The following is a 72,089-nucleotide window of genomic DNA, read 5'->3' on the forward strand; positions in this document are numbered from 1 at the left end:
GAACACGAGCTGCGGACGTGAGTAAGTGGGTCCCGGTCCTGCGTAACACGTACCAGCAATGCAGTGCAAAAGTTTATTAACGACACTTTCCTGCAGCATAAGAATTCCAACACACTGCAGTGCATCAAATAAATAACTCTAAGGGTAGCATTAATTAATCTGATTTACCAAAAACCATGACAACCTAAAGATTTAAGAACCAGCTAAAAATATTTTTAAAAATAATTTCAGCAATAAAGTGGCAATATCAGAATTTTTCTTTCTAGCGAACCATTGGAGCAGCCACAAGGACATTCCCGTGAGATTCAAAGCTCATCCGTACACACATTAGTCTATAGCAGTTTTGCGAGATCAAATGCGTCCTGAAACAGCCTGCAATTTTTTCACTTACTTAGAACAAACGCACTATATAAATTCTTATACAGCATGGGCCTTAGCATTAGCTTCAAGGAAACGAGAACAACAAGCGCCAATTATAAATAGACCAGTAAAATAGCAAAACCGACACAGTCTGATCAAACATTCGAGGTAACTGGTAATACTAAATATTTCACTGCGCCTCCAATTGAAAATTACATGACTAAAGATTTACTTTAAATATCAGAATAATTAATGGGAGGCGGACAAGAACAGGTAAAACATATACTAATGCACACCGCCAACCTTCCAAATAAGCTTTCCTCTGGGACATGACTAAAGGTTCACAAACACCACGGATGCATAATTCAATACATGAAACAAATTGTAATAAGGTATCAGCCAATGAATCAGTCTAAAATGTCTGTCAGATCTTGGAATTTCATTGCTCTTCGAGAGACCGTAACCAACAAACGATAGGACAGACTAAAATGACACTGAACACTGCCCTGACAGCTCGGTCCCCTTCTGATAAACCACAGGACAAGTCACCTCGGTACTCAATAATTACATGGGGCAACATGATCCCAACACTGATCGTCCGCTAACAGCTAACACCACGGCGTAGAGGCCCCCACGGAAAACTAGTACATCTTCGTTCCTCAGCTCATATTGCCCACCAAACCGGCGACCACGCCCGGAGCCGCCACACCAGTGGGCGCCTCTCTCCAACGGCAACATGTTTGTCCAGGATCGTAAGAACAGTGATATCGATACATTTCGAGAAAGCCGCCACGGCTCACGACGGTACTTAACGGTTGCTGCTGCTAAGTGTTCAAAAATGGCTCTGAGCACTATGGGACTCAACTTCTGAGGTCATTAGTCCCCTAGAACTTAGAACTAGTTAAACCTAACTAACCTAAGGACGTCACACACATCCATGCCCGAGGCAGGATTCGAACCTGCGACCGGAGCGGTCCCGCGGTTCCAGACTGCAGCGCTTAGAACCGCACGGCCACGTCGGCCGGCGCTAAGTGTAGTTGCTCTTCCAAACAGTAGTCCACTCGAGCAAACCAGTTGGGTTTTCACCTGTGATTACTCATACTTCAGGTACTTGGGCTATGCACGGCTCTGTTTAAAAAGAATACCTCGATGTAGTCACAGGGTGGAGCCAAGCAGGTCTGCTTTCACGCCCCACAACTAATTCGCTCCAAATAATAACTTGTAGCTGTGATCGTGAAGTCAAATAGTCTCTGCAATGGCTAGAATCTAGAATTAATACTGAACACAGAAATAAATAAAATATAAATTATTAATTTAATAACAATGGTTGTATTCTAACGTCTGCAGTCGACTCAGATGACAGAGAATTATGTTCAATAATGTTTATTGAAAGGACATCTCAAATAAACAGGAAGTGGTCCTACAGTATTCAGTTAAAATGCACTCAGAAAATCACCTTATCAAATGCAGTAAAGTTACGTTGAGACCATTAAGGTAATGGTAGCAAAAATCCTGAACTAGACAATCATCAAAGATACGCGAAAACTTTGTCGTTTTCGCGATCACGATACGCGAAATAGTCATCAGCTCAGAATAGTTCAGGGCTCAGCATGGTGATTCACAAACTGACTCCTGCTATACAAGGAACAGTAACTCATGCTCTAACCTCGGTTCCTTAACACAAGCGGAAAAAGTTAGAGTCCTACTCTGGAGCACATTCAGACCTCTCGGAATATCAGGTCCCTTCAAAAGTGTGACAGCGGCCGTTCACCGCCCAGATCGAACCACGCACGTTACTATAGGTGGATCTGCCTTCTTCCAGCACTCGGCCTAAAGTGTCCATAATCGCTCCCTTGAGTTCTTCACTCAAAAAGCCCCCATCTGCACTTGACACCAGCCGTGTTCCGTCACTGCCCAACTCTCATTGGCTGAAGGACATCCCCAGCAAAAATACATCGTTCTCTAGCTATACAGACGCGCTTTGATTCAATACGATCACCTCCCAGACTAAACTACCATGCTACAACTATATTTAAATAAATAAATATTAGAAACGTTCTGTCCCAGTCGGATAATTGAGAATAATTATAGATAAAGGTTTATACATAAATAAATATCCAGTATTCCTGTGCAAGTGCGCTCACTTTAAGTGACTACAGATCATCGATAAATATTATTTAAACAATTTTTTATGCCTTGTCATTAGAAGCAGCTTTTGGTTCTCTTTTCAAGTGTGGTATCCGCTAACACATGCGACTGACCACATTTTAATTAGCACATTTTTGTAATAGCATTTGCGATCAACATTTAAATAAAGTGACCGGCAAAATACTAAACTGTTCAGTGAATAAATTCGCAAGTATGACAAAATATGATGTACTGACTCTGTATTCATTTGCTGTGTAAATGTGAGGAATAGTATGTTCTGACAAACATTTGCATAATAAAAGCGATATAAAAGACGTCTTAAATCAGTAAATAACTTAGATACTGATACGTAGCTCTCAGGGATGATAGCTTATAGTGCAATGCTATCGCCTGAGATAAAGTTTGTTGAAATCGCATGAAACGATTAAATGTTGTTGATTCAGAGGTTCATTGTGAAAAAGTTTATTCACTGTGAAATATTAACTTCCGTAGTTTAAAATATATTGAGATAATGTGTCACTGGATGCGCCTCAATTTACCGAGATCGCAAATGTATTCAGTTTTGCATTAATATTTTATGCGAGTTACTGTCGAATCTCAAAGAGCTGTAACTTAGTCATTTTTAAGTTTGTCTGACGCTCCGCCGTTTCCTGGAGCATCTCCTGCACAAAGCCCATGCTAGTAACAGCGGTCCAGATACCGAGAGTTGAGATTTTTCCCGCTGCCGGTCCTTTGGTAACGCACATGGCTCGCCAGGAGCGGCCGTGGGGGCCCGTCCGGCAGCGTCGTGCTATCGGTGCTGGGACCACACAGCCTGGCAAACAAATCCACCTTACCTTGTACCAATTCTACGCGACCGACTGCCTCTCCTACGTATTCATACCGTTACAGACTGGTGAATAATACTCAACAATCTACCGTAAAAGAATTTTGTAGGCCAATTCTTTCGTATATGTATTAAATTGACATTTAATTCTTCCAATGAACTTCAGCCTGGTATTTGCTTTTTTTACAATTATCTTTAAGTGGTTATGGGAAAGTACGCTAACCTCCAGGGCAGGTAACTGGGGCGTACGTGGCCACGAGGCAGAAAATACCATTGGTTGCACTTCACTAATAAGAATAATACTAAATCCACACTTACATCAAGGAATAGAAGCCAGCTAATAGCTTCCACCAACCTGACAGACTCCACTTGTTGCGGTTGGTATCACCGACCCTGGGAGCAGCAACACGCGAACAACTGTGAGATCTCAAACAGTGGAGGTTTCAGTACTGGATATGGTTCACTGAACTTCAAACATCTTGGGTTCAGTCATCGGCTTCAGCCCGTAGATCCGACAGTGCCTGCACGCTGCCAGCAGTCCCGGCTTGTCCTAGCTGCTCCACTCGAAGCCCCGAACTACCGACATCAGAACGCAGGCAGCATATAAATAACTGGACATTAAAAACCACACAAGATACACACGGATCCGTGAAGACAATTCCACAATGGCTCAAACAATACTAAAACCAGTGACTGTAAAACAACACGGACGAATTATAAGCCTGTACGAACACAGAGAAGAACAAAGCGGTCAGAAAACCAAATGCACGTCGTCCGACGCGACGACCGACCGAACGCCCAACAAACGGTCGTCCCCACTCAATTCAGGGACAGAAAATATCCCAGTATAGATCGTTGAGTGACAACTTATAGTCATGAGGGTACTTTGATAGGCGGACACACTCACTCTCACACACACACAAGGGCTTATTCCTACATATCTTACGACTGTTAACAGCCGTTTATCGCCAACAATGTAACTTAACGGTAATGGGTCTCTTCACCTATTTCAAAGCATAACATTTATTTACATTTGGGATCAACTGCTGGTCCCTGTGCTAAATATCGATCCCCCATACGTCATCCTGCATTTGGCTACGGTATTCCGGCCTTACAGCCTTCGTATAGAAAACTGCATTGTCTGCGAACAATCTCATAGAGCTTCCGATGTTATCTACAAGGTTGGTTTTATGTGTACCGTAAACACTGGTGGCCGGTTAACACCTCCCGAAATTACATTTATATCTGTCGATTTTGTCCCGTTAAGAATGTGTTGAGCTCTGTCGGCTAGTAAATCCTCAATACAGTAAACAAATTTTATTATTTCTTATAATTGAAAAAAGTATGTGTAATAAATCGAGAAACTTCCTATTGGAGTTGGCAAGCAACCAGAAATCACTAATACAAACCGGGTTAAAGAAGTGATAGGCATACACTTATGTTATGTAACGTTATCTGTAGGGCTTTCGATCTGTAAGCTGCTGACCATTAAAACTGCAATATTAAGAAGGATAGCAAACGATGAAATTTCGTTTAGTTATTTAATGTAAGCTTTCATGGCCAGTATTTGCGATAGTGTCTGATTTTTTATTTGTGGACATAAGTCCGTGGTCCAAGACATAATTCTCTGCCTAACGTTTCGTTTTCCACTGCTGGAAAGTTCATTAGAGGCTTTAACTACTCAGAAAGCTGTTACATATTCAAAACAAGCTCACCCAGACGAGCTGTTTATATGTATCCACGCAACGATGAGTTCATGACGTCACCAGACCACTGCGTAAGATCGCGGCGTCGCACCGACGTATGCTATGGAGCTTGTAGTGTGGAAGAGTTGGTGCTGATTGTTTTATTTAGCACTAGGGCCCACAACTTGTCTAATTTCATTTCTTCTTCTTTTTTAGTGAAATTGTTTATGTGCTTGTGAATTTCTATGGCCTCTCTGTACATCGTAGTGTAGTAATTATTAGATCTTGCTAAAACCACAGTGACAGAGAAACTTATTTGCTAGTTTTCCGGTCGTAGTGCCTGACCAACTAATGCTGATTTACCCGTCTTGTGCAGGCGACATTTGTTCTTCTGTTCCTTAAGGCGGGTGCTAATGCTTTTTTTTTTTTAGTTCCTATGTATACTTGACCATAGGAGCAAGGGATTTCATACACTCCTATTGTGACAAGCCGCGGGCATAGGTCCTTTGCAGTGTTAAAATATTCGGGTAACTTTCTTGTTGGTTTAAACACCGTATCAATACCGTGTTTTCTGAGTAATTTCTTCATGAGATCTGCAACAGTTGTTACAAATGGAAGGAAAATTTTCCCATTAGTTGGTTCTTTTTCATTGCGAACTCTAGAGCTTTTAGGATTTAGCTCCCTATTTGTCTCTTCTTCCGATAGCCGTTTCTTCTGGAGACCGTTCTTAAACGATCGAGTCCCTCCTCCAAGAACAGTGGTCCATATATTCTTTTAGCCCGGTTTATTAATGTATTGATCACCCATCTTTTCTGCTTGGCATGGTGATGAGAGATTTTGTGAAAATATAACTGGGCTTTCTGTAGACTTTACACCCTAAAGTTCCGTCAGGTTTTCTAATTACCTGTACATCCAAAAATGAAATTTGAAGGTATTTCCCTTTTTTCGACAGTGAACTTAATATTAGAATTAATATTGGTCATAAAATTTAAAAATTTCGACTTCTTTTTCTCCGAAACGCCATGCAACGAAAAATAATCGAAGCTGACATAAGGGTTTCTTCTTCGTCGTTTGAAGGGCTGCCTCTCAAAAATTTCCATATAAAAATAAACTTTCTGAGTCGTTAAAGCCTCTAATGAAGTTTCCAGCAGTGAAAACCGAAACGTTAGGCAGAGAATCATGCCTTGGACGACGGCCTTATGCCCACACGTCAAACATCAGCAAAATCGAAATTTCATTTATTGTGCGTGTACAGTTTAGTACAAAGAATACAGGATTAAATTTGTAGGTGATTTGGCAGTTTACACGGTGCTAAACTTAGTGCACAGAGCTGCCAACTCTGGTTCAAACGCTCAACTTGGTTGAGCATCGAGTCGAATCGAGCTTTGATGATCTCTATGGGTACGTCACTCCATGCTGCTTCAACTCTAAAACAGAGAAGTGGATGGAGAATGGTGGCTTTCCAGTCGCTCGGAAATCAACGACCAAACAGTTTCAGTGGCTAAGAGATCTCGAGAACGTGCTGCACATGACAACACTCGAACATCCTACGTATCGAGGTAGGTCAGGACAGCATGGGCAACGATCGGTCTTGCACTATCCCGTTGAAAGACAACGTTATGGAGACCTCGAACGTGGAGCATAGCCGTTAGGATCAACATGCCATAAATGTAGTGGTTGCTGTCCAAATTATCGGCTATGCTTACCAGATGTCATGGTTTTGTGTATCCAGTGCATACGATACTGTCATGTCAAGTCCTTGAACCGTATGACTATGACGAATTCAATCTCGCAACGTTCGTTCTCCGGGAATCCTACACACATGATATGTTCGTCGCGATGCTGTATGCAGAACTGAGCATCTGCAGGGACGCCATGATGCTTCTCCTGTGCTCAGTTTTGTAACTGGCCGCACCACTGTCTGCGCGATTCTCTTTTGCCTCGTTAAGGGAAGCCACAACAATGGTCACCGCGTTGATAGTTATAGCGGCCCTTCCGTCACACTATCGCTGCATGACATCTTGTAGATCTTTTACTTCTTCTTTGTCCTAAGGCAGGAAGTGCTAGGAATGGAGAAAGATTTGCAAATGACAAAAACCGTTTGTTGTTACTGTTGTTTTCTTCCACTACAACCAAATTTTTAGTGAATACTGTATACCACTGATTTCTTTATGAACTACATGATCGGCGATTTTATTAAACCTTGAAAATTTTCACGCGACCGCCCTTCTTATAATAGAGAGACGAATCACCTCGACGTCAGGTTCTCACGACTGTCACTTGGACCACTCTCTGAGACTCTGCCGACAGATTGCTGCTGCCCACGGCGCTAAACGCAGGGTGAACCCATCCATTGTTGTAGTTAGACAGGCAGTTTTACTTATTTTCACAACTCTACGATGCTACTGGTCGCTACGCTTGTATGCACAATCGATACTTGGACGAGTTTTGAGAACAGTAACCTTACACAGTCCGTGGTCTTCCAGGCGTCATTTGCACTCTCCGTTTGGATACCTGACTTACTGAAACAAACTCATTACGTGTCATTATGTGACTTGCTGAAACAAGCTCATTATATGTCCGAGTGAATAATAAGTGTTTTCTCGAGAACTAGCAGCGTGCGACCATTGCGATCTTTGGTGGCGCTATGGTCTTCCCGAAACTATCATTCCACATTCGCATGGCAGTCATGGGAAAATTGTAGTCTCTGTAGGTCACGATATAACCGCTGTCGTATTCCGACAGGTGCCCGCAGACATTTCTGCTCCTTACACGAGGCGTAACACAATCTTCTCACAAACAACTAACATTCCATTGCTGTTTCTAAAGGTGAAAGCAGCTGCGTAATTTTTCCTTATACACATAATGTAGGTGAACATAATCGTGCTTACTTTGCTCGACGAAATGCTAATCATTTGTAGACTTCATGCCAGTTTAAAGTTTGCTTCACACATCTTTCTGCTGTCACAACTTTCATGGCTGGCAGTCTAAATATTTGCTCTGGCTCCAGAGGAACGTTAGTAAACTGAACAGAGCAAGTGTGACAGAAGGTCTGAATACTAATTACAGGAAGACCAAAATAATGTATATCAGTATGCAGATAGGAGAATAGTAATGACTAATGATGATGTAATAGGGATACCTGACAAATTTCTTTATTTACGACATCTCAAAACAACAGTCGGAGAGATTAACAGGAAAGTAAAAATGGCTTGGTGTTCACTGGGGAAACTCAGTGTTGCATTCAGAAGTAAACTCCCATTGTGCCTTGACCGAAAAGTCTATAACCAATAATATCTTACGCAAATAAAACGTGGGCCTTAAATGCGTTAACAGTTCAAGAATTTAGAATTGTCCAACGACCAGTGGAAGTTTGTATGAACTGACTGGAAAACAAAAACATGGTTGAGAGAAATGACAGGAGCTCAGAACACTATAGCGCCTGTTACGAAACTGAAATGGGGGTGGCCGACCATGTGCAGAGACGATATGATGGGACCTGAACTATAGAGACTCTGTGTTGGATTGCTCGTCATAAGAAAAGACCTAATGTAAGATGTATTTACGATATGAAGAAATATTCAGGGAAAACTTGGATGTGAAAAGTGGAAGATGTATGGAGAAGCGTGAAAGAGGCCTGTATCCAAGAAGATTATGAACTTTCTTCTCAAGAACGTGACTGTTTCGTAAAATTATGGCTCTGCACTTCACATTTTTAAGTAGGTGATCAATGTTTCCTTTTAAGTACGCAGGCAATCCGCTTATCTGCTAGAGAAATTCCATGTGAACTCTGCTATTTTCTGATTTTTGGAGCTGATAAGCGAACAGAGCAAACACAATTTCACTCTTTCGGCACTTTCAATCTTCAGAAGAAATAGCATGTACTAGCAGTAAATATAATTCTACAAGAAACAAGCATCTGGAGACAGGTTTACAGGTCTGCGCATTGGCACGGCTTGACGTTTGGTGGACTCACTTCCGCCCATATTCTAAAAAGTGGCGGTACTCTACAGGAGGTGCAGAGTACGAACAGAGTGCATAGTTGCAGTTGCTGTCTTGCAGTGCACAAAGGGTACCGTCATGGCGGCACTCAATCAGTGGTCCTGTGCGTTCATAACCAACCCCAAGACCGGACAACTGATGATAATAGCCGACGTTTGCTGCAATGATTAACTCAGCAGCTCCCCGCGGAATAAACGCGGAGGCCAACCTAAAATCATTAATTTTTCCAAGGACACGGCAGTCTGCACTCTAAACAGAGATCTCATTCGATCCAACAATAGAGGCTTATTTCTGAGTAACACTCATAAAGTGAACGTTCCCAAGTACCGTCTTGACATATGAACTCTGCTACATTACCGCATGAAGATGGAATGGTGATTGCAAGCTTCAAAAAAGAAGCCTTCCAACATGGGAGATGCCTGGAGACCGCCACACTTTTCGTGCAACCGGACTTTCCCCCTGTTTCTTCTGCCGCATTTGCGGCTTCGTAAAAGGCGAGAAATCGAGAAAGATGAAAGTGAAACCAACTTTATTTCGACTTCAACCTCCGCTAACAACAAAGGAAAAAGCAGTGGTCTTCAAAACATGCTGGGAAGACGGAAAAAAGCAGTGACCACTGAAGAAGTTTTGTGAACTTACGATACGACAAACAATAACATTTTATACATAACAGCTGCTGCAGAAGATGCCAGCGCTAATAAATATGCAATACATTACCACTTCCAGTCACAAGCAATCGCTATATATTTCAACATCATTTACAATAGCATCCAAGGAATTCCACAATGTGCCATTTGTTTGGATGACATTGTCCTGACAGGGGCTATAAAAGAGGAACACTTGCATATACTAGAAACATTCATCGACAAAAATCTAATGGCCTCCACTGTCAGCTAGATGACTGTAGTAACTCCCAGTCAAAAATTAAATATCTGGAACAAATATCAAACAAATCGGGAATCAATCCGACAGCAGAGCACATTGACACCATAGAAAAATTTCCAGTTCGAAAGAACTGCGTTTCTTCCTCATAAGTCTACCTACAATGACAAGTTTTTCCGTAAGGCAGAGGAAGTTACATACCCTTTGAACTAGGAAAAAAGCATCATTTTTGTATAGTTTGCTGCCTGCCAGATGGCTCTTACGCAACTGAACGGTATCTGCGTAGCGACGTTTACGCCTATCAAAAACCACACGCCAGAAGCATCGCACACGCGTTGGTGTGGTGCTATGCTTCCAAGACGTTATCAGTGATGCAACTTTGCTATTCGCAAATTGAAAAGCAGAGACTGGCCATTGTTTTAATGATCAAGAAGTTTCACTTTTATTTGTGTGACATGAAGACCAACAAGATCGCTGACCTTCAGCCCCACTCAGCCTCTGCTCCAACCTATCAGAGAAGAGGGTGCAACATCTGATATGGTGGACACCATTGATGATTAACTATCATTCTCATCCCACAACTCAACGTGAAACTGCCGACACACCTCCTGGCCACTCATGGACCTAGGTACTGGCTTCAACTTGAATAAGCGGTATGTTTCCTGCTCGACGTCACTGTGAGTCATGTATTAGATGACTTTCCTATTACATCTTCACAGCGTATTGTCATCTACGTAACATCGATGACCAGAGCACCTGTCTACGAGCATGGACCCTTGTCTCTGCACTTTTTCATCCTTGCACCATAGCCTCAGCGCCAGGGACTGTGTACTCCTTTTTGCCACCAGGGAAACAGAATTTAGGGTCATCATCCCTTCCGCACTCTGACCCCATATCCTCCAGTTGGCCCATCAATCGTTATGGCAGATGTTACGTATGAAGGCGTTAGCTCTGCTTCATTTTTACTGACCACACATAGATGCAGACATCAAATAGGCAATCCGGTCTTGCAACGTCTAAGCCCGGAGTTAGCCATCACTGGCACAATAATTTTCTCCGTGGCGCACGTGAAAGTTCGTCGTGTGTGGGTGCACTCTAACCTCACAGATTGATCCAGAGAGCAGTATAGCTGTTGGTGGTGGACGCTCTCTGTAACTTCCCGTGCTTAGTCGAGACGACAACAATAACTAGATAAGCTATGACACGGATCCTTCCAACAATGTATGCAACTGAGGTAGCCCCAAATACCACACTGTCAAACAATGGTTCACAATCCGTGTCATCTGCGTTCAACGATTTCTATCACTAGGATTAAACACCTGATCATTTCACCATTACACTTTCCAAAGGCATATGACGAAAATAAAGGGGAGTGTAACAGTGGGGAAGGCATTCACGAGTTTCGTCACAGTGTACCAATCCTGTCAATAGCCGCGGCATGGCGGAGCTGCTATAGGGTCACAGGCACTGCACGTTAACCCATCTCCTGCGCCCGACTCGGGAAAATCAGGATCGATACGTACCACGTATGAATCCTAACGTATGATCATAATGCGAAGACCAGATAGTGGTCAGGCAGAATCATCTGATCCACGAGCAGATCCAGCCATGTCAGGTATCTGATCCTTGTCCTTCCACCCGAATGGATTCCCAGCCCTAAGTAGAGGATGCAAACGCTTAGACCTCGCCCCAAGTGGCAGAAGAGCAGGTAACCATAACAGTCACCCCTAGCTCCAACATGCCTCCTACAACCCCTGATCCCTTGCCGTTCATCCCGGCACGTGTCCTTCCACACCAGCGCGTGTCCAGGCCACGACTTGGACATTATTGGTCCGTGGAGCCGATTTAAGATGGGATGGTTTCCGTACCTCACGCGACCAGCAATTAGGAAGCAAAGACGCTTATCATCAGAGTAACTACAATGCGGTAGGCTCGTGCCGACAGCAGTTTGCGACATGCCCACTGAGATCACTTTATGTCATTCAAATGATATGTGGAACATGTAACTAACTGAAGCTATGTGGTGTGAGATGCGCGGAGCCTCTCTCATTTAGGCACAGTGTGAGGCACCGGCAATCTATTAGTCTTTTCGTTTCACTTTTATTGTATCTGAACTACTCTCTTGGTTACGGTCTGGACTGTTCACACACGCTCACGACCTTTGACTGACTACAGTCACACTCGAGAGGAAGAATGAACTTTCCTCTGATTGGAATTAAGTGATGATCGACGCAGAGGCAAGCGTACATTTTATGTCCTTCCGTAAGACAGTGTTCTGCCTCCACAGATTTTTCTGGCTGAAATAAACGCGTGTGGCGATGATGCTATTTTTGAAGATAAAATGTACGGTGAGACACAAGTGGTTGCCCCTGCGACGCTGTATTGGCACTGTGTAGTGAAAGAAGCCATTGAAATCCGGCTATCTGGCAATATTATAAACAGTGGTAAGGGGTATCCTTTAAGTAACAGTTGGAACCCTGTTCGGTTTGACATCAAGATACAACAGTCCTTGTCTTGGTCTTCAAAAACTGTCAGTAGTGTTTGATATCGATTTATCTTAAGTAGAATGCTGCAGGAGCTAGGTGTGCGGCGTCTGCGGCAGTGACGCTCAGGAGACACCTCTCCACTCTGGCGTCTCCAAGTGGTCCGTACTGTCGAGTTTTACCAACAAATTTCTCCATTGTGAAGTGTGCGTGCACCTGTTTGGACACCTCATGTTGTTGTTGTTGCCAATCAGATTATTGTGCAACATTTTTCTCAACTGTTATTTACCATCCACAACTCTCACAATATAAAGACCACACACAACCTCCGACGAAAATTATTCCTTGAAGTATTCCCTCACTTGGCAAATAGCTTGTCGTCCGTTAAGTGTTGACATCCAATTTCCTGTGAACGTTTCCATCTGTCATCTCTGCCTTGATAAGCGCATTTACATCTGCAGCCGTCTGCTTTCACTCGAGCCTGAGAACGAGAGTTTGGGCCCTCGACTGCACCAGTACCCGTTCGGACATACAATACAGTACAGGCTGGGGAAACGACCGGCGTCGCTCCCCATCTTGCGAGTCCAAACTGCACGGCTGTCTACGTCATTATATATGAGCGGCAGACAACATGTCTCTCTGGCCGATATATTACAATATTTAATTGTTTTATATCAAATATTTCATTGATCATTTAACGGAAATAGGCGAAAATCATAAAACTGACACTATTCTGTACTTTTTAAGCACACCATAACTATGAATGTAGATATTCAAGGACATACTCGCGGATATCGATATAGGTGCAGACATTCATTTGCAAGGTGATTATTTCCTTGGATATGCCGTTTATAAAAAAAATTATATTTTATCACAAAATTATAAATTACGGTATTTAAAATTCTAGTTGGTTGACACATACAACAGTTTTCTTCCTTTTCTTGAAATGACGACTAGTGACCGGAGTTGTGCGTTTCCATCATATGAGCTAATTGTTTAGCCATGTCGCAGCAGAAGCTGGGGTTCCTCTTCTTCGTAGTGAGATACTCAGTCATCTAAGGCATGACGTAAGATCATACACTCCTGGAAATGGAAAAAAGAACACATTGACACCGGTGTGTCAGACCCACCATACTTGCTCTGGACACTGCGAGAGGGCTGTACAAGCAATGATCACACGCACGGCACAGCGGACACACCAGGAACCGCGGTGTTGGCCGTCGAATGGCGCTAGCTGCGCAGCATTTGTGCACCGCCACCGTCAGTGTCAGCCAGTTTGCCGTGGCATACGGAGCTCCATCGCAGTCTTTAACACTGGTAGCATGCCGCGACAGCGTGGACGTGAACCGTATGTGCAGTTGACGGACTTTGAGCGAGGGCGTATAGTGGGCATGCGGGAGGCCGGGTGGACGTACCGCCGAATTGCTCAACACGTGGGGCGTGAGGTCTCCACAGTACATCGATGTTGTCGCCAGTGGTCGGCGGAAGGTGCACGTGCCCGTCGACCTGGAACCGGACCGCAGCGACGCACGTATGCACGCCAAGACCTTAGGATCCTACGCAGTGCCGTAGGGGACCGCACCGCCACTTCCCAGCAAATTAGGGACACTGTTGCTCCTGGGGTATCGGCGAGGACCATTCGCCACCGTCTCCATGAAGCTGGGCTACGGTCCCGCACACCGTTAGGCCGTCTTCCGCTCACGCCCCAACATCGTGCAGCCCGCCTCCAGTGGTGTCGCGACAGGCGTGAATGGAGGGACGAATGGAGACGTGTCGTCTTCAGCGATGAGAGTCGCTTCTGCGTTGGTGCCAATGATGGTCCTATGCGTGTTTGGCGCCGTGCAGGTGAGCACCACAATCAGGACTGCATACGACCGAGGCACACAGGGCCAACACCCGGCATCATGGTGTGGGGAGCGATCTCCTACACTGGCCGTACACCACTGGTGATCGTCGAGGGGACACTGAATAGTGCACGGTACATCCAAACCGTCATCGAACCCATCGTTCTGCCATTCCTAGACCGGCAAGGGAACTTGCTGTTCCAACAGGACAATGCACGTCCGCATGTATCCCGTGCCACCCAACGTGCTCTAGAAGGTGTAAGTCAACTACCCTGGCCAGCAAGATCTCCGGATCTGTCCCCCACTGAGCATGTTTGGGACTGGATGAAGCGTCGTCTCACGCGGTCTGCACGTCCAGCACGAACGCTGGTCCAACTGAGGCGCCAGGTGGAAATGGCATGGCAAGCCGTTCCACAGGACTACATCCAGCATCTCTTCGATCGTCTCCATGGGAGAATAGCAGCCTGCATTGCTGCGAAAGGTGGATATACACTGTACTAGTGCCGACATTGTGCATGCTCTGTTGCCTGTGTCTATGTGCCTGTGGTTCTGTCAGTGTGATCATGTGATGTATCTGACCCCAGGAATGTGTCAATAAAGTTTCCCCTTCCTGGGACAATGAATTCACGGTGTTCTTATTTCAATTTCCAGGAGTGTATCTGCATCCGTTTACTTCCAGTTACAATCGTAGTTTGAAAGCAAGAATACGGAGTGAATAACACTTTGCTTTGTTATACAACCAGTGAAACTGTGGCGATCATCTGTGTTAGGTAAATATGTTTTGGCGGTCTGGAGTGATAATTTCAGTGATAATGGACAAATATTATTTTGTTTATCTTGTGAAGAAACTGTTAAAATGGCTCTGAGCACTATGGGACTTAACAGCTATGGTCATCAGTCCCCTAGAACTTAGAACTACTTAAACCTAACTGACCTAAGGACATCACACAACACCCAGTCATCACGAGGCAGAGAAAATCCCTGACGCCGCCGGGAATCGAACCCGAGAACCCGGGCGCGGGAAGCGAGAACGCTACGGGCTGCGGACAACAAACTGTTACTTCTGACAAAAAGTTCCAAGTAGCACAGTATCTCAACGCTGTGAAATCCAAATAAAATGCATCCAGAAAACCCGCTTTACGCCAAAAACATGTGTTTTTCAGTTAGGGAATAAGTGGACGTCCCGAAGGTTCACGTGACTCCATCGCCAAGGAATTATGTTCAGCATTTGTAAGTTTCAACAACCCTCTGAACAAAATAACTATTTAGATCAAAACTTTCTTAGAAAGACACTGTAGTATGAGTGCCTCACGAATCTATCCTCCGTAAAGTGTGTATGCCCGAATGGTTCAAAGAATTTATTCATGATATCCGTCAAGCAATAAAACATAAAAACATTTGAATATCAACAGATGAGACAACAGACGCTGCAGGCCAGTGAGTACTCGTATGTAGAGCAGTAGTCAGTTACATATTCAAATATTACAAAGGGTAAACTATTCTACAATTGCAACCTTTTGTGGCCTGATGTATAAAATACAATAATGTGCTGTTAATTCTGCTTCGTACATCGTAAAAGTTGCAAATGTATTAACAGTTCTTTATTGCAAACTAATAAATTTGTTCTGTTTAGCCCATAGGGTACACAGCCTAACAGTGATATCACAGTATGCAGAAGCTGAACGTCTTGTTTCCAAACGCTGTATCATTACAGAGATACAGAGGCGAGCGAGTGCGTCGGGACTTACTCCAGATCCCTGCTAGTAGCGCCACGTCACCTCAACGCGTCTGTGCGTAGCACACAAGTATTGCACCATAATTTAAGAATGGAATTAAAAATTAAAGTTGCTTTTCCAAACTTTGTCAGCATGTGCCTTAGTATACTAATGTTTAGACTGTCAAATCTCAGATTGAGCAGATGAATACTTTCTCTAAATACATCGTTTTAAGAAAAAAAAGTGGCGCTAAATCATAAAGTTAGGAACCCAAAAATTGATCATAATTTGCAAATGTATGTCAAAATTAACTGGTACAAGTCTCAACGTGATTAAAGCAATATTTTTGTCAGAATCCACGTTCTTAAGAAAAACTGCGGATGCTAAATATTAGACTTAGAAATATGAAAATTTGTATGAAGCTTCAGTTCAGCTTAAAAACATTATATGTATCCACACTGAGCTACCTCTAGTAGTTTTTGAGTAATTATCTGAAAACTAAATTTGGAACCATAAGTCCTTATTTGGAGTAGGTTAAGTATCTGTTATATTAATGCTAGAAGGTTCTGATTGCAGCACATGATGAAACCTATTAAATAATAGAGCTATAACAAGTTTCAAGGCCTAGATGTAAATAATGACAAATAGAAGGTCTCTTAAAGTTGTATATAAGAGTTCATGTTCTACTGTTACTTCCACTCTAAAAATTTTAGGTGGCACGTTTATATGTAGGTGAGCTAAAACTTTTTCTGTGATTTTAACGAACTTAAGTACATTTATACAAAAATTACGAAGATTCTAAATTGATTCATGACATTGTGATAAAAAATTATGCGTCCGAGAAAGCGGCCGCTTAGAGACTGCTGCCGTGAGCATAGAGCAGATGACAGGAGGTATTCCCTTGACCATCCGCTGCGCCAGTATATATTTGCAGCCTGGGAAGTAAGACTAGCCTTCAGTTCGCACACAGCCATCATACGATCCGCGTCAGTCAAACGCCGTAGTATGCGCTGCCTCGGACGACGTCAAAGACAGGCTATTACTAAACTTATATTTTCAGTAATCCTCCCCATGAACCATGGACCTTGCTGTTGGTGGGGAGGCTTGCGTGCCTCAGCGATACAGACAGCCGTACCGTACTTGCACCCACAATGGAGGGGTATCTGTTGAGAGACCAGACAAACGTGTGGCTCCTGAAGAGGGGCAGTAGCCTTTTCAGTAGTTGCAGGGGCACCAGTCTGGATGATTGACTGATCTGGCCTTGCAACACGAACCAAAACGGTCTTGCTGTGCTGGTACTGCGAACGGCTGAAAGCAAGGGGAAACTACAGATACAATTTTTCCCGAGGGCATGCAGTTTTACTGTATGGTTAGGTTAAGTAATGATGGCGTCCACTTGGGTAAAATATTCCGGAGGTAAAAGAGTCCCCCATTCGGATCTCCGGGTGGGGACTACTCAGGAAGACGTCGTTATCAGGAGAAAGAAAACTGGCGTTCTACGGATCGGAGCGTGGAATGTCAGATCCCTTAATAGGGTAGGTCGGTTAGAAAATTTAAAAAGGGAAATGGATCGGTTGAAGTTGGATGTAGTGCGAATTAGTGAAGTTCGGTGGCAGGAGGAAAAAGCCTTCTGGTCAGGTGAATACAGGGCTATAAATAGAAAATCAAATATGGGTAATGCTGGAGTAGGTTTAATGATGAATAAAAAATAGGAGTGCAGGTAAGGTACTACAATCAGCATAGTGAATGCATTACTGTGGCCAAGATAGACACGAAGCCCACGCCTACCACAGCAGTACAAGTTTACATGCCAACTAGATCTGCAGATGACGAAGAGATTGATGAAATGTACGATTAGATCAAAGAAATTACTCGGATAGTGAAGAGAGACGAAAGTTTAATAGTCATTGGTGACTGGAATTCGATAGTAGGAAAAGCAAGAGAAGGAAACGTAGTAGGTGAATATGGAATGGGGGAAGAAATGAAAGAGGAAGCCGCCCGGTAGAATTTTGCACAGAGCATAACTTAATTACAGCTAGCACTTGGTTCAAGAATCATGAAAGAAGGTTGTATACATGGAAGAGGCCTGGAGACTGTAGGTTTCATATAGATTATACAATAGTAATACAGAGATTTAGGAACCAGGTTTTAAATTGTAAGGCATTTCCAGGGGCAGATGTGGACTCTGACCAAAATCTTTTGGAATATGAACTGTAGATTAAAAATGAAGAAACTACAAAAAGGTGGGAATTTAAGAAGATGGGATGGGACCTTGATAAACTGGCAGAACCAGAGGTTGTACAGAGTTTCAGGGAGAGCATAAGGGAACGATTAACAGGAATGGGAGGAAGAAATACAATAGAAGAAGAATGGGTAGCTTTGAAGGATGAAATAGTGAAGGCAGCAGAGGATCAAGTAGGTAAAAGACGAGGGCTAGTAGAAATCCTTGGATAATAGAAGAGATATTGAATTTAATTGATGAAAGGAGAAAACATAAAAATGCAGTAAATGAAGCAGGTAAAGAGGAATACAAATGTCTCAAAAATGAGATCGACAGGAAGTGCAAAATGGCTAAGCAAGGATGGCTAGAGGACAAATGCAAGGATGTAGCGGCATATCTCACTAGGGGTAAGATAACTACTGCCTACAGGAAAATTAAAGAGACCTTTGCAGAAAAGAGAAGCTCTTATATGAATATCAAGAACCCAGATGGAAGAAGGGAAAGCAGAAAGGTGGAAGGAGTATGTAGAGGGTCTGTACAAGGGCTATGTACTTGAGGACAATATTATTGAAAGGGAAGAGGATGTAGATTAAGATGAAATGGGAGATATGATACTGCGTGAAGAGTTTCACAGAGCACTGAAAGACCTTAGTCGAAACAAGGCCCCGGGAGTAGGCAACATTCCATTAGAACTACTGACAGCCTTGGGAGAGCCAGCCCTGAAAAAACTCTACCATCTGGTTAGCAAGATGTATGAGACAGGCGAAATACCCTCAGACGTCAAGAAGAAGATAATAATAATTCGAATCCCAAAGAAACCAGGTGTTGACAGATGTGAAAATTACCGACCTATCAATTTAGTAATTCACATCTGCAAAATACTAACGCGAATTCTTTACAGACGAATGGAAAAACTGGTAGAAGCCGAACTCGGGGAAGATCAGTTTGGATTCCGTAGAAATATTGGAACACGTGAGGCAATACTGACCCTGCAACTTATCTAAGAAGATAGATTAAGGAAGGCAAAGCTACGTTCCTTGCATTTGTAGACTTAGAGAAAACTTTTGACAATGTTGACTGGAATACTCGCTTTTAAATTCTGAAGGTGGCAGAGGTAAAATACAGGGAGAGAAAGACTATTTACAATTTGTACAGAAACCAGATGGCGGTTATAAGAGTCGAGGGACATGAAAGGGAAGCAGTGGTTGGGAAGGGAGTGAGACTGGGTTGTAGCCTATCCCCGATGTTATTCAATCTGTATATTGAGCAAGCAGTAAAGGAAACAAAAGAAAAATTTGGAGTAGGTATTAAAATCCATGGAGAAGAAATAAAAACTTTGAGGTTCACCGATGACATTGTAATTCTGTCAGAGACAGCAAAGGACTTGGAAGAGCAGCTGAACGGAATGGATAGTGTCTTGAAAGAAGGATATAAGATGAACATCAACAAAAGCAAAAATGAGGATAACGGAATGTGGTCGAATTAAGTCGGGTGATGTTGAGGGAATTAGATTGGGTAATGAGACACTAAAAGTAGTAAATGAGTTTTGCTGTCTGGGGAGCAAAATAACTGATGATGGTTGAAGTAGAGAGGATATAAGATGTAGACTGGCAATGGCAAGGAAAGCGTTTCTAAAGAAGAGAAATTTGTTAACATCGAGTACTGATTTAAGTGTCGGGAAGTCGTTTCTGAAAGTATTTGTACGGAGTGTAGCCATGTATGGAAGCGAAACATGGACGATAAATAATTTGGACGAGAAGAGAATAGAAGCTTTCGAAATGTGGTGCTACAGAAGAATGCTGAAGATTAGATGGGTAGATCACATAACTAATGAGGAGGTACTGAATAGAATTGAGGAGAAGAGAAATTTGTGGCACAACTTGACTAGAAGAAGGGATCGGTTGGTAGGACATGTTCTGAGGCAGCAAGGGATCACCAGTTTAGTACGGAGGGCAGCGTGGAGGGTAAAAATCGTAGAGGGAGACCAAAAGACGAATACACTAAGCAGATTCAGAAGGATGTAGGTTGCAGCAGGTACTGGGAGATGAAGAAGCTTGCACAGGATAGAGTGGCATGGAGAGCTGCATCAAACCAGTCTCAGGACTGAAGACCACAACAACAACAACATTTTCTGTAATAACAGGAAGTTAAATCGCGAGGACTGTACACCGTCCTAGTTCCCTTAGGTTTCGCAGAAGTAGCTATCAGTGTGCCGCTCATAATGTTAACAAATCCACATGGCAAGTGGTAACAATTATTTTCCACTTTTGTGGCGAGCAGTTATTTTGATTATCAGAATTCAGGGCATAAGACAATTTAATAGAAGCTTACCATAGAGGTCGCCTCTGAACTGCTCGTAGTGCTGGTGAGGATAGAGAGATTTATTATTAGTTTCAACATAATGAATATTACAGAGTTGTGCGTGTGAAACTTTACAAAATATATCTATCAGTTATAACTCCAAATCGTCATTTGTAATCATAGTCTTGATTCCGCTGTGCAAATAGAGAATAGGAACATTTCTTTCAGTGGGCTGGACAAGAATCTGGACTTGCAGGCGAGGAACTGTGGTCAGTATGTTCTCCATCGCTTTCTGTCTAATCGCAGAAATAGTTTCCAGGCTCTCGTAAAATATGGCGAACAATGTGTCAAACATTTCTAATATTTTAATTTCCTACCATTTATGAGTGATAAATATTCCTATTATTTATAAATAAATAATATTATTACTATCCCTTGGGTCGGCCTTAGTGGCCGAGCGGTTCTAGGCGCTACAGTCCGGAACCGTGCGACCGCTACGGTGGCAGGTTCGAATCCTGCTTCGGGCATGGATGTGTGTGATGTCCTTAGGTTAGTTAGGTTTGAGTAGTTCTAAGTTCTAGGGGACTGATAACCTCAGAAATTAAGTCCCATAGTGCTCAGAACCATTTGAACCATTTATTACTATCCCACCGCCTCACACAACGTCAACAAAATTTCGGGCTTGCAGGCGCATAAATTTTACTTTTCCTTCTGATATTTCGTCTGTATATCTTTCAGCCTTTTTCAGAGTGAGCCGTGTAATTGACGCTCCGGCACTTGCTCCGACCTTTTAAACCCGTGGACGGCGCCACTGCGCACGTGGCCACAGCACACAAGTCGCCTGAGATGCTGATCGGTAACAGAGAGGTGCAACAGACGCATTAAATTAGATCTGCGTCTGCAAGGCCGATCCACTCGGTGATATCAATGTAGTGTTTCTAGCTGCACCGTTGCGGCGTGTTTGTGGCTTTATTACACGACGTACCGGATTCCATGATTTGCCCAAGTTTAAGCCGCTACCTCTATTCATAAAATTTGTCACCAACCGAATTTCAATTACTTCTTTCACAACCGAATCCCAGAAAGACGTAGTCGGGGTTAAAATTCCGACGAACCCCAGAAAGATGTAGTCGGGGCTAAAATTCTGGCGTTATCGTCAATACAGGGCTCTGCCATTGGCCCATTTATTATGTTGTAATAGCCGGGTGTATCTGCGGTGCTTTGTGCATGTTTCATAGGCTGTATGTGTCGTCTTTCCGATGTATGAACGACCACAAGGGATCTTGTAAATAGGACAGACGATACGCACAGTCCATGGAAGATGCACAAAGCACCGAATGCACACCCGGCTACAGCGGCGACAGAGCACCGTACTGACACTGGGCGCTCCATGGTGTACGGTAATGTCGGAATTTTAACCTCAACTACATTTTTCTGGGACTCGGCAGTGATAGAGGCAATTGAAATTCGGTTGGTGACGAATTTAAATAATACAGACAGCAGCCTCAACTTGGAGAAATGATGGAATCCGGCAATAAATGCAATAAACTCACGAAGGCGTCACAACGGTGCAGCTCGCAGTGACACATTGATATCACCGTATGGATCTACCGCGAAGCCAGAGATCTCATTTCATGCATGTTGTACCTCTTTGCCGCCGATTAGCGTCTCTGGCACCTTGCGTATCTGTGGCAATACGCGCAGTGGCGCGGTCCACGAGTTAAAAACGTTGGAGCAAGTGCTGGAGCGTCAGTCACCCGTCTCACGCTGAAGATGGCGGGACTGTATACAGCCGAAATATCAGAAGAATAAGTGGAATTTATGCAGCTGCACACCCAAAATTTTATGAAACAGTGTAATACGTTTCTAAGTTAATTGAGTACAAATAATTCAGTTGTGGAAAACTGATGGCAACATTTGTTAATCGTACCATTTTCATTCTGCATATTGTTTATGCATTTTTACGAACTTTTAAGAGCATATTTTGGGATTTTTTACATACAAATCCGATATCGGTAATAAACAATCATCCAATATTGTATTCTACTTTCCTAGAGTTCTGATGCTTTACTGCTGTTCTGGGACGTAAAGATAAGGACAGAGTATTTTGCAGCACGCCTACCTCCTCTCCCTTAAATGGTGAAATTGAAGAAGTAAACTTAACCACATAAACCTTCACCAATTTTCTGTTACTTTCCAGAGGCAATAAATCTTTCAAAACAAAAAATGAAATGGGCAACAAGACTACTGTAAAGTGCTATGCATATACCGTTCTGCATTCGGATTACCCACCTACGTAACTAAATTGCGCCAGTATCCTAGATTAAATTCCAAACCGCTGTACCTCATGCAATGGAGCCACGTGACACTTTTCGCGGTAATCCGTCAGTCGAAACGGAACGTTAACCTCGACATCCTGTTGGTGCTGTTCGAAAGAAGCAGACTGTTTGCTGGCACCCCGGGCTTCATCCTCTCCCTTGTATCACATGATACAACACAAACAATACGCGTTATTGTACACATGTACATTACAGTTAACTACACTTAACACATACACCTAGGATAGGTTCTCATACGCCTTAAGGAAGGACACCTTTGTGCGGAGAGGAACTATGCTACTGGTCCTACTGCTCTGGTCTCCCAGCCAGCTATGCCAGAAGGTGCTTTCTTTCCTTTGAACTCTAGCTGAGATTTGAACCACAAAGTGCTTCCTATCTTTTCAGCTCTAGCTGAGATTTGACCTACGTTACTGCGCAACGTTTCGCAACGTCTTTATCATAATCATCATCAGTTTACCACTGTAGTTGACGGGGCGTGGTTTACGAGCGTTCTCGATCTGTACCCATCCATGAAGAATTCTTTTCTTAGAACCATCCCATCTGACTCTTCTTATTCCTATATCCTCCTTCATTTGGTCCAGCCATCTGTTTCTTGGTTTTGCTGCCGGTCTTCCACCAATCACATCTTCCTGTAGCCATTTTTTGCTATACTCCATTCATTCGTTGGACATGGCCAGACCATCTCAGCCAGCCACTTGTCTCCTTTTTTAAGGACGAGTACACCCCAGCTTCGTCCCTTAGTTGTTTTTTTTTTTCATTTCTTACCCTATCCTTCCCAGATTTCTGGACAATAGTTCGTAAGATCTTCATTTCTCCGGCTTGCACTTTATTGCCGACCTGTTTGGTTGTTGTGTAGGTTTCTAGGCCATTTGTTACTATGGGGATAAAGTATGACTGAAGAAGAGTCTATCTCGATCTCAACAGAACTTGTTCGTTCCTGAGTAGATATCGAAATTGATAGTGGAACTGTTAACATTTCCCAGCCTAACAAAAACAAAATTTCAGTGATATAAATGCCATCTACGTGGCCATCTATAAATTGTTCTCTTCTCTGTCGTATTAGTCGGTTTTCTGTTTAGACGTGCACTATCGACATGGGCAACGACGGGTGAACCTAGAGTAGCAATGCGGCCTTTTCCCTTAAAAACAGAACCGAAGACCTCGCTCAAAGAAGGTTCTACATCACAATTTCAAAAGTTTTCATGAAGTAAAAATAATTGTTGTTTTCTTTTGGTGCTGATTATTTGTATGTTTTATTATGTATGATCAAGTGATACAGTATGTATTACAGAACTGCAACATTTAGTTAACATATTTTACAAGATTTGAAAGGCATCTCAATTTTTACGTACCTTTCCGTGTAAGAATGTTGCATATCCTGTAAAAGTACATTGTGAAAAAACATTGTATATCAAAAAAATATTAATTTTCTGCTAGAGTGGCAAAAATAATGTAAAGTATTAACATAATATATTATCTCACATACTGTTATAATACAGTGTACTTAATAAACTAACCTTCAAACTAAAAACCTAGTTATATGTAGGACAAGAACAATAACAAAGAAAAAATTAAACAGAGGAAGAATAAATCGAACTATTCACTTGTAAGGCAAGTTGCCATAAAACTCCCTGTGTTGTACACCATTGCATTTACACATATCTAATAATCCCCTCATTTTGTCTGCCATAAGAGGAAGAAGCTCTTTATACAACAAAGGAAACCTCATTACCGGTACAGGGATGTTAACTTGAAGCTGATTTTGATTTAGTCCAGGTTGGATGATTTTAAGACGTGGATACATTTGAATCATCTCCATTGATATTTAACCATCTAACTAGTCATTTTTAAGTTTGGGTCACACTTCATAATTCCTTCAAGAATGCTGACAGAAACAAAGTCGAGCTGACATCCATTACTCTTCTTTCCTTCCCCATTAATGCAAAAGTATAGTAAGGCAGAAATCTATGCCCAGAAACAATAATCTTCTACATCTACATCTATACTCTGCAAACCACCGTGAGGTGCATGGCAGAAGGCACGTCCCATTGTACCAGCTGTTAGGATTTCTTCCCGTTCCATTCACATATGGAGCGCGGGAAGGACTGTTTGAATGCCTCTGTGCGTGCAGTAGTTATTCTAATCTTATCCCAAAGGTCTCTATGTGGTGATACGTAGGGGTTGTAGTATAATCCTAGACTCATCGTTTAAAGCCAGTTGTTGAAACTTTTTAATAGAATTTCCCGGGATGGTTTACGTCTCTCTTCAAGAGAGACATCCAGTTCAGTTCCTTCAGTATCTCTGTAACATTCTCTCATGGATTAAACAAATCTGTAACCATTTGTGGTGCCCTTTTCTGTATACATTCAATAACTCCTGTTAATCCTACGTGGTACTGTTCCCACACACTTGAGCAATATTCTAGAACTGGTCGCACAAGTGTTTTGTAAGTAGTCTCTTTTGCAGTAGTAGTAGTCTTGCACTTCCCCAGTATTCTACGAATAAACGGAAGTCTACCACCTCCTTTACCCACGACTGAACCTATGTGGTCATTCCATTTCACATGCCTGCAAATTACATCCAGATATTTGTATGAGTTGGCTGATTCTAGAAGCAACTCATTGATATTATAGGCATAGGATACTGTGTATTTTCCTTTTCTGAAGTGCACAGTTTTACATTTCTGAGCACCATTTGGAAATCTTATCAAGATCTGACTAAATATTTAAACAACATTTTTCAGATATTGCTTCATTATACGTAAGTGCATCATCTACAAAAAGCCTCATGTTACTATTAATATTGTCTGCAGTGTCATTAAAATGCAACATGAACAGCAAGGGTCCCAACACTGTTCCCTGGGGCACACCCAAATCTGACTATGACTCTCCATCCAAGACAACATGTGGCTTCCAAACTACCAAACAGCCTCAGTCGAGTCATAAATATCGCTTAATACCCCTTTTGTGATCGTACTTTTGAAAATAAGCGTAGGTGAGGTACTGAGTAAAATGCTGTCCCAAAATCAAGAAATATTGCATCGACCTGATTGCCGTGATCCAAAGCTTTCAGTATGTCATGTGAGAAAAGTGCGAGTTGGTTTTCGGAATGCATGCTGGTTGGCATTGAGGAGGTCATTCTGTTAAGATACCTCACGATGTTTGAGCTCAGAATATGTTCTACGATTCTACAACAAATCGATGTCAAGGATATTGGAAGGTAGTTTTGTGGATGTCTTCTATTACTCTTCTTGTAGGCAGGTGTGACCTGTGCTGGATAAGGTTTTTGGTTCGAGGGATTTACGATAGATTATAGTTAAAAGACGAACTAACACAGCCGCAAATTCAGTATAGAATCTGACAGGGATTCCATAGGGCCCTGGAGCTTTGTACAGTTTTAACGATTTCAGCCGTTTCTCAACATCACTGACACTAATACTTTTTCATTCATCTTTTCAGTGGCAGAAGGATTGCGTTGGGGCAATTCTCCTGAAACAATGGAAAACGGAGTTAAGCATTTCAGCTTTTGATTCGCTACCCTCAGTTTCAGTTCTGTCTCCTTCGTTATGGACAGGATACTAATTTTGGTGCCAGTAACGGCCTTCACATACGATCAGAATTTCTTTGGGTTCTGTGGAAGATCAGTTGACAGTATTCTGCTACGTTAGTCACTGAAGGCATCACTCATTTTTATCTTGAGATCCAAACGCGTTTCATTCAGCTTTTCTCTATCTACAGCCCTACGTTTTGTTTTATGTCTATTATGTAGTATTCTCTGTTTCCTTAAAAGTTTCTTTACAGTAACTGTATACCATGGAGCTTCTCTCTCATTTTGGACTGTTCTGCTGTGTACACACCTATCCAGCGTGTGGCCAACTATTCTTTTAAACTTGAGCCGTAGTTCCTCTACATGCTCCTGCTCTTCGCTGAAAGTTTCAAGTTCCTCATTGAGATATGTCATTACTGATACTTTATCTAGTTGATTGATGATATAAGTCTTTCTATTTGTTTTAGTTGTCTTTTTTACCTTTATAATAATTGTTGGCACAATCGCGCCATGCTTACTGATACCAGTTTCGATGTGGACATCCTCTAATAGATCTTGTCTGTTCGCTGCCATTAGATCCATTGTAGTTCCAGCATGAGTGGAATTCCTAACTATCTGTTCTAGGTAGTTTTCAGAGAACGCATTTAGTAATGTTTCACAGGATGTCTTATGTGCACCACTAAGAAAGCAGTAATTTCCCCAATTAATTGTTAGATGATCAAATTCTCCACCAATGATTACATCATGATTCGGGAACTTACGTACAAGTGAACGGAGGCTTTCTCTAAATTTTTCGGTTACATCAGGAGATGTATCTGGTGGGTGATAGACGGATCCACCACTGATACTGAATTTTGGACAAACAATTTCACATAGAGCTTCAGTTTCTATCTCGGTGAACTTATATTTCTTGTCAGGTTTCAGCCAGTTTTCTGTACTTTGTATTACTTGAGCTTTCATACTTTTCAGGAGCACTTCATACTCTGGCAATTTGTTGCGAACGCTTCGGCAGTTTACCACTAGGATTTTAATACTTTCACCTGCGGGAGGCATTCTTTCGATCTTACACTGATACTTCTGGGTTTCCTAGAGCTGTCGCTATCTAGATTGGATACAGAGTCGCCTAATCTAAAAAATCCTTGTGTGCACCTCACACAGTCAGATACCTGAGTAGCAGCCATTCATGTGTAGTGTGCACCTGACCCATTTAGAGGACCCTGCAGTTCTCAACCCTATAGCATAAGTCCAGGAAACCGCAGCCTAGCTTGTCACAGATCCTTCGAAGTCTCTGGTTCAGTTCGTCCACTCGACCCAGAACCAAAGGGTCACATTCAGTTCAGGGTACAATGCTGCAAATTTTGAGCTTCACTGAAACTCCATGCGCAAGGCTTGTTTCTGAAACTTCTCTGCCAATAGCTGGAATGACCCAAGTATGACATCGGAGCCCAGACGACAGGCATCATTTGCTCCAGCTTGTGCCAGTATCTGCAGTTGGTTGCACCCTGTTCCCTCAATGACTGCTGGAATAGCCTCTTCACCATGTTGAGCGAGCCCTCAGCATACAGACTGAGTGCAGCTGGTGTCTCTTCCTATCCATTGCCATTTCCCTAAAGGATACCATAATCCGCAGTACGTCTGAAGTGCCGACGATTAATAGACCCCACTGTTATAAAATGTCCTGCCATACAAGGTAATTGTACAAAAGTATGAGTATCCAGTATTTTTTTCCTTTGTTTTTTTTTCAAATAACGGCAAGACTAAGCAGATAGTTCTACTGTATAATTTTTACGTTATAGTGACATACAACTTTCTTATACGTCTCACATTTCATGAAGTACAACTTTCTTATACGTCTCACATTTCATGAAGTTTTTTTCAGGCATGTATTTACCAGATGCAGAAATACAAAATTTTCCACTGTTCTACTTTCTTGACATTCTGCTTCCAATTTGATAGATTCCTTTCTACGGCTTTGTGTAACGATGTAATACTCTTTTGAGTGATATTTATATCAGCCACATCCGCCATTTTCGTTTATACAGGATGTTCGGAAATTCGCGTCACAAACTTCTAGAAGTTGTGGAGTGTGTACGTAATATTTTGAACAGGAACCATATCAGGAAACGTACCGTTTCCGTTCTGTGACGGATTCATTTCAGATGTTTCATTCATCCACTTTTGCTTAAGGAATTGATTAGGCCTGACGCAGTACAGCTGGTAGGGAACAATTCGAAAGGAAACGTAACGAAGATCCATTTATCATTTAAGGACATTTGTTTGTATTAACACTTACACATTACGATCTGTACATAAAGCACGCTGCATCTTTTAAACACGTAATGTTTAAGTGTTAACACAAACAAATGTACTTAAGTGATAAGCCGGCCGAAGTGGCCGTGCGGTTAAAGGCGTTGCAGTCTGGAACCGCAAGACCGCTACGGTCGCAGGTTCGAATCCTGCCTCGGGCATGGATGTTTGTGATGTCCTTAGGTTAGTTAGGTTTAACTAGTTCTAAGTTCTAGGGGACTAATGACATCAGCAGTTGAGTCCCATAGTGCTCAGAGCCATTTGAACCATTTTTAAGTGATAAACCGCTGTTTCCTTATATTTTCATTGGAATTGTCACCTAATAATTGTACTTCGTCAAGCCTAATTCCTCTAGCGGAAGTGGATGAGTTAAACATCTGAACTGAAACAGTCGTAGAATGGAAATGGTACGTTTCCGGACATGGGGTCCTATTCGAAATATTATTTACTCGCTCAATGTTCAAATGTGTGTGAATTCATAAGGGAACAAACTGCTTAGATCATCAGTCACTAGACTTACAGACTACTTAAACTAACTTAAACTAACTTAATGCTAAGAACAACACACACACCCATGCCCGAGGGAGGACTCGAACTTCCGGCGGGAGGGGCCGCGCAGTCCGTGACATGACGCCTCAAACCGCGCAGCCACTCCGCGAGGCATTTACTCGCTCCCCTCTACAAGTTCTAGAAGTTTGTAATGGGAATTTCCGAACACTCTGTATACAACTTCCTTTTAAGATGGTGAATATTACAGCTAAAAATTGCTCAACTTGCGGACAGAAAAAAGGCATATTGATATGGTAGCATGTCTCATGTGATGCATCACTTTATTGTAGTGAAAACTTAACTTTCCGAAAAAAATATATACGGCCTTCCATAATGGAGGTCTTCAAGTGATACTCGAGATGATGCTGTGGAGCTCGTCATTCGAAGATACCTTGCTGTGTACCAGGCTGATTTGGCTGTCGATGCCGACCGTTACCAGGCGCGCAGCGTGGGTGTGACGCTGAGGTGGGAGGCGGCGGGTGGCGCAGCAGACGCGGAGTCGGCGTGGGCAGCGCGGCTGGCGTGAATACTGCAGGCGCGTGCATTATGCAGGCCCGGGGCTGGATGGACGACCGCGAAAGGCGTGGTGTGGGCAGGCGCTCCAGAGCCAGCGGAGTCAGCGCCCGCCATTAGCTAAGCCTTCGAGGGACCATAAGTTGCACTGGAGCAGGTAATATGATGCACTGGCAGAAAGTCTGCAACAATACAAACAGACCGACAGTGTTCCAAGACGATACCGAAATCTTTTGTGGTGTGCGGCTAGACTGCTAAATCCGGAAAATTTCTGTGGCTGAAAGCAATTATTCTTGAAACTGCTCTTAGTGCTAGTAAACCTCGTAACTTTGTAACATGGTATTAACACATTGGTGAGCAACGAGGCCATTTCGAGGATGAGTGATTTTCGGAGGATGGCAAGTATTTTACAGCACCGTTGGAACCTAGAAGCTCCACAAGAAGTAGTTCGTTGCTGCAGAGCGCTATGAGCTGAAAATAGCCAATAAAAAGGTGTTCCTTTTACTGAGTGCACAGAAGGGCTGACTACTATACGCTGAGATGACAAAAGTCATCGGCCAGCCATAGGCACCTACACAGATAGCGGTAGTATAGCGCACACAAAGTACAAAATGGCAGTGCACTGGCGAAGCTCTCATTTGTGCTCAGGTAACTCATGTGAAAAGGTTTCCGACATGATTATGACCGCACGATTGGATTTAACAGACATTGAACGCGGAGTGGTGGTTGGAGCTAGACATATTGTAACGCAACAAGTTATTACGAGATAACATTCGTTGCAGTAAGGCAAGCAGCCGTCTAGTAGGGTGGCTGCAGGATGGCTATACTTTTTTTTCTTTTTTTTTCGCTCTGCTTACAGCACAGCTGACGTTGCCTGCCGTGAGAACTGCATAGCGTAACATTCAGTCGATACGAATCTAAATAATCCATATTAGTTATTATCCGATTTGGTTCAACAGCCTTTGTTATTAATGGAATGATGCTGTCAAAATTTCAGATCTTCATGTATTATAGTTCCTGAGATAAAGAAAATTACCTAAAAGTTCTAAAACCTATGCTTGTTTTTTAAAACCCAGTTAGGAACCATAACAGATTGACTTTCATAATCATCTGAAGCCATTACAAAGTTGTCAGTGCATAAAAGTCAATTAATTAGAATTTTCTTTTTAAAACTTTAGTCACTTTGCATTACGTAATACAAAAATCGGTTAAACTTATTATTTGATCACATTTGGTGCATGAGTGCGTGGTATGACAGAGAGTGTAGTGGGACGTATGTTGAAATTTAATGTTTCATTTAACGTAAAATCTTGTAGAAACAAACCGTGGGAAAGTTATGCTGCAACCACGATTCAGGTGACGTATGTCTGTGTGAGCATGCTTTTGTATAAAAGCAGCCAGAATGGATGATAGAGGCGGACTGCTTATTTTGATTATATAACACAAGAAATTGAAGTTTTTCTGACATTAATTACTATCAAATTAGTGGTTGGATAAGGCAATATTTTCCGCGAGAATGATCAGGAAGGAACGTTTTGATTGGTCGTTTAGATCAACAGCCAATTGCTGTTCCCACGTCTATAGAGGAGTGGGCAGAGAGGAGAGTACCTCGAGAGAATCGCTTGCTAGCCGGCCTATGGATAACACGATGTTAGATCAGTTTTTAAAAATACTCTTTAAGATGAGCAATAGTGAGCTAATTTCGGTTCGAACAAATCGTGATTGAAGCGACTGGAGTTACTAACATTTTAATGAAAGTTTGGTGTTTCTAAGTTAAACAGTTTGAGAGATATGAGCGTATGAACTTCCTGGTCGTAGTAACAACTCCGCATGGCGTATTTCGTGCTCTGTCCAGAATATTTTGGAGAGCACTTCTTATGAAGAAGGCCACTGAAACGACCGAATGTTTAACTCGCGAATAGTTGTGGGTCTGTGACTGGTAGAACATGAAAATTAGTCGGGTCGGACTTGCTAAAATTCTGGCTGCTTTTCGAGTGAATATTTGTTATGCAGACAGTGAACTTTCAACGATAACGTTTCGCCATATTAAATACGGACTTTCAATATAAATAAAAAACAGAGTTAATCTAATTTTAAACGCTTTTCTGCAAGTAGACTGAATATCCCGAACGTCCGATGTTTTAATCATGAACTTCCAGGAACTGACTTTCAACTAGAATGGTAGGTACTAGGTAGTGGTTTCATCAACGCTGTCTTACACTACCTAGCACGTATCTGCTAGCACAGAGTGAAGGGGCATCGGCAAGACTCCTACGGAGGTAGGTGGACTGAACGATAGCGTTAACAACACAGACGACCAACCCCACCCCGCCACAATTGGTGCATTCAGCGCCGGGGAAACGTGAAATCCGAGTCAGTGCGAACTTGACCTTTTTGGATTCTATCGATAATTTGTGCCCGGACAATTATTCAAAGCACCTTGTCTGAGAGGAACATATAAAGATTTCAGCCTATTTTCCCCAGGGAAATATGTGCGAAATAATAATGAAAGAAATAAATCGTCTCTGTAGGACGTATTGTCACAAGAAGCACTCAGCTTGGGCCAACTACTAAGAATATTTTGAAGAGGTGATTAATCACCTGAAACATAAAGCAACTGGTTTTGCAACTGTAGAGTTAATGTGTGGAATCAGACCATATAACTTATCATTTGACTTAGTTCAATTACCCACTCTTACTGAAATGGCCATGGACCAGAAAAAGAGGATGGCACGGGCAAAATTCAGAAAAAAGGCTCCGGAAAGAAAAAGACACAGAGTGAGAGCATGTCCTACAAGTTTTCAAGTAGGCGATTTAGTGCTGGTGAAAACCAGAGAAAAATCTAAAAAGCTTACTGCAGAAACCAAAAGGTTTACACATGAGTATGTGAGACCCTTTAGAATTGTGGCCAAGCCTCATGCCAATGCATGTAAATTAGAATATGTCAAGTCGTACAAATTTCTGGGATTACGAAATATCACTGATTTGAATAAGTACATACAGGAGGATGATGGGGACACTAGCAGTTAATAGGCCTCAGAGGACGAGCATTCTTAGCATCGTCAGGTGCATAATGAACACCAGGCATACCGAGTTGTTGGCAATATAACTTCCTTTTCGTTTCGTACTGTCAACCAAACTCTTCATCATTGCGTTCCTGTGCGTGGGCGTGTAAGTCTCTTGAGTCCTTTCCTGGTTGTCTAAGCGACTGTTTCCTTTGAGTGAGCGTGGAAGTGCTCGATAGTAAGAGGCATCTTGCATCTTGATAGTAAGAGGCATCATATATCTGACAAGGCGACCACCTGGCAATCGGAATTTTTTTTAATTCTTTATATTTGTATACGTGAAGTTCAGTATTCAAACATAGCAGTCCTAAATCAGCTCGTTGCAAATGTCAAAGATCGACTTTGACGTTTTCCGACAAAGTTAAACATGCTAAGATACAATATCTTACTCTCTGATTGTTGCGTAAGATATTATATCTTAGCAGGAATTAGGAAGGAAGTTATTGTCTGTATGGAATAGGAGGCAAACTTTTGCAAGCAATTAAAGGTCTTTACATAGATAGGCAGGCAGCAGTTAGAGTTGACAGTAAATTGAGTCCATGGTTCAGAGTAGTTTCAGGGGTAAGACAAGGCTGCAACCAGTCTCCACTGTTGTTCATATTATTTATGGATCATATGTTGAAAACAATAGACTGGCTGGGTGAGATGAAGATAGGTGAACACAAAATAGCCGGCCGCGGTGGCCGTGCGTTTCTGGCGCTGCAGTCCGGAACCGCGGGACTGCTACGGTCGCAGGTTCGAATCCTGCCTCGGGCATGGGTGTGTGTGATGTCCTTAGTTAGTTTTACGTAGTTCTGAGTTCTAGGGGACTTATGACCTAAGATGTTGAGTCCCATAGTGCTCAGAGCCATTTGAACCATTTTTGAACACAAAATAAGCAGTCTCGCATATGCGGATGACTTAGTTGCGATGGTAGATTCTATTGAAAGTTTGCAAAGTAATATTTCAGAGCTAGATCAGAAATGTAAGGACTATGGTATGAAGATTAGCATCTCCAAAACAAAAGTAATGTCAGTGGGAAAGAGATATAAACGGATTGAGTGCCAAATAGGAGGAACAAAGTTAGAACAGGTGGACGGTTTCAAGTACTTAGGATGCATATTTTCACAGGATGGCAACATAGTGAAAGAACTGGGAGCGAGGTGTAGCAAAGCTAATGCAGTGAGCGCTCAGCTACGATCTACTCTCTTCTGCAAGAAGAAAGTCAGTACCAAGGCTAAGTTATCTGTGCACCGTTCAATCTTTCGACCAACTTTGTTGTATGGGAGCGAAAGCAGGGTGGATTCAGGTTACCTTATCAATAAGGTTGAGGTTACGGATATGGAAGTAGCTAGGATGATTGCAGGTACTAGTAGATGGGAACAATGGCAGGAGGGTGTGCACAATGAGGAAATCAAAGAAAAACTGGGAATGAACTCTATAGATGTAGCAGTCAGGGCGAACAGGCTTAGATGGGGGGGGGGGGGGGGGGGGGGTCATATTACACGCATGGGAGAAGCAAGGTTACCCAAGAGACTCATGGGTTCAGCAGTAGAGGGTAGGAGGAGTCGGGGTAGACCAAGGAGAAGGTACCTGGATTCGGTTAAGAATAATTTTGAAGTAATAGGCTTAACATCAGAAGAGGCACCAATGTTAGCACTGAACAGAGGATCATGGAGGAATTTTATAAGGGGGACTATGCTCCAGACTGAACGCTGAAAGGCATAATCAGTCTTTAATGATGATGATGATGATATCTTACGATAAGTAATGTGGTGCTGTACTTCCCTGATACATGGGGGTTGGATTAGAATCCTGGCGGAATCAAATTTTTAAACAAAATTGCATATACCACAAGTATTTATGTGAAGCGTAAGATAAAAAAGATAGAAAAAAATAAATATGTAATTTTTTTAGACTATACAATCTTGATTCACAAAAGTGAACTGATCGGTAACTAAGAATTTTTGTTTGAAATGAAATCTGGATATTTGTGTGCCGTATGTAATTCGGAACAAGAAAATGTGCATCTTTCATAAGATTATTAGGCTTGTTAATTAGCATATTTTTGATGAATTTCCAGATAAAATCGATCCTAGCGCTCCCCTATCCTCACGAGGCGAGCGAGCACTCTACCATAAAGGAGGAGGAGATTAGTGTTTAACGTCCCGTCGACAACGTGGTCATTAGAGACGGAGCGCAAGCTCGGGTGAGGGAAGGACGGGGAAGGAAATCGGCCGTGCCCTTTCAAAGGAACCATCCCGGCATTTGCCTGAAGCGATTTAGGGAAATCACGGAAAACCTAAATCAGGATGGCCGGAGACGGGATTGAACCGTCGTCCTCCCGAATGCGAGTCCAGTGTGCTAACCGCTGCGCCACCTCGCTCGGTCACTACCATAAAGCCACTCTGCTTGTCGAAAAGCATATTAAACGTAGGTGTAAAACTTCAAAGACGGTTTTCACCACAATTTTTGAGAGATGCATGGAACTGCTTTCAGACAAGCATATTTTTTCTGAACTTTACGAACCATAAATATAAAAAGTTATAAAAATCCGATTGCCATGTGGTCCCCTTGTGAGCGTGGAAACATCATTTACATGGAAAAGGAAGCAAGGACGATTTTTGTTTAATGTTCTGCCAAGAACAAGGTCGTTACAGATGGAGCACAAGTTCAGATTAGGGGAGGATGAGAAAGAAAACAGGCCTGTGACCTTTCAAAGCAACCATACCGCTATTTGGCTTAAGCGATTTTAGGGATATCACGAAAAACTTAAATTTGGGTGACCAGACCGGAATTTGAAGGAAGGAAGGAAGATAGGGTTTAAAATTTCCCGTCGTCATCGAGGTCATTACAGATGGTGCACAATCTTGGAATGTTTCAAGGATGGGAAGGAAACGGTCCTTTCGCTTTCAACGGAACTAATCCGGTATTAGTCTGGAGCGATGGTCGAATATGAATTTAAGGACTGCCCCATACGGATTTGAATAGTCGTTCTCCGGAATGCGAGTCCAGTGTGCTAACTAATGCGACACCTCGCCCGGTCCGGAATTTGAACCGTCGCCCTATCACATGCGAATCCAGTATGCTAACCGGTGCAACACCTCGTCAGGCTTAGCTAGCTGGAGATAATGTCCGCCGAATGAGGCGAACTGGACTAGTTCACAGAATCAAATAAATTCTATACGTTTCTATGAAAATAAGAGTGCTTTGTTTCTACATTTCTTTTGCCCTAATGACATTGGACTGCATACCTGTTTTGCTGACGAAGAGGTTGTCACTGGAAGTTCTTACGAGTCAGTTGTTACGAGCCAGTGTGTGAACCGTTATTTGTGTATGCAGCCCGGCACAGTGGTCTGGTTTCTAAAAAATTCCGAAAGCAGCTGGACTGTCTCGCAGGTTAACGTGAGTCTGGAAATCCTTAATTAAACTGATTTAATATTGTAGCAGTGCAGAGAATTAATCCAGGTCTGACATAAGAGTTTCCAAGCGAAGTTGCGGAGTAGTACGCCACGTTACTTGTCTCTCGCGCCGCATATCGCTAACAGAGAAGTTTCAGAATCCAACATACAGTAAAAGGATGCGCTAACCGTCGGAACTCCGAGAACGGATAAAAGGAACATTTCCTGATTACTTTATTGTTGGTTTTTTAAGGTTTAATACACACATCAAGAAAAGTTTACAATCACCCCGATTCCCAGAACTCCCGAAGATAGACGTTCACTGTGGACATAGTATCACAGACACAGTCCCTTCGACTGTTCAGAGATGTCACTAAACCCGCCCAAAGATGTAAGCAACCACGCATGAGCAGCGCCTATTAGACGGAGGGGATCCGACAGCCGATCAGTTCCAGTCATTCCAAGAGGAAGGAGGTGCACGGCTCGTGTTGTCTGTAGTTCAACCATTCCTAGACAGTCGATACTGCGGTTCGATTACGTCCACATTGTTACTTTGTGCAGGAACGGCTCTCAAGAAGGGCAGTGTCCAGGAGTCTCTGAGTGAACCAAAGCGGTGTTATTCGGAGGTGGAGGAGATGCAGAGAGACAGGAACTGCCGATGACATGCCTCGCTCAGGTCGCCCAAGGGCTACTATCGCAGTGGATGACCACTACCTACGCATTATGGCTCGGAGCAACGCCTCCATGTTGAATAATGGTTATCTTGAAGCCACAGGACGTCATGTTACGACTCAAACTGTGAGCAATAGGCTGCTTGATGCGCAACTTCACTCCCGACGTCCATGGCGAGGTCCATCTTTGGAACCACGATACCATGCAGCGCGGTGCATATGGGCCCAACAACATGCCGAATGGGCCGCTCAGGATTGGCATCACGTTCTTTTCACCGATGAGTGTCGCATATGCCTTCAACCAGACAATAGTCGGAGATATGTTTCGAGGCAACCCGGTTAAGCTGAACGCCTTAGACACACTGTCCAGCGAGTGTAGCAAGGTGGTGATTCCCTGATGTTTTGGGGTGGCATTATGAGGGGCCGACGTATTCCGCTGCCGGCGCCGGCGCCGTAACAGCTGTACGATATGTGAATGCCATCCTCCGACCGATAGTGCAACCATATCGGCAGCATACTGGCGAGGCATTCGTCTTCATGGATAACAATTCCCGGCACCATCGTGCACATCTTGCGAATGACTTCCTTCAAGATAACGACATCGCTCGACTAGAGTGGCCAGCATGCTCTCCAGTCATGAACTTTATCGGACATGCATGGGATGGATTGAAAAGGGCTGTTTATGGACGACGTGACCCACCAACCACTGTGAGGCATCTACACCGAACCGCCGTTGAGGAGTGGGACAATCCGGACCAACAGTCCCTTGATGAACTTGTGGATAGTATCCCACGACGAATACAGGCATGCATCAATGCAAGAGGACGTGGTACTGGGTATTAGAGCTACCGGCGTGTACAGCAATCTGGACTACCACCTCTGAAGGTCTCGCTGTATGGTAGTGCAACATGCAATATGTGGTTTTCATGAGCAGTAAAAAGGGCGGAAATAATGTGTATGTTGATCTCTATTCCAATTTTCTGTATAGGTTCCGGAACTCTCGAAACCGAGGTGATGCAGAACCTTTTTTAAAGTGTGAACATACATGGAGAGTCATATTAAGAAGTAGTTAGTATGACCCAGAGCATGGAAATAAACTTACCTCATTTAGTTATTAAACATTTTCATTTGGAGAGTCAGATTGCAGCCTAGACCAAGACCTAATTGGATTGCCGGCCGGTGTGGCCGAGTGGTTCTAGGTGCTTCAGTCTGGAACCGCGCGACCGCTACGGTCGCAGGTTCGAATCCTGCCTCGGGCATGGATGTGTGTAGGTTAGTTAGGTTTAAGTAGTTCTGAGTTCTATGGGACTGATGACCGCAGATGCTAAGTCCCATAGTGCTCAGAGCCATTTGTACCATTTGATTTGAACCTAATTGGATTAAGTTCATGTGAATTTTCTAGGCTCGCTTTAGGTTAAGTTTATGGAACAACTAGTTTAATCGTGATGAAGAGCAGCGGCCGCCAGTCTAGATCTTACAGATAAGAATCGAAAACCTTCAGAATATGATAATGGAAGACGGCAAAATGTTATGTGTACGAGAGAGTTCATGCAATATACATTTCAAGTTAACAAACACACTACATTTTACGCGAAACTGTACTCGAAAATCCCCGCGTGTGTGCTGGATTTTATCAGAAACGAATGCGGAACGCCGTTTCAACGTAGGATCAGCAACGCTTAGCAGCAATCTACAGAAACGTTTGCGTAAATTCGTGGCTGAGAGTGAAATTTCGATCAATTACCATATTTTTAAGTCCCAAGATATTTTAAAACCACGAACAGAGGTCTATGAAAATTTACCAGAGATGAGTAAGTTCATACTGTTGGACAGGAAATGGAAGGCTATTGCTTTTTCGAATCCCCAGATTGAAATCATGATATATTAACCAATTCTCACATCTACAAGATGCCCCTATTACGCATGGCTATCCTACCGCTTAAAGCAGAAAGTTAATTGGAAAAGCCGACCGCGGTGGTCTAGCGGTTCAGGCGCTAAGTCCGGAACCGCGGGACTGCTACGGTCGCAGGTTCGAATCCTGCCTCGGGCATGGATGTGTGTGGTGTCCTTAGGTTAGTTAGGTTTAAGCAGTTCTAAGTTCTAGGGGACTGATGACCACAGATGTTAAGTCCCATAGTGCTCAGAGCCATTTGAACCATTTAATTGGAAAATGGCGACATTAGCACACAAGAAAGATTTTTGTAACTAAGACAACCTTATAACCAATACATCATCAGTCACAATGACTAAAATGGATTATAATTGGTTCGATCATATTCTCCTTATACATTATGTCCCAGAAGGAACGGACAACATCCAGAGATATGACAGGAACGATCATTCGAAGCAAAAAAAGTACAGCTAACATAGGCTCTAAAACCCATACCCGAAGAGCTATGAGCACTTGTTCATCTTCGCTACTGTGAAATACATCTCCTCTATTGAACAACTGCTCAAACCTCTTAACGGACACATTTTAGAGCCCATGTTTACCAGACAAATTCTTCCTTTTTTGATTCACACTACCTCCTCCGAAAATATGGAAAATTAGGCGCTTAATTTCACAGTATCGAAGATGAATAAGTGCTCATAAATCTTAAAGTATGCATTTTAAAGCTCGTGCGTACTAGACTTTTATGCTCCGAATGATCGTTCCTACCATATCGCTGAATATTGACCATTTCTCCTATATAACACTACACCGTAACAGAAAATATTTTCTTGGTGACAATAAATATTCATTGGAAAAGATTTGTTGTAGAATTTGACGAAACCTACTTCTGCAATGACTTCAAACACTTGGAACCTTGCTGGATCTAGTGTATGGTCGGTAAACAGCCTTTGAAAAGCAGTAACAAGATTTTTTTAAATAGTTGTTTATTATATTTTGCCACACTTATCAAATGTTCAAATGTGTATGAAATCTTATGGGACTTAACTGTTAAGGTCATCAGTCCCTAAGCTTACACACTACTTAACCTAAGTTATCCTAAGGACAAACACACACACCCATGCCTGAGGGAGGATTCGAACCTCCGCCGGGGGCAGCCGCACATTCCACGACTGCAGCGCCCAAGACCGCTCGGCTAATCCCACGCGGCGCCACACTTATCAATCTACTCTCTTAGTGTAGAGAGTGACTGAGGGAACAAGCTGAAGATGGGAACTCAGGTTAGAACAAGTATCTCTGTTGGGCAGACATGTGGGTACCACTAATGAACTCCTGCCTCTCAATATCTCTAAGGCACGGGACCGCCGCTTCAGTGACACTACTGTGAAAATTATATGCGGTGGATTTAAACGCAAATGACTATAAAACATGGCACTGTGCAGTGAAACTGAAGGCAACACATTGATTTTTTTAATTCCGAGACTATACTATTGTTATTTTCCACATAAGTAAGTAAAATTATTAGCGGTGATCAAGGCATCTTGTCTACTTGAATCATAGAATTCAATATCATGGCAGACTTATTCATAAAAACTTGAGTTAAATGGACTATGTCAACATAACATAATGGTTATATTCTACCTTGTGTTCGTAAAGTGTTCTGGTAGACAGTTGATAAAGCTAAACCGTAGGTGGTGACTTGGCTTTAATTGCGACTTTTAAAAAATGGATAATGCGATCTGACTGTGATTAATACTAATGACAGTGATTGTAAACTGAATCTGAACCAAACTACCACAATGCGCTTAAATCGGGTAGCAACTGCTGCTGCAGTAGGCGTGCAGTGAAATAAGGGAAATGCACTCTAAGGATTCGTAAAGCCGCTCCTGCTAAATGCTGACCACACGCATGTAGAAAACTCGAGATCCAGTGCCCTGGCGGACCTCCGTCTTCTCCTCTCCTTGGGATCTACCTTCGCGTCCAAATTCAAAGTATAACGCCAAATATCCTCCTCAGTTTTCTTGGAAAGGATAAGGGAGGAACGGAGAATAGGGTTCAACAACTCGACAAAGGCGACGTCATTAGAAATGGGGCACAAGTCCTGATTAGCGAAGCAAATCGGCCGTGTCGTTTTCAAAGGAATCGTTCCGTCATTTGCTTTAAGTGATTTGGGGAAACCACGGAAAACGTAGCTCTTCATTGCCGGACGGGTAACTGAAATCCGACCCTGTCGAATTCGACTTCACTGTCTTAACCATGGCATAATAATAATAATGAGCGTATGGCATTGGTGGCCGGGAGAACCCTCGCAGGGGAGTTCGGCCGCCGCTCCACAAGTTCTTTAACGCCATTACGGCGACTTGTGAGTGAATGAGGATGAAATGATGATGAAAGACACAGAACACCCGGTCATCTCGAGGCAGAGAAAATCCGTGACCCCGCCGGGAATCGAACCCGGGACCCCGTGCGCGGGAAGCGAGAACGCTACCGCAAGACCACGAACCGCGGATACCAAGGCATGAACTTTGCTCATTAAGAAAGCAAAAAAACTAATTGTACCTTCTTGACAAAGCTTGTGCTCTTTGTGTGATGAACCCCCCCCCCCCCCCCCCCCCCCTCAAATTTTGAGTGAGAGACCCTGAAATAACTTGTTTGATGTGTGTCTCATGTGTTGAGATATTACAAGTACATGCAGGTGATTCAAATAAGCCAGTTTCTACGGACATGACGTGGACTATTCTATCCTTCCAGTAATTTTCGGGTTTGCAGTCGAATCCCATCAACATTCTGCCACGATATTTCGGGCCAGAGACGTCCAACCATCCTCAGGTGAGTAGACGAAGTACTGAAGAGACCTGCCTTTTTTTTTTTTTCCTTTATTGATTTTCAATTCCCCCGAAAAGGGACGGGCTGGCAGCAGCTTAGTACGCTGCTCTACAACCTACAGACTTTTTTGTTAAAAAACGGAAGAACAAAAGAAACAAGAAAAACAGGCGATAAAACGGTGACTTAAAGTGTAAAATGGCGGAAAAAAATGCGGGAAGTTAAAACAGAAAACAAAAGGGGTTTGCAATGTTTATAAAAGACACAGGAATGAGACAAGTAACATAGTACACACACAATTAAAGAACATGGCGACAGTCTGGTTTCTGTTCGCAAGAGATAAAAAGCACACCCAGCGACAGTATGATGGCCGTTCGCAACACTTCCCAAAAACCACAACACGGAACACTCACTGTAAAACACTGCACGAAAATGGCGGCACAAATGTGACACTCCCAAGCCAAAGGCGTATGGGTGGGGGGGTGGGGGGGGGTACCTGTGGGAGGGGGACGAACAAGGAGGGAGGAAGGAGAAAAGGAAAAAGGGGGGGGACCACGGAAGGAGAGGACTAATAAAGGGGGAGAGAGGCAGGGCAGATGCGAGAGGGAATGAGAGGAGGCAGAGGAGGGAAATGCAAAAGGACTCGGGGGAGAGAAGGGGTAGAGAGAGGGGAGGTGGGGAAAAAAGAGGATGGAAGGGGGGGAGATGGAGCCCAGGAAAAGGACAGAGGAAAGGAGGGGGGGCTGAGGATCAGAGGTGATAGGAGGGATAAATGGAGGGAGAGAGGGCATCATCCGGGAGGGGGAGTTGATGGAAGCCACCTTGGGAAAGGAGATGAAGGGTGTAGTGATGGAGGGTAGGGGGGACACAACAGTGAAGACGTGGCAGGGGGCGGGGATGGGAGAGGAGAGGAGCAACCAGGGGGTGAGGGGGATCAAGGCGGCGGGAGGTGTAGAGGATGCGGATATGTTCGAGGAATAGGAGCAGATGGGGGAAAGGAATGAGATCATAGAGGATCCGTGTGGGGGACGGGAGGCGTATACGGAAGACGAGGCGGAGTGCATGATGCTCAAGGACCTGGAGGGACTTATAGTGAAGAGACCTGATACAGTCATGGTATTTATAGCGAATTCCGTGCATGCGAATCGTACTGGCGGATTACGGTGCATGCGTTAGGGGGTGACATGCGCGAAGCAGCGAAGTTGTGTGTACTGCCCTCAGTGATGAAGTAAAAACAAACTAATCGCTGAGTTCGACTGAGGATGTCGATTCCGTTGTGACCGCATAATTTTAATGATTGGATTCCAATCTATATCCAGCAGGAAGCCGTTATCACTATTCATTAAATTATCAGCAAGACGTATTTCAACGGATTCTTTAAAAAAGAATCTCAAAAGCTGGAAACAAGTGTTAAAATTTTGATATTATTGTATTCCATTGAATCTCCCATGGAAACGCTGATTTTAAAGGTTGCCAAAGACGGGTGTGTCTTTCGTGTTCTACACAGCGTTCATGGACCCTTCGTGTCATCTGACATATATATGCAGAGCCATACTCACAGGGAATTTTATAAACACCCGCCTTCCTCAATTGTAATTCGTCTTTTGCGGATCCGACTAAGGACTTGCTCTTTGCTGGTGGACGGAAGATGACATTAATATCATCTGGCTATTTTAGAAGTTCCCGGCATGTGGAAGGAATGCAGTTGATTTATAGTCGTCATCAGTCTCCCCAGAGCGTTGCTTCTTGTTAATCTAATTATGCATGGCCTTCCGTATTTTACGCGAAGTATAGCCATTCCCTTTAAAAACCTTCTCCAGATTCACTAATTCTTCGTGAAAACTATCAGCATCCGATATTACATGTGCCCGGTGAATTAAAGCACTAAGAGCACCGGCAGTTTGTGTGGGGTAATGGCAGCTGGACGCCTGAAGATATAGATCTGTGGCCGGCCGGTGTGGCCGTGCGGTTCTAGGCGCTTCAGTCTGGAACCACGTGACTGCTACGGTCGCAGGTTCGAATCCTGCCTTGGGCAGTCCCATAGCGCTCAGAGCCATTTGAACCATATAGATCTGTATGTGTGGGTTTTCTGTACACCGAATGTCCCAAAGAACCATCATTCTTACGGCGTACTAACACATGTAGAAAGGGTAAAGTTCCACCTGTCTCAGTCTCCATAGTGAACTTGATGTTCACATGTAGAGAGTTTAAGGGACAAAGGAATTTTTCCAGTTCTTGTCTGCCATGAGGCCATACAACGAAAGTGTCATCTACATAACGCCAGAAAATAGTAGGCGTTAAGACGGTAGGCTCAAGAGCTTTCTCCTCAAAGTCTTCCATAAAAAGATTGGCCACCACAAGGGACAAGGGACTCCCCATGGCGACACCTCAGTTTGTTCAAAAAATTCGTTATTAAATAAAGAATAAGTTGAGGAGAGAGTATATTCAAATATTTAAAGAAAAAAAAAGAAAAAAAACACAAAAATGACAAAAAAAGAAGCGCTTGAGGAGAGTGTATATGCAAACAAAGTCGTCAAATCATCACTGAACAAGTTACCAATAAGATGCAGCGAATCAAATAAAGGCACTTCGGTAAAAAGTGAGACCACATCGAAGCTAACTAGTAAATCCGAGCTGCTCAGCTTCACAGTCTTCAAACGATTGATAAAATCCTTGGAACTGCGAATATGGTGGCAGCAGAGTAAGAAGGCCAGATATTTTGCAGTCGAATAAGTAGAAGCACCAGTATTACTCACTGTCAATCGTAGTGGAACGCCATCCTTACGAATCTTGGGCAGCCCATACGGTCTTGGTGGAACAGCATTGTGTGGTCTCAGCCTCTTGATGACTTGTTTAGCTTGTGCCGTCTCACCGGTTAGTGAGTAGTTAAAATGGCTATATTGTGACTATATTGCCTTCGGTGTCCCTCGACGACTGCGTACATGAGCTAAAATAAGCTTGTTCAATAATACAGGATACCATAATGGATTTCACTACAATGATGTAGGCCACAACTGAAGTAAAGTAAGTACGTTGATTTATTCACTTCAAAACCTGTGTCTGAAGAGCTCATGATCAATCTTCGGTGTAATAAGCCTCGTTGTTGCTACTGCAGCTAACCGATGGTAACACATGCTACACCGGCGATATTACGTAGTCCAGATTGAGCAATCTGATTGAAATGCCTGTATGAGGTCCATGGCATTGTTCAACACTAATACTCAACAGAGCACGAATATAAAGTCACATATCATTCTGCCTTTTGCGATATTAAATGAAACTGTTTAACAACAATGTTGTACAACATCCGTTGCCGCCGTACTGCGGTCGCGAAGCGGGGCCGAGGCTGTTTCCCAAATAAGTTATTGCAATATGACGATGTATTACTATATTACAGATTTTAGTTTTTGACGTTGTCCATTATGGACAAATGATAGTTCCTTTTATTCTGAAGAAGATTGGGTTATCTCAACTGAAACCTAGGTAAATCTAGGTAAACATTGCAACTGAGGCTGTTGCTAATTTAAAATTAATATTTATACAGTTGCTGATAGGGCCACGAAATGTTGAAAATATTAAAATTCTCAGAAGAGCTTCTGTGAAGTCTGGAAGGTAGGATATGAGGTAATGGTGGAAGTAATGCTATGAGCACGGATCGTGAGTCGTGCTTGGGAATCTCTGTCAGTACAGCACTTGTCCGCAAAACGCAAAGCCCCCAGTTCGAGTCTCGGCACAGCACAGTTTAAACATGCCAGCAAGTGTCATATCAGCCCACAGTAGAGTGAAAACTTCTTCCTGAAATCGAAATACTGATTACTTTAAAAAATATAGTCCTCACAAATAAAAATTTGTGGCAGAATCAGACGTCAACCTGGATTTCTTGCTTTCCGCGAACCATCGCCTTAACTTTTAGGCTATCTGAGCAAGACAGCACCTCAGATTACGGCGACTGGAAAGAATAGGAGAAAACAACAGTGACAATAAACGTTTGAGTCGGGTCTTGAGACACGCTTAGGGAGCCTAACGAAAAGCAGAAAATCGTGGTTCAGCTCTTGCAGTGGCACAAATTTACATTCGTCACGGATGCGTTGCTTTGATCGCCTGCTGCTAAACCCCGTGGCCGCAGCCTCCACGTAGCTAGGAGAGGTGTCTCGCCGGCTGTGCTGGCGCGGCGTGTTGCTTACTGTCCACGCTAGCCACGTCCGCGGAACGGAACGCGGCGGCAGGCGGCTGCAATACCAGCGCGCCAGGCCAGCTCGCTGCGCTCTGGAACGCGGCAGCCCCAGAGGCAGTGCCGAGGCCTCAGGCATCCAGAGCACTGAGCACTGCCGGCGCCGCCCGCCGCACGGCCCGTCTTCACCGCGGGACAACCACTGACTACACGGTCTTCTTACGGCTGTTTCGTGAACAACATTGGGCTTTAATCAGACGGGCCATTTCTCTAAACTACATGCGGATATTTTCATGTTTGTGGGTAGTACACTAATGTGACAGAAGTCATGGGATACTCTGTTTTTCCCGGTGTAGTGCAGCAACTCAACAAGTCGTTGGAAGTCTCCTGCAGAAATATTGAGCCATGCTGCCTCTATAGGCGTCCATAATCGCGAAAGTGTTACCGGCACAGAATTTTGTGCACGAACTGACCTCTCGAATATGATATATGTTCCACAAATTGTTCGATGGTATTCATATCGGGCGATCTCTGTGCCCAAATGATTCGCTCGAATTGTCCAGAACGTTCTTCAAAACCAATCGCGAACGATTGTGGCCCAGTGACATGGTTGTGAACATCAAGCACATGAATGGCTGCAAACGGTCTCCAAGTAGCCGAACATAACCATTTCAAGTCAATGATCGATTCAGTTTGACCGGAGGACCCAGTCCATTCAACGTAAACACAGCCCACATCGTTGTGGAGCCACCACCATCTTTTACAGTGCCTTGTTGACATTCTTGGTGCATGACTTCATGGGTTCTGCGCCACACTCGAACCCAAACATCATCTCTTACAAAAGGAAATCGGGACTCATCTGACCAGGCCTCTGTTTCCCAGTCGTTTAGGCTTCAACCGATATAATCACGAGCCCAGGAGAGGCGCTGCAGGTGATGTCTTGCTGTTAGTAATGCCACTAGCAGCCATAGCCCATTGACGCCAAATTTCGCCGTACTGTCCTAGCGGATACGTTCGTTGTACGTCTCACATTGATTTCTGCGATTATTTCACCCAGTACTGCTTGTCTGTTAGTACTGACACCTCTACGCAAACGCCACTGCCATCGGTCGTTAAGTGAAGGCCGTCGACCACATTGTTGTCCATGGTGAGAGGTAATGCCTGAAATTTGGCACTCTCGAGACAGTCTTGACACTATGAGTCTCGGAATATTGAATTTCCTAGCGATTTCCGAAGTGGAAAGTCCCATGCGTCTAGCTCCATTCCGTGTCGATTCCTGTCGTGCGGCCGCAATCACGTCGGATACCCTTTCACATGAATGACCTGAGTACAAATGACAGCTCTACCAGTGCATTGCCCTTTTATACCTTGTGTACGCAATACTAGCGCCATCTGTATATGTGCTTGCCTCTATCCCATGACTTTTGTCACCTCAGTGTATGGCTCTAGTAGAAAATGTAAAATTGACATTCTCAAGTAACGATTCCACATGAATTTAGTTTTATTCATGTAGAGGCGTGTTCTGAAACTAGTGCCACCAATTCATTTTCATGCAAACTATACAGATACAGAAAGCACAAAAACACAATGAAATAGAGCAAGTTTTAAGCTACATAATTCCATTTTTCTATGCAGTGGCACACATTCGTTACATATTTTTCCCAGCGATGAACAAATATCTAAATGCAGTGCTGGTAAAATTCTTCATCAGATAAGACTAGCCTCTCTCTTGCAATTTTTATGGCAGCATCTGAGTTTGAAAATGGTGAGCACGCAATCCATCTTTAACACACCCAAAGAGATGGAAGTTTAAGGCGCTAAATCAACACTAAACAGTGAACGTAATAGGTACTGGTAAATATGACAATGAGATCCATGATCGTAAAACAATAGTGTGCCTGATGTTATCGTGTTGGAAGCGGATGTTTATCTCCTAAGAAGAAATGAAAAAGTTTCTATTTGTTGGTGTTGTGGTACACAAGGAACGTAGTGCGACTCCGATGCCGTATATAATCACCGCCATATAGGTAAGAGACCAGAGTGACTTTGCAGTAAATACGGAAACGTGAATTATATTGGCGTTATTATCAAATGCGTCGAAATAGTAGCAACGTCATATTTTTCTTTCCTTGGCTGCCGAAGGACGAATATCAGTAGATATCCATCGGAGAATGGAAAATATGTATGAGGCAGCCTGTCTGTTGAATACCACAGTTATGGAATGTTGCGTCAAGGGGTGCTACTACCTCGTGAAAACGCGCGTCCCTACATCACAAATATCGTAACGTAGAAGTTACGATAACACACCAGCACCCACCCTGTCGTCCTGATCTCTCCCCATGTGATCATCACACCTTCGGTCCCTGGGAAAGTCCTGGAAGGGTCGACAATTCCTGTCCAACGAGAATGTCCAACAGGCGGCTACGGATTTCTTCACGCAGCAGGACTCGGTGTTTTCCCAAACGGATATCTTCAGCCTGGTTAATCGGTGGGATGATTACCTCAACGCTCTCGCCGAGTTTGCCCGATTGGCATATCTATTCTGGACAGTACGGCCTCCGAACATAAACTTTTTGATCGCTTCTTATATTTTCTGGCGTGACTCTAAAAATTCGGAGTCGGCTAAGTGGCACCGAGAAGGAAAATTGCAGAAGGATGGCTGAAATAGAAAAGTCAGTCTTCCGGAACTGTTTAAACACGGAACATCGTAACACAATCCCTCTTTCCAGTCATCGTACGAACTTCGAAATAGCAGATAGTGAGATAACTCAAAGCGGAATAGAAAAACAACTTGTGGAAAGACATCAGGAGCAGGTGACATACCTGTAAGATTCTAAAGAGATTATGTGAGAGAACTTGATCCCATTCTAGCAATAATTTATCGTAGATCGATGGAGCATCGAAGGGTACCTAGCTACTGGAAAAAAAGCGCAGGCCCTTCCCATTTTCAAGAAAGGTCTACAACAGATGCACATAATTATAGACCTGTATCGTTGACGTCAGTCTGTTGTAAGATTATGGAACGTGTTTTATGCTCATGTGTTATGACGTTTTCGGATAACGAAAATGTCTTCTACAAAAATCAAAGTGGATTCTGCTCACAGAGATCTTGCGAAACTCAGCTCGCTCTGCTCCTCCATTAGATACACTGTGCTGTAGACATCGGTGTTCAAGTTAATACCGTGTTCCTTGACTTCAGGAAGGCATCTGACACTGTCTAGCACTGCTGTTTACTGAAGAAAATACGAGCTTACCGACCATCGGACCAGATTTGTGACTGGATTTTTTGAAAACATTATTGTAGATATCAGTGACCAAAATATAATCTTTGAAATTAATTATAAGAGTTTAGAACGCAAGGCTCGTTTATTAAAAGGTGATCGGTTTCGATCATCACATAACTTTAAATCTACAGCCATGGTTCATTAATATGGCCGCAGGTCTGAAGATGATCATGTGACGATCAAAACAGGTAAACTTTCAATAAACATGCCTTGCGATCTAGACTGTTATAACTAATTTCAAAGCTTTGGAACTTCCCTGCAGATAGAACTCAACACGTCGCTCTTAACCGTACAAAGTCGACAGATGCAAAGGTAATTTCGGGAGTAGCCCAAGGAAATGTGACAGGACCATTATTGTTTGCAATTTGTGTAAATGATCTAGTAGAATGCGTCGGAAGCAGGCTGTTCGCAGATGATGTGTTTGTCTATAAAAAGGCTGCAATTTCAGGAGACACTAACGGTATGCAGAAGGACCTACAGAAGAACAATGAACGGTGCAGGGACTGGCGTTTAACCCTGCCGTAGTGTAAAATATTGCCCAGATAAAGAAAAAGAAATCCAGTACCGTACAATATTTATGACAAATTGCTGGAAACAACAACCACGGTAAAATTTCTAGGAGTATCTAAACGAAGCGACAGTAAGTGGAGTGGCCACATAAAGAAAAAAATAGTGGAAAAGCAGATGCGAGACTGCGATCATAGGAGAGATCTTAAGGACAATTAACTCACAAACAAAAGAAGTAGCCAAGAAGGCGCCTGTTCCACCCATTCTTGAGTGTTGTTCATCAATCTGGGGCCATTACCAGGTAGGAGTGATAGAAGATCCATCGAAGGAGGACGCGTTTCTCGTCATGGGACCGTTTAGTCGGCACGAGAGCGTTATAGAGGTGCTCAACAAACTCCAGTTCCAGACGCTACAAGAGAGGCGTTGTGAATCTCGGAGAGGTTTGTTATTGGAAGTACGAGAAAGTACTTTCCGGGAAGAGTCAGACAACATATTACTTCCTCCTACACACGACTCGCGAAATGACTACAACTACTAAGTTCGAGAAATTAGAGCTAGTACAAAGGCTTACCTAGAGTCACTCTTCCCATCCGCCATTATCGAATGGAACGGGGATGGAGGCATCAGTCAGTGGAACCAGAAGCACACTCCACCACACACCGTCAAGGGGCTTGCGGATATCGATGCAGATGATGCAAAACAGACTTACAGCGTAGTCAGTGTCGTCTTGTAGAACTCTGAAATGTGTCTGCTAGTGATATCATGTATGATCTCCAGTGACTAGGGTTTCAAAAAATTGTCACCTGCATCTTCTCATTGGTCCACCAGCTCACGACAAATTTCTATACAACGATCTTTTTTTTTTTCTTGAGCAGTATCTATCTAGCATACATTTCACCATAACTAAGTTCGTGTTATATCTTGTCTAAAACATTACTGACAACATTCAGCTAAGCACATAATTCCTTGGATGTAATCTGCCAATTATTACGGATGAGCTGATCGATACGCTTTAGTTAAGAGCGATGGCAGCTGAGAAGGGTCGACCGGAGCGTGAATTATCGTGTGCTCTCTTTTCATCACTATTGCAACAGTAATCACAGCCTCGCATTACACACTTCTACTATGTCGTCTCCATACGTTTCAAAAATGGTTCAAATGGCTCTGAGCACTATGGGACTTAACATCTGTGGTCATCAGTCCCCTATAACTTAGAACTACTTAAACCTAACTAACCTAAGGACATCACGCACATCCATGCCCGAGGCAGGATTCGAACCTGCGACCGTAGCAGTCGCGCCGTTCCGGACTGAGCGCCTAGAACCGCGAGACCACCGCGGTCGGCCATACGTTTCAGCAAGCGTTGATGGATTTTAACTAGCACGAGTTTATTCATCAGTGCCGAATTCAATGACACATCTCTGTTTATACACAATTCACTGTGAGACGCCATTTTGTGAAGTTCCTCTGCTGCTGCTATCTGTCGCAAGAGAATCAAACCCACGGGGCACCAACGGTAAGATTCAAAAATTAAAACTAAACCAGCAAACCTGGCACGGACACGCAATGTCAACAGAAAAAAATACCACACACTGTCTTCGAAATTATCCTCATATTTTACATGGGGTACAATAAATATGATTATAATGACAACGTCGTACACCCATGGGCACGCTGTCTTGGTTAGTATTTTATCTTATATAGCTTCCTGTTTCTATAAAGCTCTCCTGTAGTCGTACACAGATACGATCACAGTGATGTTAGAGGTCATCTTCAGGAGATACTATTCCACGTCGCTTATACCTGGTATCACAACTGTTGAAAGCATGATGGATAATATCATCAACTTCACCTCGTATCTTAATGGGAAAAAAACACACGTGCAAGATATCAGCTCCAGTAAGCGATCTCGTCAGAAAATTTGGACCATATTTCTGGTAGTAATCAGTTATGAACTACTGAACGTACTGCTTCTAAACCTTCGTTCGCACCAGATATTTATCACTCGCTCTGGTCCACTGTAGACGCTTAATGTCCTAGCGCTAAGGGCTGGACAGTGGAGTAGCAAAGACGTTTGTGAACTACAGATGTGACACTGGTAACGCATCTCATTCATTGTGTTTAAGTGCGGGGTTTCCAACATGCGGAGATCTCACTGCTTCGAACATTTTTATGTTGCGGTTCACAAATGCTCTGTACATGAATGAAACGAATGAAAACTTAAAGCAGTAGTGTAGCGCTGTTTAATCACTCATTACATCTACATCGACGTGATTACTCTGCATTTCACAATTAAGTACCTTGTAGAGGATTCATCGAATCACTTTCAAGCCGTTCCACTCTCGAACAGCGCTCGAGGTAAACTAACACTTAAATCTTTGCGCGCGAGCTTCCTTTTCTCTTATTTTACTATGATGATCATTTCTTCCTATGTAGAGAAGCACCAGCAAAATATTTTCACACCCTGAGGAGAAAGTTTGTGATTGAAATTTCATGGAAAAATCCTGCCACAACGAAAAATGCCTTAGTTTTAACGAGCGTCACCCCAATTCGCGTATCATATTGCTGGCACACTCTCCCCTATTCCACTACAATACGAAACGAACTGTCCTTCTTTGAAATCTTCCGATGTCCTCCGTCAGTTCTATTTGATGTGGATCCCAAGCCGCACTGTAGTACTCCAGAAAAAGGTGGATCAGCGTAGTATAATCAGTATCTTTAGTAGATCTGTTGCACTTCTAAGTGTTCTGCAAATAAAATGCAGTCTTTGGTTTGCTTTCCCCGCAACTTTATCTATATGATCGTTCCAATTTAACTTACTCGTAATTGCAATCCCTAAGTATTTAATAGTGTTTCCAGTCTTTAGATTTGCGTCATTTATCATGTAACCCAAATCTATCAGATTCCTTTTAGCACTCATGTGGAAGACTTCACAGTTTTCACTATTTACGGTCACTTGCCACTTTTCGCACCATATCTTGTCTAAATCATTTCGCAATTGGGTTTTGATCAACCGATGACTTTACAAGGCGGTACATGACAGCAGCATTTGCAAACAATCTAAGATGGCTGCTCAGATTACCTTCTAAGTACTTTATGTATATCAGGGACAGCAAGGGCCTATAACACTTCCTTGTGGAAGCCAGATATTGTACACTCCTGGAAATGGAAAAAAGAACACATTGACACCGGTGTGTCAGACCCACCATACTTGCTCCGGACACTGCGAGAGGGCTGTACAAGCAATGATCACACGCACGGCACAGCGGACACACCAGGAACCGCGGTGTTGGCCGTCGAATGGCGCTAGCTGTGCAGCATTTGTGCACCGCCGCCGTCAGTGTCAGCCAGTTTGCCGTGGCATACGGAGCTCCATCGCAGTCTTTAACACTGGTAGCATGCCGCGACAGCGTGAACGTGAACCGTATGTGCAGTTGACGGACTTTGAGCGAGGGCGTATAGTGGGCATGCGGGAGGCCGGGTGGACGTACCGCCGAATTGCTCAACACGTGGGGCGTGAGGTCTCCACAGTACATCGATGTTGTCGCCAGTGGTCGGCGGAAGGTGCACGTGCCCGTCGACCTGGGACCGGACCGCAGCGACGCACGGATGCACGCCAAGACCGTAGGATCCTACGCAGTGCCGTAGGGGACCGCACCGCCACTTCCCAGCAAATTAGGGACACTGTTGCTCCTGGGGTATCGGCGAGGACCATTCGCAACCGTCTCCATGAAGCTGGGCTACGGTCCCGCACACCGTTAGGCCGTCTTCCGCTCACGCCCCAACATCGTGCAGCCCGCCTCCAGTGGCGTCGCGACAGGCGTGAATGGAGGGACGAATGGAGACGTGGCGTCTTCAGCGATGAGAGTCGCTTCTGCCTTGGTGCCAATGATGGTCGTATGCGTGTTTGGCGCCGTGCAGGTGAGCGCCACAATCAGGACTGCATACGACCGAGGCACACAGGGCCAACACCCGGCATCATGGTGTGGGGAGCGATCTCCTACACTGGCCGTACACCACTGGTGATCGTCGAGGGGACACTGAATAGTGCACGGTACATCCAAACCGTCATCGAACCCATCGTTCTACCATTCCTAGACCGGCAAGGGAACTTGCTGTTCCAACAGGACAATGCACGTCCGCATGTATCCCGTGCCACTCAACGTGCTCTAGAAGGTGTAAGTCAACTACCCTGGCCAGCAAGATCTCCGGATCTGTCCCCCATTGAGCATGTTTGGGACTGGATGAAGCGTCGTCGCACGCGGTCTGCACGTCCAGCACGAACGCTGGTCCAACTGAGGCGCCAGGTGGAAATGGCATGGCAAGCCGTTCCACAGGACTACATCCAGCATCTCTACGATCGTCTCCATGGGAGAATAGCAGCCTGCATTGCTGCGAAAGGTGGATATACACTGTACTAGTGCCGACATTGTGCATGCTCTGTTGCCTGTGTCTATGTGCCTGTGGTTCTGTCAGTGTGATCATGTGATGTATCTGACCCCAGGAATGTGTCAATAAAGTTTCCCCTTCCAGGGACAATGAATTCACGGTGTTCTTATTTCAATTTCCAGGAGTGTATTTGTTTTACTCGATGATTTTCCTTCAGTTGCCACGAACCGTGGCCTTTCTGAGAGGAAATCACGAATCCAGTCGCACAACTGAGACGATACTCCATAGACACGGAGTTTGATTAGAAGTCACTTGTACGGATCGGTGTCAAAAGCCTTTTGAAAATATAAAAATATAGAATCAATTTGACGTCCCCTGCCGATAGCATTCATTACTTCATGAGAATAAAGAGCGAGTGGTGTTTCACAAGAAGTTTTCTGAATCCCTGCTGGCCGTTTGTCAATAAATCATTTTCTTCGAGATAATTCATAATGTTCGAACACAGTATACGTTCAAAATCCGACTACAGATCTACGTTAGTGACATGGGCCTGTAATTAAAGGATTACTCGTATTTCCTTTCTTCGTTATTTATGTGACTTGCCAACTTCTTTAGGAACAGATCTTTCGGTAAGCGAGCGGTTGTATATGATTGCTTAGTGTAGAGCTATTGTGTCAGCATACTTTGAAGGGAACCCGACTAGTGTACCATCTGGACCGAAGGCCTTGGCTTTATTAAGTGATTTAAGCTGCATCGCTACACCGAGGATATCTGCTTCTAAGTTACTCATGTTGGCAGTTATTGATTCGAATTCTGCAATATTTACTTCGTCTTCTTTGGTGAAGGAATTTCGGAAAAATGTGTTTAGTTCAAATGGTTCAAATGGCTCTGAGCACTATGAGACTCAACTGCTGAGGTCATTAGTCCCCTAGAACTTAGAACTAGTTAAACCTAACTAACCTAAAGACATCACAAACATCCATGCCCGAGGCAGGATTCGAACCTGCGACCGTAGCGGTCTGGCGGTTCCAGACTGCAGCGCCTTTAACCGCACGGCCACTTCGGCCGGCAATGTGTTTAGTATCTCTGCTTTAGTGGCACTGTCATTAGTAACATTACCATTGTTACCGTTGTTATGCGTTATTTCCTTTGGATTTAAAATCTGGCACTCTGAAGTGAAGTAAATTTGCGGAAGATGTGCTGTTCCTGAACATGATTGGAATGATTAAATTGTAAATCGAAAATCATTTGCTTCATTTAAAATTTCTTCACTTACTTAGGTTACTCATTTTGATTTTCAGGCGTATATATACCTACAGAAAATCAGCATGAGAATATTGAAAATATATGTGCATGAATTTGACACATTGTGTTGTCCCATTATTTACTATTTTTCGCGTAGAATAACATGTATTATCGAGCAAGAAATCGAAACACGCGAATAGGAAGGTTCTGATAGTCATACGCCATATAACACTTCGCGCTCAAGCATTAGACGGCTGCCGACCGGAGTGGCCGTGCGTTTCTAGGCGCTACAGTCTGGAACCGGGCTACCGCTACGGTCACAGGTTCGAATCCTGCCTCGGGCATGGATGTGTGTGATGTCCTTAGGTTAGTTAGGTTTAATTAGTTCTAAGTTCTAGGCGACTGATGACCTCAGAAGTTAAGTCGCATAGTGCTCAGAGCCATTTGAACCATTAGACGGCTGCAGTGGGCGGAGCTAGTGACAAACATGCAGTGCGTTCGAAAGTTTAAAAGCTGTACTTTCAAAAGATCATAACTGCGTGCTACTAAAATTATAGCCCAAATTTTCGTGCGGGACCGACTTCCGGGGCTGAAATCTTGCAAGTGTGCTTTTTTCTCCTTGAAATAAGAGGTCAAGTTGGTGATGTTTTCTTGTAAGTTACGCTTCGAAAGTAATTTTCATCATTTTGTCTACTAATGTATCCTATATCCTCTCCATTTAACTTTATTACCCTGCCACTTGTAAATATTAGCGATTTATCTATTATTTAATTCCTTTATTTTATATTCCCACTGGCATTTGAACTAACATTCCACCCAACGTTAGAGAGAGCATTCATCATATTCATCCTTCCCTTGGCATGCCACTTTGCTTGATGTATGAAATGTTTCGGACAGATAGACTCGTTCCATCTTCACAAGTGAATCGCTAAATTACGCTAATACAACCTCCGTTCTTATGCCCTCAGTCGCATCGTACGTCTGGTCAGATATTCTCACAACACGTGTGTACTGTTTCTGAAGGTTGTTTTGGGCGACACACCTATCGCATACAAGTCTGCACTAGCGCCTCAAGTATACGAGTCTAAAACTGCCAACTTTTTTGCTAGCCCTGTCACACGATACGCTACACCTAACGTGTAAGTCTGCACTAGCATCCCCAAGGGTACATAATCGTAACTGCAGGCACTAGGTTCTTATTTATTAAGCAGTTATTGTGCAGGTAGAATGAAATTACCTTATGATTATACATAATTATGGACTAAAGTGTTCGTTTTATGTTATGATGGTACCAGCAGATGAATATCTATGTTTACGTTTCACAGCGTTTTCGTCATGGAGGACGCAGTTATCTATGCAGCACTTGCCATGACAGTGGCCGCCGTAATAGCTGAACGGCAAAACGACGACGTAATGCCAGGAATAGGAATTGGGATCAAGTGGCTGGCTCTGAGCACTATGGGACTCAACTGCTGTGGTCATAAGTCCCCTAGAACTTAGAACTACTTAAACCTAACTAACCTAAGGACAGCACACAACACCTAGCCATCACGAGGCAGAGAAAATCCCTGACCCCGCCGGGAATCGAACCCGGGAACCCGGGCGTGGGAAGCGAGAACGCTACCGCACGACCACGAGATGCGGGCGGAATTGGGATCGCCGCTCGCTGAGAAGAAGGAGTGAAGGCAGGGACATAGACGCCTTGCTAATGAAGGAGTTAAGGCCTGAATATCCACTAGAATTTAGGAACTTCGTCAGAATACATGTGTCTTGTTTTGGGAAGCTGCTGTCGATTGTACATGACAGGTTCTCGCAACTCCGTCAGGTACAATTGATAGCGGCTTCCCAAAACAACGAAGGATCTACCACAAGCTCGGTTTATGCACTTTTATCGTGCTTGTGTCACTCCTCTGTTTCTCATTTTTTTTATCTTCCTCAGCTCGGAACAATGTACGACTGAAAAGTCACAAAACAGTTTTTACAGTCCTCACTGGTCGCGGCTGGCACAACTGTTCAGACTTTTGTTGCTATTCCTTCAACATTATACGTCCTCGTATGGCCAAATAATACAAAAGATGCAGTCAAATGAAACACGTGTGGTACTTGCACTACTTAAGGTGACATGTACTCATACCGAAAGTCAAATTATGTGCACATTTACGTAAAACATAGAAACTCAGAATTAAACATTTGCAGACGTACCTCAATACGGTAGAGCATATCTAGAGGATCGTACGCGTTCTGTATGCCTCAATAAGCACGCTTGCACATTCTTTGTTTCAACCCATTTCCACAATAAGAACCTATCGTTAAATTTTGTGATTTTCTCTACAGCAATACAAAAAAAGAGAAATTTCATTTGTTTTATTAGTGTATTTCTGAAAGCATTACTCACTGAGAAATGTGTAGAATATCGCGCAATAGGCCAAGAGTCCACAGCTCACGCATACTTCGTCAGCTCACTGCTAACCACAAGTGAAAACAATAACAAGCAAAAAGCCGGATCTGGGCCATAATTTTAATAGTACGCAGTTTTGAACTTTCGGAAGTAGTGCCGCCAAGTCCAGGCTAAACAATAAACTCCTAGTTCTATGTACAACGGTTAATGTTTATAAACTTCTTGCACAGTTCAGTTCGGTCAGCCACGCGGGATTAGCCGAGCGGTCTGGGCGCTGCAGTCATGGACTGTGCAGGTTCGAGTCCTCCCTCGGGCATGGGTGTGTGTGTTTGTCCTTAGGATAAGTACTGTGTAAGCTTAGGGACTGATGACCTTAGCAGTTAAGTCCCATAAGATTTCACACACATTTGAACAGTTCGCTCAGACAACACACACTCACTAACATCCAGAATACATATAGAACCAATGACCTTCCGATTACAACTGGCGCAGTTCTTAGGACAATGGACTCGCTTTCGGGAGAACGACTCTTCTATTCCGCACCCGTCCATCCAGATCTCGGTTTTCCGTGATTTCCCTTGATCGCTCCGGGCAAATGCCGGCGTGGTTCCTTTGAAAGGGTACGGCCGATTTCCTTTGGGATTCTTGACACAATCCGAGCTTCTGCTGCGTCTCTAACGACCTCGATGTCCATGGGACGTTGAACACCAATCATCCTTTTTCTTCCGGTTAGAATTCAGAACTGAAATTGGTCTGTTTAAAATCAAAGTGTTCGCACGATATTCAGACTTGCTCACCAAAACTTACACATGTCCTTAATTCTCGGCGAGTTAGCGTAGATAAACAAATGCTGTACAATAAGAAACATTGTATCAGCACTTTTAGGAAGGAAGGAATTTTCAGTTTAGCTAACAAAAGCCAAAGTATTGTCCCTGGTCGACCAGTCATAAGCTTCTAATTACTTCTAGGATTCTGCTAAATTAACAGCTCGAAGGTATCTACACAAATTTTGCGTCAATTAGATTCTATGTACTACAAAAAACTGATGACTGTGGATAGGTCTGTAGTTTTATGTGTCAACTATAATTCAGTTAAATGTGAGTGTCATGCTCTTGTGAGCCTTGGAAAAAGCAGTTAGGTACCCCGTGCACTTAGTGCAGAAGATCGGAATAAAAGGCCACCAACCGAGTATTCGCCGTAGCTTACTTATGATTAGTGATTAGCTGGGAAACAAACGTTGCCATGATTTCCGGATCTGCAGTCAGCTCGTTTACTAGAGTTCTCGGTATATTACAGCTGGATTAAATATCACAAGACAGATACAATGTCTCTGGTTTCCGCGATATGAATGAGAGACGGCACGTTTTCCAGTGTCTATCCTGACTACGTCCAGGCAGCGAGTGAACGTAATACCAACGCTTATGGCACCTGATGATGACAATTAGGTCACTCATTTAAAACTTTGAATAAAAGTGATGTATCCTCGAGATCTTTATGTAGTAACGACCGCTAAAATATTAGGACGGTATAATTACGGAAGGATAAAATACGATAACTATGTCAGGGGATTTGAGGTGCCGTTTCCAATTCGCCAGAAACGTGACAATGTACTTACAATAAAGGCGAGATATAACAGCGACATAAAAATGAAGTTTATATTGGAGCCACGCCAAGTAGAGCAACTGATGACGCTTCATTAATCAACTAAAAGTATCGGCAGTTTCTTTTCTGCGGCTCATACGCAACTCATTTTAATCTGTAATTAATCAGGTCACAACAAGAAAGTGGTATAATAGCAGAAGTTGAACTAAACGTTGACCACGTAACTTTATATTATTATTTTTAGACTGAGACTCACAGAAGATTCTCAATACCAATATGATAACAGTTTATTTAGGCTAAGAAGATGCCTAGAGTGAGGTTCATAATCTGATTAAGAACCGTACTGATACACCAAGCAGAAGAGTTCCTGATAAAAATCCCTACTTTTTCGTTCATCTTGAACCGTCAGCTGCCTTCTAATGACGGACTTTATGACTGTTCACATACCCTAACATAAATTATTCCCTATAGGACGAAAAAAATTGAGGTTGCAATGACATAACAGCTTGCCTGACACATGAAGTGAGGATGTGACTGAACTGTTACAAATTGAAATAACTTTTTTGCTCCGTTAACAAAGAAAATCGGGATGCGTATTGAACTAACCTCCTATTATTGGTCTTTCCATTTACCGCATTTGCCACACTCTATCATCGAATCTTTACTGCAACTTCGCCAGTATTACACCACAGGCTTAGTGACTTCAGTAATCGTTTCATTGAGCTCGACTTACAAGAAACAACATACTCAAGATATGTAAGTATATTATGAGAATTATTCCCGGTCTTAATTCTAAAAGGTCCTGTAGAGACATCATCATTATGGTTGGTATTTTGAAATTTGTTTCAAAAAGCATACGCTGTGATGTCCTTTATCGTTAGACATAGTATAACCTACAACAAAGCATCGTCTAAAACCTGGAAACAATTCCTATGAAGACTTCAGGAGATTAATATTAGTACACAAATGAGGCACAAAAATGCGCACGCAATTGTTGATAAATCTACTAATCTTAAATGTAGGAAATATGAATGGATTGATGAATGAATAGTCCGCAGCTCGTGGTCGTGCGGTAGCGTTCTCGCTTCCCGCGCCCGGGTTCCCGGGTTCGATTCCCTGCGGGGTCACGGATTTTCTCTGCGTCGTGATGACTGGGTGTTGTGTGATGTCCATAGGTTAGTTAGGTTTAAGTAGTTCTAAGTTCTAGTTGACTGATGACCATAGATGTTAAGTTCCATAGTGCTCAGAGCCATTCTTTTTTTTTAAGAATGAATAAAAGAACAGCTTTTAAGTCATTCGGTTTTATAGTACTCAAATGAAACGTATATCTTTGTCTTTTTTTCTCAGGATCACGGAAGCTTCTTTCCGGGGAATCTGTAGAACAAGACTCTTAAAACAACAAATATAAATCACACTTCTCCTTTGAAAAGATAATTGTTACTGTTAATAAAGGTAGTCATTTAATGCAGAAAGCCTAGTGGCTGAAATGCTTCGATTGATAAGTCTTCATCGCACGGTGAACTATCGACATCTACGACCGTCAACGTCTCACAGATGATGATACTAGCAGATTTCGTTCATTATTTTCGAAAACGAATCACCTTCCAACTCAGGACAAACAATAACCGGTACCTCACAGCGTTTTGTTGTGTTCATGCCTGTTTTTACCATATATACATGTGTGCATTGTGTATTAAACCAGGGACCTCGAAAGGACAGAGAGGCTTCGTCCCGCCATAGCCCTCAGTGGTTCACAACCCCACAACAGGCCTCAACAGTCCACCCACCTCACCGCCGCCCAAAACCGAACCCAGGATTATTGTACGGTTCGGCCCCCAGTGCCCCACCCCCCAAACCCCGGTGTGCTGATCACGTGCCTCTCCATATCCGCATCCAATGATGCATGTGGGCTATGACACGGCGGCCGGTCGGTACCATTGGACCTTCACGGCCTGTTCGGGCGAAATTTAGTTTTTTTTTACTCCCTGCTTTCATCTGACTATGACCAGCAACTAAGTTATATGGCGGGAAAGTCCGTTTCTCCATCGCTGCAAATCGTACTACACATGTACACTGAAGCGCCAAAGAAACTGGTGTAGGCAAGCGTATTCAAATACAGAGATATGTAAACAGGCAGAATACGGCGCTGCGGTCAGCAATGCCTATATAAGACAACAAGTGTCTGGCGCAGGTGTTAGACTGGCTACTGCTACTACAACGGCAGTTTATCAAGATTTAAGTGAATTTGAACGTGAAGTATAGTCGGCGCACGAGAGATGGGACACAGCATCTCCGAGGAAGCGATGAAGTGGGGATTTTTTCGTTCAACAACTTCACGAGTGCACCGTTAATATCAGGAATCCGGTAAAAATCCGGTAAAACATCAAATCTCCGACATCGCTGCAGCCGGAAAAAGATCCTACAAGAACGGTACCAACGACGACTGAAGAGAAGCGTTCGACGTGACAGCAGTGCAGCCCTTCCGCAAATTGCTGCAGATTTCAATGCTGGACCATCAACAGTATTAGCGTGCGAACCAGTCAACGAAACATCATTGATATGGGCTTTCGGGGCCGTAGGCCCACTCGTGTACCCTTGATGACTGCACGACACAAAGTCTTAACGCCTCACCAGGGCCGGTCAACACCGACATTGGACTGTTGAAGACTGGAAACATGTTGTCTGGTCGGACGACTCTCGTTTCAAATTGTATCGAGCGCATGGACATGCGCGGGTATGGAGACAACCCCTTGAATTCATGGACCCTGCAAGTCAGCAGGGGACTGTTCGAGCTGGTGGAGGCTCTGATATGGTGTGGGGCGTGTAGAGTTGGAGTGATATGGGACCCCTGATACGTGTAGATACGACTCTGACAGGTGAAACGTGCATAAGCATCCTGTCTGATCATCTGCATCCATTCATGTCCATTGTGCATACCGACGGATTTGGGTAATTCTAGCAGGACAACGCAACACCTCACGCCCTCAGAATTACTACAGGGTGGCTCCAGGAACACTTCCGCTGCCCACCAGTTCCCCGGACATGAACATTATTGAGCATATCTGGGATGCCTTGCAATGTGCTGTTCAGGAGAGATCTCCACCCCTCGTACTCTTACGGATTTATCGACAGGCCTGAAGGATTCATGGTGCCATTTCCCTCCAGCACTACTTCAGATATTATTCGAGTCCAAGCCACGACGTATTACGGAACTTCTGAGTGCTCGCGCGGGCCCTACGCGATATTAGACAGGTGTACCAGTTCCTTTGGCTCTTCAGTACAGGCCACACAGGAACGTGCTGTTGGCCTCTCCTCCAGCTTCTTAGCGTGTCCATCCCGTTATTGTGCCACGAAATCCAACGGAAGCTCCCTTACGTAAGATCCCTATACTCCTTCACCATGGCAGAGCAGAAATCCGTCCTAACATTAAGCTAAACTTACATTCTCGTGCACTACAGAGAACCGGCATAGAGGTGGAATTTGGTGATCGGAAGAGGCACTTAAAAATTAAAATAAAACGCGTGTTACGCAACACATCTCCTAGGCATCGTTGTTACGTCACAGAGTTGAAAACAGTCAAAAACATGGTATGGTATTAAGGTAATTAAGTCGATCTTAGAGTCAATGAAAGAGGTACGAAGGTAACAAACGTCTTAGAAATTATACATCAATTCGATGGACAGTGTACAAATGATACGTATGTGTAATATGAAAAAGGAACTCTAGACAATTGCTCAATCACCCACAGATACTAAAATCAGAGTACTAATACACTTATCTTCTTACTAACTTTTTCATTAGAAAACAGGCACTGCGTGGAAAGGAGACTAGCGGCCATGATTATAACGCTACAAATAACAACAATACATATTTTTACAATTTAACCTCTGTCAGGGAAAGTGGAAATATACGCAACCATAAAGATTTTTTCGACGTTCTAAGTGCACTGAAAGTACTCACACATAGTGACAAAAGTTAAAAACAGATTGAAACCGTTTTTGCTTGAAATCTAGTCTTATTTCACAGAGCAATTTTTCAAGTCGTTGATGAAATAGTTTTCTCTATTGGGATGATGCCCACGGGCTCCTACGGTAGATCACACACAGTGAGGAGCGAGGACTCTCTGTAGCCAGATCTCGAGGCAATGGCTCGGACAAGCAGCCTCGGTGCACTTCCCGGGAAGCTGCTGTTCTGCAGCGGCGTCGCTCGCAGACGCCGACATCCCGTCTGCAGCAAGTTTCCGCTGATGCGGTTCATTATCTGGCCCCAAGTTCCGCCATTGCCTCACTGTCCCCGAAGGCGACGCCGGCGAGGAAGAACCGAAAAGCACAGACGCCTGCGAAAATCATGTCGGCACAGCCCAGGAAGATCTACACCAACACCACAATTAGCCTTCTCTAGGTTCACCTCATTACCTTGATTAGCAGTGCATTCTGTATTGATTTTGCATTTTTTTAACGAAGTGTTCCTAAAACGATAAAGTTACTCCAGTACCTAGAATACCTTTTAAAATTTAAGACTTGTCACGAAAGAGTCACTTCACATTCACAGGTAAAAGTTTACATTGTCAACGAGTGTAAAAAATAACAGTTTACGAGTACTGTGTAACCAAATACTACAAGTACGTAGCTGGCATGGTGGAGAGTGGTACTCGGTCTTGCAGAATAGTACAGCATTGTAGCAGAGCTATTCCATGCCTGCCTATGACGTCAGTCCTCAGAACAGAGAAAGATCTTTCCACCTGTACCTGAGAGAGGCTTATTTGACTTTAATTACTGATAAAAGCAGTATTTATATCTAAAAGTGCCTAGTTCAGTGACAGTTAATACTAATCCCGAACTACATTACTACTTGTTTATTGCATCACCCCGACTTTTATCCTGAAACGGCCTTTCCTCTGCATTTACATACCCAGTTCTCAATTACCTCGCTATATTTAACCCATTTCCGAAGTTTATTAACGTTCTAACCTCCTCACCCCATTCTCACTTAGAACACTAGAGGACACACATCTGCATTTGGGGCTGGTGAAGGTTGCAATAACTAAGTGGCTCCATATCATTGCTCACTGAAATCCCGGCAATAGCTGCTTAAAACCAAAAATGGGCAGAATTCAGAAGTGCCAAGAAGATAGTACAGATTCATTAACTCAAAATAAATATTTAATAATAAAATAATAGACCTCAATCGAACATCTTGTTCAACGTCAGAAAAAAAATTCACTTCTTAAGATTATACTAAATCTATCCATAAACTCGATAAGAAAAACAACTTTCGTCGTTATAGGGTCCGGCGACATCTTTACTGACTCAGAACCCAGTTTCTACTCACCACACACGCAATGTGTCAAAAACGTCTCTTCCAACTCAGCTCGTCCTTAACACCATTGTTACGGTGTTGGCAGTTCGAAAGACGTGCGTTTCTTTGTCGTTCACTATACATATTTCATACCCTGCTCAGCAGTCTCCATGCATAGCCATGTTGGTTTCCCTTTCCCGCCAAGATCGCTGCTTTCGTTGGGCGTGGGCTATAAGTTTGAATAGTTTCTAGAGACTAAAGTATCACTCATCTTGGTCTAACAAATAGCACGGCCAACTGTGAAACTTCACTTTTCACTCTCTTTTAACTGCGCGAAGTCGCCTACCTGTCAGTTCTGTGGTAACTTCGGGCCCTCTGATTGGCTACTTTAAGAGCGCGCCCGTTTCTCTGCCCATTTTTCCCGGCTCCCCTCGGGAGGCGGAGGATCTTGATCGTCTTTGATCTACTATTGTCCGTGGCTGGTAGCACGGCGCTGAGTTCCTCTTGTAGGTAAGCACGTGTGTTCTCTGTGAGCACCAGTTTCGGTGCCTGCAAGGCAGCAAGAACGATAGGAACTCCGCCGTTTAGAGCGCATTCACAGTTTTGTTTCTGTGCAATTTTTCCTATCCCGTAAATGTAAAGATTTCTTTGCCATGTTGGACTCGGGGTCTGTCTCTTGTGCGTTAGGACCACGAAGTCGGCTGCAGCTCATATCAGGGTAAGAACTGCCACTCGTACAGTCATACTTTCGATTTCGGTGCCTTTGCTCTTGTTTTATCGTAATATGTACTACATGTATATCTAGACGGGAAAATACTAAATCACAACAAACACCCAAAGTACCTGACTAAAACTACAGCGAAACTTAAAACACGCAACAACATATTGCAGAAGCTCTGCGACACCATTTGGGGCTCCACAGCATCTACCTTAAGAACATCTGCACTTGGCTTGGTGTATCCAGTGGGAGAATACTGTGCCCCAGTGTGGCAACAACAGCAAACACACACACATGGTAGATAGCCAAGTTAATGCAACAATGCGTATTATATCAGGCACAATCAGGCCAACTCCTACAGTGTGGCTGCCCGTTCTCAGTAACATAGACCCTCCTAACCTGCGCCGAGAACACGCTCTGGTTAGAGAATTTCAAAAAATCATGACCAATCCTCAATTACAAATCCATGAAGATACTCACGACATCCAAGGAAACCGACTCTGGTCTAGGCATCCTCCACTAAAGACCGCACAGGCACTGCACCAAACCAACTTTAAAATAAATGACCGATGGAAAGAAGAATGGAAGAGCAGAACAGCAGTAAACTGCCACAGTATGCCATGCATCTTTAGTAAACCAAAAGGATTTGATTGCCCTCGCAAAGTTTGGTCAACTCTTAATCGCATCAGAACCAACTGTGGGAGATGCGCCGACTCCTTACACAGATGGGGTAAACTTCCCTCGGCTGCTTGCGACTGTGGCACTAAGAGACAGACGATCAAACTCATCGTGCAGGAATGCCCACTAAGGGCATATGAGGGTGACCCACAGGATTTCCTAATGGCGACCCAAGAGGCAATCGACTATATATTATCTAAGCTGGACGTTTGTTTGTGACTGCTCTTCTGTGAGTGTAAATTTACAATTGGTGATGTCCTTATATACAAACTGTTATTTATCGCTCTGTTTATACATATGTGATTCTTTTTCTCTTAATCGTGTTGTTTCCGTAATTTTTACTGTGATGTTATGAGCCATACGCTAAATAACTAAACAAATAAATCTTAATATGTGTGTGAAGTTAAAATTTATGAACTTGTCACTTTCGTGGAATGGACTTAGGATCCGTTGTGCTGGGTCACGCGACCACGTGGCGAGCGGTTGGTCTCACAGTATGATGATTTCATAGCCATGGTTTCGCAATAATTCGATCCCATGTTTTCGACGAAAATAATGATCACGGGAATTAATGATAGTTACTTGATCTTCGGACGGGAGGCCACTTCGGCTTTTTCTTTTCAAGCATTCATAACTTTTCCGTCTATTTTACAGTAGTAGTTATTGCATGTTGTTAATTCCATTTCTTGCTAAGGATTAATGTAACCTTTTGCGATCAGTTTCCACGTTCTTTTCCAGCCATCCCTTAGTCCTCGACATTGTGGAGTGGGTAGACTGCTGATGCTATTAGAATCAACATATGAGCTATCTTCTTTATATTTGCAAAGGACTCATTTTCTCTGCATTTTTGTAATAAAAACGTAATGATAGTTTCAGTCTTCTTTCCTTCTTTCATTAAAATCCACACCACCCTCCCACATAAGAATAACTCGAAAATCCTCCAGTAGAAAAATGGTTTTGTTGGCAAATTTAGTAGACAAAGGAATTACATAGGCAGTGCGGATCTCTTACTTGTCTTAGGTGGGCTGAGTTTGTTCCGTGAGATCCGCTCGGCCATTTCACTTTCGGAACCGTCGATAGCTAGTCATATTCTTCCATTCCCGAAGAAGGGAAAGGTCATGGCTCACTCTGAGTCTTGAGTGAAATCCGCTGGATGTGGTGAAAGCAGAGTGTCTTGCTCCGAATAGGCAATAATAACTGTTAGGGCTTTGGAGCAGAAACAGCGTTAGAGATAATCTTTGCTTAGACAGATGTATATTATCAGTAATTATGTAGTCGCATTACCTATCGCCTATTCATTCAGCCTCCTTATTAATCGAGCCATCAAAATTTCTACGCCAATGAGGCTAAATAAAAACAAGGCACCGCTTTTAAGTTTTGGACTTCAGGTGCACCACAATGACCAATCTCCCTAGCTCAGGGATCTTACGACAGAACTGGTAATTATCAGTCAATTAAGCACACATCATGTTAAGTAGATGCTACTGAATCTCCAGAAGCCAACAGTCCGGTCTCGAGCATGTCCTACCTGGTCGCTTTATCAATAAGTGCCGCGCGTGCGTGAGCTTATCGATAGTATCAGCCCTGTGTGCGTCTCTGCCTCATTGCATGGAAACTGATTGGCGTCATAATTTGGATTTCGATTCCTACTTATCACGTTATTCTATAGCGTCGCTCAGTTGGCTGTATACACAAGCCCTCCCTTACTGTTAAAATTTTTCTGTAACCTGCTTGTCTGCTCTATAACCTACTCAATACCAGTACCCAACATGCTTTATTTGTTCGTGTTTTGTATTTTATTACAAAGCGTTTATTTCTGCTTGTGTGTTACAGCACTGATTAACGGTTGCTTAATACCTCATTTATTGAATTCAAGAGCGAACCTGGAAAAGTGCTTCACTGCATGGTTTACTTGATCTTGTGGCTTTCATTAGATTATTATTGGTAATTTAAATTCCTTCTACGTCTGTGAAAAAGGTATCTATCTTTGAATTACTATTTTTGTAAGATTCTAGTACACTGATCAGTCAGAATATTATGACCACCGACCTACTATCGATATAAACCTGTCCAGGCGATAAAGCGTCACCTAGTGAGGAATGGCTGCTAGTCAGACACATTCAACGTGCATGTAGCATCAGTGAGCGTGGTGTCCTTGTTGAGAATGGGAAAGGCTGGCGATCTATCTGAGTTTGACTGAGAGCAGATTGTAATGGTCCGGAGGCTCGCAAACCGTACGACTTGTCGGGTGTTCGGAGAGTGGTGTGGTGAGTGTTCCCAACACGTAGCGAAACCGAGGTGAAACCACGTCCAAATGTCATGGGGTTGGGCGGTGACCCCTCATTACAGATATCGGACATCGTAGGCTTTTCAGACTTGTAAAACAAGACAAGCTGTGAACTGTGGCGGAACTAATATCAGACTTTAATGCTGGGCAGATTACAAGTCTGTCTGAACATACAGTGCACCGAACATTCCTAACGATGGGTTTCCGCTGCCGATGATCCATGCATGTGAGAATGTTAAGACCACGACATCGGCAACGACGACTGAAATGGGCACGTGACCATCGGCAGTGGACGTTGGTGCAGTGGCAGAGCGTTGCGTGGTCTGATAAATCCTGATACCTTCTTCATCATGCCAAGGGGAGAGCGCGAATCCATCGTCTTCCAGAAGAACAGCTGCTTGACACCTGTACTGTGGGACTGAGACAAGCTGCCGGCGGCTCCGTTATGCTCTGGGGAACATTCACATGGACATCGATGAGTGCAGTGGAGCTCGTTCAAGGCATCATGGTGGCCAAGGAGTATCGTACACTGGTTGTAGACCACATACACCCCTTCATGACGGACATGTTTCCCGACGGAAGGGGCATTTTTCAACAAGATAATGCAGCGTGTCGCAAGGCCAGGAGTGTAGTGGAGTGGTTCGAGGAACGTAGTGGAGAGTTGTAATTGATGTGGTGCCCCCCCCCCCCCAACTCGCCATAACTGAACCCGATAGAACACATCTGGGATATGATTGAACGTAGCGTCAGAGCTCATCGCCCCGCTCCCTGGAATTTCCGAGAATTAGGTGGCTTTTGTATGCAGATGTGGTGCCAACTCCCTCCAGCGACCTACAAAGGCCTCACTGCTTCCATGCCACGACGCGTCGCCACTGTTATCCGTGCCAAAGGTGGACATACCAGCTATTATGTAGGTGGTCGTATTGTTGTTGCTGATCAGCGTGTATCTGCACTATTTGTCAATAGCTGTTTGCCGAACTAGCCACGTATGTAATATATGTATTGTGATCCGTCTGTCAGCTAATTCTCTCTGTATATTTGATCGACTATTGTCGTTTGCTTGCCTGTAACCCTCTGATACTGTTTGCTCTACTTTGGCGTTCTAAACTTCAATAGTATATGGTACCTGCCAAGCGGCCTTTATAATTAGTTTTCGTTTTGTTCTACTACAGCTGATTCCTTCTAAACCCTGCTTAAGTAAATCCACGTAATGCCGTTTAGAGATGGATTTTAGTACAGGGCGAGGCAAATAAAAGTGGCCCAGGGGACAGAGTTCCAGGGTTCAAAGAAACACAACAGAAGGAAGGAAATACAGTACTAACCTTAACAGATGTTCAAAGTGACCACAATTCATCTCTTGTCACTTTTGGGCCCTGGTCAGCAAGTTGCTGAAGGCGGATCGAAGCTGGGTTGCTGGAACTGCTGCAATCTCATCCGAAATGTTCTGCTGCAGTTCTTGAAGACTTTGAGGGTTGCTGCGATACAACTTAGACTTGAGGGCTACCCACATAAAGGAAAAGCACACCGACAGATCAGGTGACCTGGGTGGCCAGCTAGGGCCGCCGCGAGACTGACGTCTGTTAACAACTCAGTCAGGCGTAAAGATTCTGTAACTATGCTCCAAGGTTCCGCAGGCTGTATGGGTACTTGCTCTATCCTGTTGAAAGTAACTGTAGGTCTTTTCCTCCTCCGTTAATGCCGCCACAAATGGTTTCAAAATGCGCGGGCCACTTGTATTTGCCCCACCCTGTATAATTTTGTTTCGGCGGTTTGCGGCATGCTGTGCGTTCTAGGCAATTTGGCGTGAAGGTCTCAAGAACTTCACGCCTTGTACCTGGTGTTTTTGATCGGCCATTGCGCCGTTAGGCTTATTGTGTTTATAAGCCTGGTAAGCTGACTGCCTGCGGTGGCGTGTTTGGACGCAAGCTTAACGTCCCTTAACATAATTGCTAGTGGCCGTCTTGTATTCTTAACCAAATTTCGAGTAAATCCTAAAGCACCTATGCCCACTGTAAAAGTTGTTTGCGTAGTCCACGCCCGTTGATTCTGTGATACTGCATCTCTATTAAATGTTGTTAAAGTGTTTTGAGCAGCAGAATTTTGTTCGCTTAAGATTGGTCAGTGTTGTCACGAGCTGATCTTTAGGGGCGAGACATCTTGTTCCTTAATGAAATTTACATCAGAGATTTAATTACTTGAAAGGGCTTTGCCATGGTAGACATTTATCATTGGGTCATAAGCCGCTTGTGCAGCTGGGAAGTGTAGTTTTTGTTTGATCATTTGAAGTTCTTGACCCACAGTTGTCTGCCAAGTAGCAACACCGTATGCCAATTAATAATTCTTGATGCAACTGCTTAGTACTTTAAATTATTTTGATAAGAAAATGAAGAAGACTTTAGTACGGGTCCGCCAAAGTGTGCCGATCTCTCTTTTTTTTTAAATTATCACCTTCCACCCACGCATTTTAAGAACCAAATTTATTGATGGGGTAAGCCTTGAGTGTAAATACCTTATTTACTGTTTATTTATTCATTTGCTGCTTTCTTTTACTCAGTTATCTATTCAAAAGAACAGACTTAACGTCGCACATGAATTGGAATGAATAAAGCTCGTAATACTATTCATAATTGTCCCACTATTTAACTGCTTATTTGAGTAAATGTAAAGTATTCTGTCGTTTTGTGATAACAAATTGTACTATGCTGTAGTATTTCTTTCTGTGTACGGTGCAAAATTCGTGAATCTATGTTTCTTGGCAGTGAGACATCATGCGAAAGATACGTTTGCCCATAAGCTTTCCCAAAACTGTATTTACGAATGTATACATATTATTACACTACATAGGGACCTCCTTGTTTCACAATACGAATTAGGTTATCACTCATATCTACCTGAGAGTTCTTCACGCATAAACTGCAGCGTTCATTTTAAATATGGGCTAGGCTCAGTCATTCACCTTTTAATTAATTCCCGGTCACGTGTTCTACATGTTTGACTAGAAATATCGCGTCTGCATTGTTCACAGTTGTTGACACTGTGATTGTAGAAACAAATTTGCTTTTGACCGTGATTGTGTTCTAACTTCACTTGTGTCACTTTGAATCTTTTGGTTAATTAGATACTCGTTCCAAAACTCACATCCACCATGACTGTTTCTGGAACACGCCAGTTATACAATAGCCACGTGCACGCAGCTAAACCATATGTTGATATACAGCAGAAGCAGGCCACCTCACATACTTCCAGAATGTGTAAATACATCGAGCTGGAGTTTTCGCTGAGTTATGTGCCGAATTTCCTGAGGTAAGCACGCAGTTTCTATACAGTTTTTGTGGATGCAAAATTATATCAACTTTCGTTTTTAATAGGACTAAATAGCTCACAGAGTAGCACTGTAAATAGTCTTCAAAGACTTTAGCGATATAGTGGGTGGAACTTGATCAAACAGTAACAACATATCACATGACGAGCAACAGCTGTAGAGTTCACACAATCCAATCCAAAGCACGGACGGAGAAGCAAGAAATGAGTTCCCACAAGCGTCCACCTTATAATACTAAGTCCAAACAGACTTTTGTAACACTTATATTAAATTAATATCGAGATGGGTAGAGGACAGGGGTGGTGCTTTGGTGATGAGTTACGCCGTCACAACCCACGTGAAAACAGTGTCCTCGTTTGTTATTGGCTGAGTAAAGCACGACCATGAACGGTAGCACAGATTTCCAGGCCTGTAATTCGTTGAAACTCTCCACAACAGAAGCTCTCTTGTAACAGCAGGCAGAGTAGGGCGGCGTCCATTCTGAAAGCGGTCGCTAATATTAAGTTATACAGCTTGTCATGTCTTCGGGAATAGACATAAGTGCATCTACTTGTTGAATTTACCGTAGTTGTTGAGATCTTTTGTACACAAATACAGGGTGAATAGCCTAAAACTAGCACAGCAAATATTGCGCAACTG

The sequence above is a fragment of the Schistocerca americana genome, chromosome 2 (genome assembly GCF_021461395.2).
Source record: "Schistocerca americana isolate TAMUIC-IGC-003095 chromosome 2, iqSchAmer2.1, whole genome shotgun sequence".
In the NCBI taxonomy this organism is placed as follows: Eukaryota; Metazoa; Arthropoda; class Insecta; order Orthoptera; family Acrididae; genus Schistocerca; species Schistocerca americana.